The sequence below is a fragment of the Haemaphysalis longicornis genome, unplaced genomic scaffold (genome assembly GCF_048455015.1).
Source record: "Haemaphysalis longicornis isolate Haplotype H1 unplaced genomic scaffold, Haemaphysalis longicornis Haplotype H1 scaffold_8, whole genome shotgun sequence".
Classification (NCBI taxonomy): Eukaryota; Metazoa; Arthropoda; class Arachnida; order Ixodida; family Ixodidae; genus Haemaphysalis; species Haemaphysalis longicornis.
This window is the reverse complement of record NW_027526445.1, coordinates 23,733,127-23,805,215: the sequence shown is the minus strand read 5'-3', so window position 1 is coordinate 23,805,215 and position 72,089 is coordinate 23,733,127.

The following is a 72,089-nucleotide window of genomic DNA, read 5'->3' as shown; positions in this document are numbered from 1 at the left end:
AGCTGCCGTTCTGCATGACAAAGCTTCTTCCGGGGCTTAAGCGACCAGTATAGTGTTGTGGACTCTATCAGCCATGTCAAACATAACCGAGCGCATGGACTGTCAAATATAGCTCTGCTTTTCGGCGTTTCAACTGCTTATAATTGTGTGTCCGAAGACTAGCGATAATAAACAGGCTTAGTGCAGAGGGGGTGTGAGGAAACCTCCTTCGCTCTGTTCCCGGCTTTCTCACAGACCAGTACATCTAAGTACAATTAAAGTGTGTTAAACAAAGAAAGAATAGTCTCGATGGGGTTAAGTGTTTGGTCCCCTAGTCTTTGGAATATGGCCATGGCTGCGCTTCATAAAGTAATAAAAAAAAGCTCGTCAAAAAGCTCAAGGATATGTTTACGCTGATGATGTTTGGATATGCGACATAGCCGTTCCTCTATACAATGCTAAAGTGATTCAAGACATCTCAAATGTATAACAAAAAACCTTTTTTTATTGCAGGTAAGAATATTACAGACAATCAACATATTCTAGTAACGTCACATTGTGAAGGCGCAATTGTACATAAACTTTAGCTACCGATCTCATTTATGACTTTTTAAAGTCTTCTAATATTATTAGTAGGGCTGGTGGGCTTTGCATGTCTAATAGATTTTGTTTAATGTGCAAGGAAGAAGTAAATAAACTATGCCCACTGTGCGTCGCGATGCGGGTTAAACGCGGAGTAATCTGGAATGAAGCAAATTCCCTTAGGGCTTTATTTGACTGCGCAATACGAACGTGGATTCAATGTTACCAGATTAGCTGTGCTGCTTAGATATATAGGTCATGTGCCGAGAGCCTATGCATCGCTCCTACTGTAACAGCTCCACGCGCAGAGGATCAGCGAAAGAGAACTACACTCCCTGAATATGTAATTACATTTATTTTAGCTCCACAGCACCGGACAAAGCCGATATTTATTACAGCTCGACAACTTTGGGTGAAATAGGGCGAAATTAAAATATCAAGCCGCACTATTTCTTCATCTTCAACTTCCTCTGCGGATCGTACCAGCAGATTGTATACGACACCCATATGTGCGAAGCACAATAAAAGCACCTCTTGACCTGCATCCAGCATATAACGGTGCTTTTCTTTATAGGGAGTTCTGCGCAGCCTACACTTGCATCACTGTTTTTCTAGCGGGAGAGCTGTTAAAGCTTTCCGTTCAGGCGTATAGCTTTACCAGAAAATAATTCATAGAAAAACCACCGAGTGCACGTGCGCATGCGCATCTTGAGGAGTGCCCGGCGTCGGCCTGCTTGACTTGCGAACTCCGTCAAGCATTCGTGACATGATCTCTAGCGTGTCATTCTACTCGCCAGTTCACCTGCGTTTCCTAGGCCATACAGAAAGTCTGCCCGAAGGCTGGCCTGTCTATGGCCGCTTTCTGGCATGTCAGGCCAACATCCAGGTACTGGCAGACAACATTCGGCCACTAGCACTTCGGTATATTCCCGGGCACCGGTCTCCACACAGCCAACTGCATGTACATGGCCACCACTTACTCAGTTTAAAAAAAAAGGACAACATACGTTCTAACGGCATCCGTTTTTTATACGGGAGCGGTGTTTATTCGAAGCACGGCAAGTGACCGACTTCGCGGTATTCGCATTCGAGTGGCAGTGTGTGTGGAAAGATCCCAGCCGGAGGGCGGGCCCCATGCGCACGCTTTTCCTACCGCGAACGGGAACCGTCCGGGTGCCGAATATTCGTGTTCTTTGGGCAAGCGGTGTTATAAAGTAGAAAACGCGACCCACGGCTCCAGAGCGTAAATTTTTCATTGGGTGAGCGGTGTTCACTATAATTATGGCAAGCAACGGACAGCAGAAGGTATCGGAAGCCGTGTTCGGGAGGAGATCAGCAGACGCAAGGTCCCATGTTTTCCGTCATACCTTCGGTGAGCGGAGTTCAGCAGAAGAACGGCAGGTGCCCGGGTCCCGAGAACCATGCATTTCTCCCAACTGGCGTTTGGAAAGATACCAGCCGATGTATTTCCGGTATTTGTGTGTGCGGAAAAAGCAGTTTGCGAGCCCAGCTATACCGACGAGTTTTTCATCGCCCCCGGGGTTATAATCCTTTATCTGAACGAACTTCCTTTGTCAAGCAGTAATGAGGGGTGCCAGGTGAACATTTAAATGAGCAAGTACTCACTGGGCATTACTAGTTGACCTTTGGAGCCCTCGGAAGAAAATATATTGTCACAAGACTGTGGAACACCGACGAGAAAGCTAAGCCTCGCCAGTCATAGCGCTGCCACGACTCGCCCACCAGCATCACAAACGCACCAGCTTGAGGTTATTCGTCCCCTCGAGCAATGGAGAGCATTCTAGAAGACGACTAGATCGACCCGGCAGAGATTTCTGACCCAAGATGGTCGTGGTTCGCCGAAAATAACTGGCCTACAAGGGAGTAGAGCTAGCGGCCACCACACAGGAACTCAACCAGCGTCATGTGAAGGACTCCCAAACAAAGAAAGGCAAGGTCGCGTCAAAGGGCAAGTTTGCGGCAGCTCTTCTGATGATAATTGAAAATATTGTAGCAACATTTTGTATGAATCCCACCGATATCACATCGCATGGGTGATCCCCTTTGATAGGGAGAGTGTTTCGAACTAAGGCCAGCAGCCTGGAATAAACTTCTCTGAATTACATTGTTCTGAGTACAATTAGACTGTTCGAGAAACCCTCGCGCCACTGGATAAATGCCCCAATTGCAAACGCTGCGCCATTCTACCCACTGACGCCCATCTTCATTGACGGCTGCTTCTCCGCGTGTGTATTTTTTGAGTTTTTAGGGGAACACAAGTTCGTTCCAATAAATTTGCTTTTCTTGAAGACAACTGCGTCATTTTTGGCTTCCTGACAATATCAAGGATCAGAAGGGCCAATTATCACACCTTCCAGTCACAGTTATTTATAGATCGAAACAGCGTAACTGAAGGTGGAAAGTGGCTACACTAATCAAAAACACGATACTTCTAAGTGGGCGCGTGTCAGCTCCAGGTTATGTCTCTATTTCTACGGACTGTTAAATACCTACTTTAGTAATAGCTGTGCAATGTGGTCGCTTATGAAAGATCCATGAAAAAAAACTTTAATAAAAAACAACCCGCAGTGAGAGCAAAAAGGGAGCTCGCTGCAGCTGAAATGACCGTTAGCTGCATTGCGGCAACCGTTGCGACACCAAGGATACACCGCAGACACATTTCTTTGACATGAGGACGACAGACCTACCATTAGACACGCAAAATGGCGTAGCTTGATGGCTCTCGCAGCGCCAGGTATATGCAATTTTGTCTCCCTATAATTCCTAATACTTACTGGTGTATGATGACTCTTTTGAAAGAGCAGATGATTAAGCTGGACTTCAACCAGTGGTTGCATCGCTCATTACTGCCCGCAAGCAAAGTGGACAGTTAATCTTGAAAGGGAGAGCAAACCACCTCGTTGATTCTGTTCTTACTTCAAGCGGACGTACCAGAGCACATGTCTCCCAAAATCCACACCCACATTGAAAAAACACCTATACCGAGCCATGTGCCTCCTAGTTACAACCTAGGTCCAAACAAGACCGTTTTAGTCTCCTTGAGGTTCTAGCCGATACAATGATACAGGTTAAATACTGCATTCCCCTTCCACTGCCAATACAAACACCACCACAGCTTAGAGACAGCCATATAGCACTCACCGCCACAAGTATCCCTACCGGCAATTGGGCCATACTTACAGACTCGCAGCAAGCTTGCCAGAACTTTCTGATAGCATGCATTTCACCTCCTTCCCCCAATACCTTGCCCTACATTCAATTCCTGGTGACAGCAGTTCCAGCCGGGCATTTTCTTCGGGGGTGGGCGAATTGGTAACCAACGCAAACACCCTATTTAAGACCGTATACTTTATCACATATTCCTCAGACCCTTACAAGTTCCCAACATGCTATACTGACAATACGACGTATCATCTCGTATGGATATCCTCCGTTCGCCTAAAATTCCATTCTCCCCCCATTGCGGAGCAGTGGGAGTGCGGGGTGTCCCCCTCTTCGGTCGAACGCAGGAATGCCTGATATCTAGGGCTATAGCGACCACAGCCACGTGCGGCTCTCTGAACTGAGAAGAGGCCAACCGCTTTATTTGGGCCATTTTCTTCGTCTCAACGGATTTTACCACGTCTCCTCTATTGTATCAGTTTCCACTGAGCCAGGCCTAAGCCAGGCCTAGGCCAGGCTGTGCTTAGGCCACGACATTGGCCAGGCATCTATTCGCTTCTGTGAAATAGAACCTATGGCGTGATCGCTGCATGCAGAGGACACCTCAGGCTTATGTGGTGCAAATTGCGGAACCTTTAGTGCCTGCACTGTCATGTATCAGAATACTAGTTAGACTCGGTTTTTTGTGGTTTCATAACAACCAGATACTAACCTTTATATCACTTCATAACTGACAGTGATAACGGGTATTCTGGAAGCGCTAAAGTTTTAACAGCTTGTGTAAAACTACTGCTTACACCTTGAGTTACGAGTCTGAGTGATATTGGATACCTAATAGAGGGGCAGATTTGGGAACGCCAGCTAGACCCTAGCCCTCAACCTCAATCCACCCCTAGAAAGTGGTGGGGAGCGAAGCCAAACTAGTGAAAGACAAAATATGAGAATTACTTGGGCGCAGTCCAATGAGTTCAGGAACCAAAGACCGTCAGTTTTTTTGCAATTATCGTACTTTATGGTAAGTGAAATAGTAAAACTTGGAAGGCTTACACTTTTATCAGTAGTAGACGAAACTTTGGCTGCATTTGTGTCGGTACCTCGTAACGATGCCAAAATGACTGAAAAAGCCAAGTATATGTTTCCTGAATTAAGTATACGAGTGATACTATTATCCAAAATATTTGCCACGTAGAAGTTCTCACGGTTAGGCCGTCTTTTGAGCAGTAAAATCTCACTTGATTTGTTTCGGAATCGTAGCGGTGAAACTAGGGCTATATCAGTACGTTGTAAGTATACGCTTCCTGTTCGCGCTCATTTACTTTGAAACAACGTTTATTTTTAATTTTTACACATTCATGGTATTTATGATAAGTAAATGACACCCTTCCTACGCTCGTAGTTCAAAATTCACTATATCACTTTTTCCACGATACCTACAACAGATAGGAATATACTGGGCATAGTGGGGCACTTGCTTTTTATTGCCCGGTATTAGGCTTACGGAAAGAGCTTGCGAACGCCCAGTCTCCGAGTCTCACTCAGCTCTCTGTAGCACAAAGAATAGCGCAGCAACTCCCACTGTCCCTTTTCCAAAGAGAAGCCTTCATAACATCTTGGGGATGTCGATCACTGGGGAACACCACAGCACTCGCTGGAGACGAGGTAAACAAGACTGCGCGAAGCCATCTGGGTGTCCAGATTCCGCTAAGCAAAACGCAATTCGCGCGCACGGGCTGATTGTAACAGCACAAAATTGTTTAGACTTTTTGATGCTATTTTAAAAGAAACGTTTTTTTCCAGAGTTTGAGAATATAGAACAATGCACATCTTGGTGGTATTTTTGCAATAATACAATACCTAAAGTTATTTTTGGCTTTGCTGTGTTGATACAAATTTTTCAATTTTCAAGATATTAGTTATAAATCTATGTACTTATTCTATTTGCGTAATGCTGTAAGTCTGCTAATTGAGGATTGATTGCAAGCACAGCCGGCTGATTATTAAGTAATGGTTGTGTGCAATGATATGATACAGCGTGTAGTGGGCGTGGTTTTCAGGTTGGGAAAGATTTATAAAGTTTTTCTATTTCAATCATTCAAATTATTATTTTTCTCGTGAACCATGTGACATTTGCCTTTGCCTGGTCTCTGTACTGGTTGTTATATACATTTTTTTTGGCTGAAAGCCAAGAGGAGCACAGCATATGCGTGCTTTATAAAAGGCAAGATAAACGTTTCGGTCGTTCAGGCCCATACCAATAGACGACTACGGACTTGTGGGTGTGGCGCAATGGAACTCAGGTGAAAAGCCGCAATCGAAACCAAACATGATAGTTTTCCTTCGGCAACCTCAAGCGAAAATTTCGATATGCATGTCGTTCTGTGCCTTATTCCAACTATGCCGCAGTCGAAAAATCAGGTGCGTATCTCTTTGCCTCACTACAGAATCACTGCAGACGTCGCCCTCATGTGTCTATATTACTGAACGCTAAATAAATGTCGTGCTAACTCGCAGGGAAAAACAGTGCACATTCCACAAGACCAACGCCTTTGTAATAGTACACGCTGGTTAGGGGCTTTCCACAGCTTATAGAACTGATTGTCGCAGCTTGCACCAGTGGCGCAAGAGTGGAGAAACAGCCGAGCTGGTGGCCTCTTTCCCGCCATCGGAGACTCGTCTGTTGCGCCTCACGCGGATTTCCCAACGTGTCAGGGATGCCTGCATGACTGGCAGGCACGGGCCGTTTTGTCCGCCGGCTTTCACATCTCTCCAAAAGTGGACCGCGTTCGCACGAGCTGCCACCTGCGGCGACCGTATTCGCGAACAAGCCTGCCTTAGCGCGGGCTCAGTGATTGGGCTTCCCACTTCAAGGGGCGAATGCACGTGAACTGCCGTGGAGAAAAGCACACGAGAGGTTGCGCCACGGACCGGAGTGTTTTCGAAGATCGAGCTGGCTTATGCTGGGCACTCCTCACGAAGCGCACGCTCACGGGCGATCGGTATTTTCTCGTTTTCTTTGCTAGCTCCACACGCGGTGCAATCCTACGCTCAACCATGGGTGACTCCGGGAACTCCTCAGGAGGCGCACGCCCATGTCCACTCGCCTGGGCTGAGTTTTCGGGTGCCGCTCAGATAACGCTCTGATTTTCTCGTAAGGGGTAAAAGTGATAGGGAAATCAGCTACACGTCAGAAGGGCAGAAGATTAGCCTATATCGACAAATTTCTTGGTGCCCCCGATGCAAACTTTTTTCTAAGTCCTGGCGCACGTTTCTAATCATTAAACATTACCCTCATCATCCCCCTTTTTTGAGCCGTCTGAGTTGCCCTAGATTTTCTTGCATAGGCCTCGTAATATCGAAAGGTTTGGTCTATATGCGCACCGGAACTAAAGCCAATCGTTTTAGTGATAGCTGTGAAGTACCTTTCACAGTCAAATACTTATACCGGGTACCGGGGTGGATGTGATGCTGACGGCTGGGTAGGGCGTTTGGTTCGGTTGGTGTACCTTGAATACGTGCCGGAAGGACAAGTACAGCACCTTGGTAGGGGCGTACACAAGGCCCCGCGTTTTGAAGTACTCTGTGACGCAGGCTATTGCCTGTTGAAGTCTGTGGTGCTGTTGTCTGGCTGACTCCGGGTTCATACAGATTGTAATGCAATTGAGGTAAAAGGCGTAGCCTTAAGGCGTGCCTTTCGACGGTGTGCAGAATGAGTGCGCTTGTATCAGACACAGTCGAATTTTACTGGTTCAGCCGGACAGGAACGTCTGTACAAAGTGGTACGTCGCTTCTCAATAGTTGGGGTCTCGGAGTCCCTGGAGGAACCCTTTGCGGGTGACGTTGCCGAAGGCGCCTTGAACGTCTAGAGCCAGGATGGTACTGGGGATGGTTTTGCTGAGGTTGTGTATAATTCGTTCTTTCAGCCGTATCAATACGTCCTTGGTAAACAGGCGTTAGCGGAATTCGAACATTGTGCCAGGCTAGAGGTAATTATATTCAACATGTACTGTCAGCCTACGCTTCAACAGATGTTCAAATAGCTTTCGAAGGCCTGATGTAAGCGAGATTGGTGGAATTTTCCAATACCGAGTCGTTCGGGAGGTTTATGGATTGGTGTTATGTCGGCATGCCTCCACTGTAGTGGTAGGGTAGTGCTGTTGAAAAGTGTGAAGATGAATTCCTGTACGTCTTTGTTCCAGTTTCGTAAATAATTTGTAGTAATTCTGTCTCTGCCTGGTGTGGGGCTGCGGGTCGAACGTGCAAGTGCCCCCGGCAATATCTGGATTGTAAAAGGGGTTTCTATGAGTGCGTTGGGTTGTCCTTGGTACTGAGGGTGAGAAGAGAATTTAATATAAAACCACATATCAGCACGCAGCGACTAGTGGTAACAGCGCCGCCCGAAAAATAGAAAAACAAAATCCAATCAGTTTCCAAATACTCCGGGCAGTCAACACTTTGCACAACAAATGTCTAGGGTGGTAAAACAAGCTACTCCGAATTCATTCCATTAAAAGTTCACATGCGTTCACAGAAAGAGTTCATAAACTCGTTGAAAGTCAATACGGCACAATAGTGATGCTCAGGATGTTGTTCCTGGTCACTATGAAACGCGTGGACCAGCGTAACAGGAAAGCTTCTTCGCCTAGTACTGCCAACTCATTTTCTAAGTGACTCATAAGGATTGACCGCACACGCCACAACAATGGAAACATCGCCCGTTGCGGTCGGGCGCGAAGACACGCGACACCACGATTTCGCCACAATACAAAAGCCCCAGCACACATCAGGAAGTTCACCAACGTGTCATTTGAACGTGTGCTCATTCTAAGTGTAACACCAAACAACCTGCTTAGCAAAGTCCTATTCTGTGCCGCATAATTTATTTTGTATAGTGTGCCATAATTGGCCCCGTGGGTTTGGGTGGCTATGCACCAGGTGTTTGATCCGCTGTTGCGTCGCGGTCTTGAATGGTTTTGGACACAGTAGATATGGTATTTTCTACGTTTCTTGTTGCTTAACGAGACCTTAGTTCACTACAAAACGTTCTACAATTATGCTTTTTCAGTGTTAGAGCATATTCGGGTGCCTCTCTAGTAATTTGAGTTCTTTTAGAATTCGTCTGTGGTCACGTTTTAGGGTTTTCCCTGTTTTATTAGTCCTCATCGGGCTGCCTCTAGGTGGTTGGCATGGTGTCAAACACCTGTGTTTTAGTAGTGAAATTTATGTCTTTGGTGTGTTCTTTTACCAGTTTCTCTGTCTTTGCTGTCCGGATCTCAACATTTTCTTCTGCAGCTGGTAAGTCCGTCATGCCATTTCCAAACGCGAACAAATCTGTGACCTTGGCTCGTCATATGGTGCGGCGTGTGATGCTGTGGGCCAGTGTCAGGAATACGATATGCTTGTCGCTACGAACATCCTCCAATAGCAATGGAAAGTCATATTGGGTGAGATGTCCTACAAAAGGTGAGATACGGGATTGTGTCCCTAGACACACTAAGGAGTATAGGTTAAGATAGGTTAGGTTTTGTAGATAGATAGAAAGATAGGTATTTTATGATACGTTAGGTCCTTGCAAAGCAAAGGCAGAAAATGTTGCGCTTCTTGCAGCAACACCGTTCTCTTCTTAGTCGCCTGCGGGTACCTCCGGAATTATGAGGTGAGTTGAAGTCCCCAAAGAACACTTAGAGGTTTGGACCGGCCTTCTTTACGCTCATGCGCTTTACGCTTTACGCTCCTACAGAAATTTCTTAACCTCTACGGTGCTTGCATTGGTGTATAGATACCGAAGAAGAAACTCGGATTTTTTAAAATTATTTGTACTTAGATTCAACAAGAAATTCCATCCGGTTACACCACAACACTCTTCAAGAAAATATCCGCATTATGCAACCCCTCAGTCCCAGGAAAACAGGAACAACTATCTGAACCATTATTCTGTACGACAACCACTGTAGCAAAAAACACAAAACAATTGAGAGGCTTTATCAGGCAGGAACTATATTTATTAAGAGAGCACCCCACATTCTGATTCATTGAGTCCCCCCATTTCCTTCCAAAAAAGACGCATACCTTTATTTACATCTTCGGCAGCTAAGTGCAAATAATTTGACGCTTACGGTTCATTTACCAGCCCAATACAGCGTTACAAATACTGCCATTTCCTGAAATGTGAGGAATTAATAAATATGTGGTTGTAATCTGTCTTGCACTGTCGGAACATCAATTATTGACTTTTCAATGCTTTGTCTTGAAAACGCTAACCGTACCAGGGAAGTATTATCTGTACATGGGCTCCAACCAAAATGAAAACTTGTGCAGTGTTTACAGCGTGTGCGTTTTTCATAAACCTATTCTCATCTACTGGAGGGCAAAGTGCGCACTTAATGCCTTAACCACCCCCGGCATGAAGGACGGATCAAGGTGAGTGCAAGTTCACTAGCACAGGTGAAAGTACATACAGCTGGCCCTCAGAAGGACGCCACCATAAGCTTTCACTTTCTGTCGTACTGCCTTCATTCCACGGTTCCCAATAAACGCAATACAAAGAACAAAAATTTTACATGAACTTTTAGACATTGTTAAAATCGTGTGCTGATAGCCTCTCTTTCCCTTATCAATATTACGAAAGCGTATTTACAATTTATTGAGAACTTACCCCTGCATTCAAATTGAACAGATGCAATACGAATGTAGAGGTATATTTTTATGATGTTTAGGTTCAGCTTTAGGAAAGATCGGACGCATTGTAGACATTGAAGATGATGATGATTGGATTTTTGTGTGCGCAAGGCCGACTGAGGGCAAAGAGCGCCAAAGAATGGTTGGTTCATTTAGGTGACATAGATATAAAAATGAATCATTTCAGTAAAAATAAAGTAAAAGACTAGGTAACGAATATGACTGGTGTAAAGAGCCAGGTTGTCATGTTGCATGGTAAGAGATGAGATGTAAAAACTTGGCATCAGTGAGAAACATAAAAACACGCTTGATGGAAAACATGGGCTCTTCTCCTAAAAAGTACGATGGGTGAAACCGGACGTGTTGTCTGCGGAAAGTGTTTGCTTCGTGTTCTGTCAAGTGCCTTGCATTGAATGAGTATGTGGATTACGGATAGGCCCTCTCCACACCCGCTGCACATGGGTCTTGGAGATCCAGTGAGCCAGTGTGAGTGTGTTACATGTGTGTGGGCTATTCGTAACCTTGCTAGGATCACTTCGGTGTGTCTGTTGTATGAGTCAGTTGTGTATCGTCCCAAGTGCGGCTTTATTACATGTAGTTTGTTGTCTGTCTGTTCACTCCAGTGTGTTTGCCATGTTTGACGTCGGCGTTGTCTGACGAGTGGCTTGAGGTCAGTGTAGGGTACTGTTGATATGTCTAGAGTGTTTCTGAGTGCAGCAGCAGCGGCCACATCATCAGCCAAATCATTGCCAGCGATCCCAAGGTGGCATGAAAACCAGAAGAGGGTCACATTCAGACCTGACGCATACGCTGACATCAAAGATTTAAAAACGCGATTGACAACGGAATTTTTGCAAGACCTTTGTGATGATGATGTGCGGACGACGCTAAGTGAATCTGTGAAGATGATGGACTAAGCAAAGTTACGTTCCATAATGTGATTTAAAACAGGAAATATACCATATGCTTCCGCTGTATAGATGCTGGAATTCACATTTATTGTTTTGCAAGCATTGAAGTTGTGTCCATGTGCACCGCAACACACCGCAGTGGGTGTTTTGGACGCATGACTAAAAAATTCTGCCGCCTCATATTTCGACTGGAGATACATAAAATGCTGCAAAATGGCAGTTGTGGGCACCGTGTTTTTCTTAAATTGCGTAAACGACAAATCACAAAATACAGGACGAAGATGCCATTGGGCTATAGAATCAATGAGAGATGTTTGGAAAGTGCCTAAAAACGAGACAGAAAGCTCAAAAGCCTCCTGCCTCACCCTGAGCGAAAAAGGCGCAGAAATAGATGGACGATTTAAAAACAGTTGGGATGTAGATGTATTGTTCATTATAGATTTATTGGGATGGTGAGACATTGATGAAACTTCAAAAGAATATAGTAAATCGACATACTCGCACCGGTAACCTAGGCACCATTTGTCACACTCGACGTGCAAACTTTGCCAAGGGCTAGTCCGGAAAGCACCACACGCAAGTCGAAGGGCCAATTGCTGCACTGGGTCGAGGATTTTCAAAGCATTTTTCCTTCCTGAACCATACACAACACTCCAATAGTCTAACCGAAAGCCTACCAGGCTGGTAAACACCCGCAGTAGAAGTTGTTTGTCAGCACCGTACCAGTGATACGACAAGATCTTGAGAATATTTACTGTTTTAGGACATATTTGTTTTAGTTGTTTGATATGAGGGATAAAAGAAAGTTTTTCATAGAGGAGTATAACCAGGTAATTGTGTTCTTTTTTGACCGCAATCAAGACGCCATTAAGTTTGATGTCTGGATCTGGCCTGATCCCATGCCTTTTGGACAACACGACACAAGTGCTCTTAACTGGGTTTAGCATAAAACCGTTCTGATCGGTTCAGCCACCTAGTTTGTTGACACCAAGCTGCACTTGGCGTTCGCAAATGGATATATTGCACGATTTAAAAGATATTTGGACATCATATTCGTACATTGTACAGAAAAAGGTTCGTGGCAACGCCTTTCGAAGTGAGTTCATTTTGACTATGAACAACGTGCAGCTCAAAACGCCACCTTGAGCACACCATTTTCTTCCGCAAAAACATTTGAAAGGGCAGTGCCAACTCTTCGACGAAAGGTTAATCCCACCAGGTAGCTATAAAGAGTTTTAAACATATTGCCCGAAACAACGAACGATTTCAGGTCGCTAACTATCCCGTATCGCCAAGTGGTGTCGTAGGCGTTCTCAAGATCATTTTTATATGACTCAAGGGCGACGAGTTGGTCGTTTGTGTATCGCCCCACCCTGACGCCGGCCTGGCAGCTCTGGAGAAGACCATTGTAGTCCAAGAAGTACACGAGTCTCCTGTTAATCATCTTCTGGAGAAGGTTGCACAGGCAGCTAGTGAGGGCGATGGGCCGATATCTGGCGGGAGAAGAAGGGTCCTTACCCTCCTTCAGGAACGCCACTATAACAGCCTCTCTCCATGATTTTGGAATGTGCCCCGAAAGCCATATGTTGTTGTATAGGTGTAGGAGTTTTTGAAGACTGTCTGGGTGTGGGCGATGTATCATGGTATATGTAATCTTATCTGCGCCTGGAGCTGAAGGTTTGCATGTGCTCAGGGCAGCTCTCAGCTCATAGACTGTAAATTCAGAATTGTGTACCAGATTGAGACCTGTTATTGCCATGTAGGGATTCCTTTTCACGAGTGGTTTTATGTCTCAGGATAGTGTTTGTGTAGTGTACCGAGCTGGAAACGTGTTGGAGGTGTTGTGCGAGTGTGTTAGCCTGGTATTCGAGTATGTCCCCTGTTGTACTAACCAGGCGCAGGCTATGTGTATGTTGTCCATTCTTGTCCATACCTTGTTGGTGTCTGTGTATGAGTTGGTGAAAGTGCAGAAATCGCGCCAAATCTCCCTTTTCGCCTCACGACGCACACGCTTTCCAAAGGATTTTGCCCGTTCAAACGAAATGAGATTATCCGACGTGGGGTACCGGTGAAGAACACCCCACGCTTTGTTCTGGGCATTTCGCGCCCGCCTGCAGTCCTCGTTCCTCCAGGGCCTCCTTGGGTTGTGGGTCGCACTGGAGGCCTGGGCAATGGACTTTTCAGCGGCGTCGAGGATGTGCTCTGTGATGCGTTGGGTGGCTTCCTCCACGTGTAGGTGTTTTATGGATGTGTGGTGTGGTTGACATGTTTGTTTGAATGTGCTCCAGTTTGCTTTTGGTTCATTAAACCTTTTATGGGAAGATGCACTGCTTGGGAATGTACCTATATATGTTAATGATTTGGGGAAATGGTCGCTACCATATGGGTCCGTGCCCACACCCCACTCAAGACATGCAAAGAGAACTACGGAGCCAATCGCCAAGTGAAGATGCGAGTATGTACTGTGTCCTAAGTTATGGTATGTAGGCTGTCTTTTGTTGATAAGGCATGCTCCGGAGGATGAAAGCAACTTCTCTATCAGGCGACCTCGTGCATCCGTTCTGGAGAAGCCCCACAGGGAGTTCTGCGGATTAAGGCCGCCTGTCAGGATGTATGGTTCGGGCAGCTGTTCAACCAATGCCTCAAAAACAGTGTTCAAAAGTTCCCAATCAGGAGAGATGCAAATGGAGCATACGTTATCAACCTATTGAATATTATCGTACGGATCGCTACAGCCTCAAGGACAGTGTTTAAAGAGAGAGGGTGGCAAGCCAATGATTTCTGTGCGACAATGTCCACACCGCCGGAAGAGTGGTGCAATCAACCCTGTCCTGTCTGAATACCATGTACCTATTTAAGCAATTTGTCTGTTTGGAATTGAGGTGAGTTTCTTGGAGACACATAATGCTTGGCTGACTGGCATGCAAAATTTCATACACATCGTCAAGATTGTTAAGGAGGCCTCTGCAGTTTCATTGGGTGATGTTTTCTGTTGCCATTCTTTACATTAAGGAAGGACTGGAGTGTGTGTGTGTTCATGTGTCGTCTTTCGGGGCTGTTACTCTGGGATTGGGCTTTTCCGGCCTTTCGCTAGGCTTGGACGTCGAAGGCCGCTCTTTGCGGTGCGTTTAAGGCAAGAACGGCGTGACATCCATATCATCATCAGATGTCCTGGGGGTGTCTGTCGAACCAGGCCCCCAGACTTGGGCCCCCTTCATAATCACTTCTGTTGAGCCGCCACCGCTGCAGGCATCGGGGGCGCCAAAACTGGCACGGACGGTGCGGTGGTGGTAAGAGCCGGTACGGGGCCCGCGGCGTCCATCCCCTCGGCACCCTCCAATGCACTGAAGGACGGGGAGGCAGCGGCGGGAGCGGCACCGGTCCCTATAGAGCTGGTTTGCACCACAACCGCTCCTGCCTCAGCAAGGGGCGTGGTGCCTGGTTGGGCTGATTGAGGCAAACTAGAGGGGGGTCGCGGGAGGGACCAGGTCAGACCCTTTTAACTGAGTCCCTGTGGACACCAGACTCCGCTCCACCCCCCGGCGAGCTGCGTCGGCGTACCTCCCCAGGGGGAAAGAGGCGAAGCTCTTTCGCGCCTCTGGAAAGGTGATGTTCTCGGTGACCTGGTGTTAAGTGTCTTTTTTTCCAGTTTAACTTTTTCCTACTTGCTTGAGTATGCCGCATGCGGGCCCCCGCAGTTCACACAAATGAGGGTGTCGGATTGGCAGTTGTCGCTGGGATGATCATGCGCCGCGCATTTTGCACACGTCATTCGGCACCGACAAGAGTTTGTACCATGCCCGAACTGCTGGCACTTAAAACAGCGCCGTGGGTTCGGGATGGACGGACGGATGCAGCATCGGATAAAGCCGGCATTTATGTGTTGCGGAATATCTGAGCGTTGAAAGGTGAAGAATATGTGTTTGGTGGGAATCTTGTTGTCTCTGCGGATGGTAATGCGTCTCACAGGAAGGACGCCCTCATCCTTCAAGCTCGCCGGGAGATCCGCATCCATTTCACTGAGAAGATCTGTCTCGGATATCATACCCTGCGAGCTGTTGAGGATCCGATGGGATGTGACTCTGATGTCCAGATCAGCCAGTCTAGTCTGAGCTAGTAGCTTTGCCGACTGCTGCTTGTCATATATGTCGGTTAGGACTTCACCAGACCTTTGTTTTTTGCACTTATACGATTTTCCTATTATGGCTTCAAGATATTTGGTGATCAAAAGACTGACTGCAATGCAAGAGGTTGCGCTCGACTGACTGACTCAATGACAAGAAATCTGGAGTAATTATCTCTTACAGGAAATGTTAAAGATGGCAATTGGGGAAACGATACTTCAGTGCGGCCCCTTTTAGGGGGCTGATCACGTTTGGGTGGGGGTTAGAGAATACCATAAAGCATAGTATAAAAACAGGGAGACGGGGGTACGTTCTCCTTTGACGTTACCCTGGTAGTCAAAGAGGTCCCGTAGCTCCCTGTCTGGCAGAGAGGCAGGGAGCCCATCGGCCGGAGCTTGACCAAGACTCCAACGGCCACCGTTTACGACTTCTACCCTTCACCTTTAAACACTTCGCCATGGTTGGACACAGCTTATGTATGGGAGCTCGGGGTCCGCGGCGTCACTGCTCACCGTAACATGAATACTCAAGGTGCCCAGTGCGGGGCATTGTAGACATTGCTCAACAGTTTTTCTTGCTTTCATGGGCAAACGTTGTCAGCATTTTAACTCCTATAGCTGACTCTATTCAACAACTTTTTTGTAAACAGATCATCTTTTGTTTCCCCATCGCTACTGATGGCTCGTTAGCAGAGCAAAGGAGGCAAAATAGAAATACGAAGAAACTATCCCTCTATTTATCCTGAGGTATAGGAGCAGAAGAGAGACAGTTGTTTATTGAATTTGAGCAAAACACAGAGAGATCAGCCAAATCAAATAGTATCTGACCTTCTAATGTGGGGGAAGGAAGAGGTAGAAGGATAGGAAAAGAGCACGCAGGGGTTGACTGGTGTGATTATTGACATAGAGGTGATAGTATAAGTGTATACAAAATGTCCAAGCCATGTACAGTACATGTTCAATAGTTCACCACAACAGGAATGGGATACAAATAAGGTGCCAAACCGCTGATTTTTAAGATTGCTAGCACTCCTTCAAGGCTTTGTTTAAACACACGGGTCTGGCCAGGCTCGCAGAATGACGCCCTCAGACAATGCCCGATATTCCTACCACGCCAACGACGTGGCTAACTTTCCACGGTGATGCACGTAGCCGAGACTGTTGCACAGCACATTTCATTTCACTTCATTTATTATACACTTTACGGCCCGGAAGCATAACATACGGGGGGGGGGTAACAAGGTGTGCAGGAGTACTATTGAATGAACAGAAACGACAACAAGATGGTGAACAATATATCCAGAAAATACAAAACAAGGAATACCCTTACTAAAAATTACACAAACATTTACCAACGTAACAGTAAAGTCAGTGAACAGAATTCAAAACACAAAACGCAGTTTCATCATCAATAGGGCCATCAAGCCAGAACAGTAAAGTTACATCGTTAATGCGTCATGTGAACGTGTTTTTAGGCTTATTTCTAAGTTGTTTGTTATTGGTACATCTGGCGATGTCGGCGGGTAAAGCAATCCATAGAATAATAGCCTTAGGAAAAAATGACGAAAGAAATGCTGATGTTCCGCCGATTATCAGAGCTAATGGGCAAGTGTGATTAAAGCAGGGTCATATACTATGAGGCGGCCTTTGTAGCTTGTGCCTTGAATCTGGCCAAAAAAAGAAATTATGGAGGACGAATAGGCGAGAAAGAACGTGGTGTGATTCGAGGGTCGGAAGTGAGAGAGATAGTTTAAGGGCAGTGACGCTGACATGACTTGAATATTGCGAGGTGGTAAAGCGTGAAGCGCGATTTTGAATGGATTAAAGTTGTACAGTTACGTATGCTTGTGATAGATGCCAGATGGCTGATGCATCTTCCCGTTTTAGCCTTACGAATGCTAGATAGGCTAGTCTTTTTATTCCTTGGGAAGCAATTTAATGTTACGGCGAAGATATCCGACAGTACGTGAGGCTTCCTAGCAAATGGTGTCGATTTGCGTTGACCAAGAAAGCGATGACGTCATGTTAACCCCGAGGTATTTAGTTGATAGGACTGAGCTGATAGGTGTATTGTTGACGTGATAGGTGTATTGAGATATGGCATGCTTGCGAGAAAATGAGAGCGATTTGCATTTTGTTAAGTTTATGGAATGTGCCATTTTGTACATAATAATTAAATGGTGTTTGATATAAGGTTAGAATTATCATTGGTCTCATGAATCGTTTGGTACAACAACCAGTCATCTGCAAAGAGCCTTAGGTTTGCTGCAATGTTAATAGGCGGGTCATTTATGTATACTAACAACAGCAGAGGCGGTAGGCTTGCACGCTGCGGGACACCAGACGATACTATGGTTAGACAAGACTTGTGCTAACTAGCCGAAGTGAATTGCGTGCGTCTTTTTAAGAAGTGTTCGGTCCATTATAAGATGTTTGAAGGGCTGTTTAGTGATGATAGCTTAGCAACTAGGTGGTAGCGGCTGACACGATCCAATGCTTTAGGAAAATAAAAAAAAAATTGCGTCTACTTGATAGTTATTGTTCATTTTCTGTTGTATATCATGAATGAATTCCTTGAGCTGGGTATGACATGAGAGCCGTTTACGAAAGCCATGTTGCTGCGGATAAAAATATTTTTTTTGGATTCTTGGTAGCTCTTTAAGCTAGAGGTGATTATATGTTCGAGTAGTTTGGAAGGTATACTGGTTAGAGAACTTGGGTGGTTGTTTGTAATTAGTGAGCGAATACCCGATGATTTAAATAATGGTACCATCTAAGCAACCTTCCAGTCGTCCGGAACGCAACCTTAGTGCAATGACTGGGTAAATACTAGATATAGAATCAAGCTGGAATAATGCTCAGTGTTTTTAGAATCTTGTCTATTAATGTGTCGCATCCTGATGAGGATGATAGCTTAAGGTACTGGATCAGGTTGGATATTCCATCCGGGTTGAACTGGATATCAGGAAAAGTGGTGGAAGAAAAGAAGCGTGGTAATGTGATGGCGTCGGAATCACATGTAAAAACGGAGCAAAATAGTTGTTAAAAATGGGCGCGCATTGATTGCTTTCTATCGCCTCCCTATTACGGCTAGGGAGTTCAAGTTGCTCAGTCCGGGATTTGGGAGAGAGTATTCGCCAAAATTTGCTAGGATTTGTTTTGAGGATTGACAGTAAATCGCAGAAAAAAAATTGGTTCTTTGTACCATTACGGCTTTAAGGTATTATTTAGCTCTTGCGTAGTACTTTTTTCAAGTGGCAGACTTGTTACTGTGATTAGCTGATCTGTAAATACTCTTTTCTCGGTTACGAATTGATTTGAGGTGTCGGTTAAACCACTGGTTGTTTCCGTCAGATGCCACGGCTAGCGTTGGAATGTATTTGTTTTGTACTCTAAGAAGCTCATTTTTATACAGTTTCCAGTTCGCGTTTACGGTTCGGGTTAAATGTGAGTCTGAATTGTTCGTAGAAACTGCATAGTTCATCATTGATAGCTTCATACTTCCGTCTTTTTTATAAGTTATATGTTTTTTGTTGTTAGTTTCTTTCTTGGTGGCAGAGATACGGAAATATGTAAAAGGGTATCGCCACTGAAGTCCGACAATGATGTCGCGCTCAAAACGTCATCAAAGTGCGTTGTTAAGAGCAGGTCGAGTAGGTTGAAACCTCTAGTCGGACAGGTTGACTTGATGAAGGCTGAAGTCGAGTGATAAATGGACGAATTGGTTAGCTCCTCTGAATGGAGATCTGTTGAGAACTGAGATCGGAGGCCAATTTATGTACGGAAATTGAAGTCACCATAATGGAAGATACAAGCGTCGGGAAAAGGTTTTACAATTTGAGTTACGGATTGGCTGAGTAAATCGTAAAAAGACTGGTCGTGGTGGGGTGGTCTGTGACATACGCCGAGAATGGTTTTGGTGCCTGTGAATGAATCAGCAACCATATTAGTTCAATTGAGACGTCTTAGCATATGAGCGACGAAGCAATTGCGTTTTTGATAGCAATGAGAATGCTTCCTCCCCTGTGGCCGATTAGGGCACTTAGAAACAGGGTGAAGTCGTGGTTTGACGGTAAGATTTTGTGGTCGAGAATGTCAGCATGTATCCATGTCTCGGTGAGAAGAACTATGTCAGCATTGATGCCATCTATGAAACTGAGAAGATAGTCCCGCTTAGGTATAAGGCTTCGTATTTTTGTAAATGCAATGTCGAAGTTCATGTAGGACAAATACCGATAAGAGGAGCGTGGTTTGGGGCGTCGAGAATGGCGTCAGTTTGGGACATCAGTCAATGATGTGGGGGTTTCTGTGACGTTAGAAAGGCTTTGGTGCATTCCAGTACGAAGTCAGAGATGGCGTCGACATAGTAGCATGTTTCCCAACATGCAAGCGGTCACGCCGAAGTTTGAATACGCATTTTCCCGGGCGGATAAACTTTGGAAGTTAAAAACCAGCAAAGCGAGGGTGGCAGCAAAATCCTCCCTTATTGCAACATTTGTTTTTTAGTTTAGGACTGCAGGGCAGTGTTTCTTTTTTTTGTTTTAAAGTTCATGAATTTGACGATTCCTGACCGCTTTTTTTCTGGGGAAGGCGATCCAATGCACTGCGCTCATTGATTACTGTTTGGAAAAATTTTGAAGGGTAGCGTATAACTTGCAAAATACCAAAACAATATCTTCAGCATCCTTCCATATTTCTTTTTTTCCATATCGTCACTGCCAAGAAAAAAAAGGTTATTTTTGCGGAGCCGGTTGCTTACGTCGAGAGTTGCAGCTTTGAGGGCTGCAATGTCGTGTTATAGATTGCCTGATCTAATGAGACTGGTTCAGCAAGAGGATGACCGTGGAATGATTCTAACTTAGTCATCCTGCGAGTCAAGCTAGCTAATAAGCCTTCATGAGCATCATGAGCTTCTTTAAGTTCATTTATTTGCTCATGCATAGGCGCCTGACCCTGCAGCAGTTCTTTTATATTTGGTGAAATGTTAGCTACGTCGGCAGATTTCCTTGGGCCAAGGTGAAGCTCGACGTCACCGCTAACTAGCAAGAACACTTCACATAGCAGATGTCGCGCGAACATGTCACAGCAGGTATGGTACGCAAAGAAGATCAAGTGTAAATGCTCAATATTTTCCCGTTTATGAAACGATTTACAGTCAGGGTCACTCGAAACACCGATGAGGTGTTGGTAGCGATGACTAAAAGCTAGGGCGAGCCGTAGTTGGTGGATATAAAGTGCCTCGATGCGCGCCCGCTCCGCTGAGTGTGGCGCCACACTTAGAAGGGTTCGTCGTCGCCAAGACTGGTTCTCGGGAGGCGCCGCCGCTATTTTCTTGCATTCCTCCCCGACGACTCCCACGTTATGCGCGCTTTTCACGAAGTCTCTTTGCAGGATACCTAGCAGCGTTTATTCAACTTTAATGTCGATCAGCCCACTCAGCAACCTTAACCTCAAGCATCCACTTAACCCACTTCCACTGGAAAATGCACAATTAATCGCCAGGTTAATTATTACAAGTGTAAATGCTGACACGCTTGTCATGCAGTGTTTCCGCTTGTTATTTGTCTTGATTTCCTGTTCCCGTGTTTACCGTGCTTTTCTTGAACCTATTGCTTTACTTATTGGTTTGCATATCTTTCTGCTTTCGCTTACTCCTAAGCAACGAAAACTTCCCAGAAACAGAACGCAGCCCGAGCCCACATCCAAAAATGAAGAGGTGAACAACCCCTCTCAACAACCCCACGCATCGTCAGAGACAGCGGAAATGCTCCCCGAGTCAACTCACACGGTATTACAAGAGATATCATCGGACAACCTCCAACTCAACATCCAAAGTGTGGAAGATTTTTATGTGGGAATTTCAAACTCGCAAAACTAAACTCTTACACCTAGTGATACACAAACTGATTGTGCTCAGTTGAAAGAGCAGTTGGCAGGCATAAAAAGAAGATACGCCATTCTTCAAGAACATCACACAAAAGCTAAAATCGCAATTCAAAACCTCAAAAAACAAGTTGGAAAACATTTGGGCGTAATCATTATTACTTATGTTATAACTGCAGTGAACTGTGTTTGTATTATTTTGCACATATTCTATTCTGTAACAGCAGTGCAGTATGTTGTTTATCATCATTTTGTACATTGTGTATTTGGGATAAAAAGTATTTGATCATTGTATATACTTCCGTGAAAGCCTTTATGTTTAGATTGCAGCCCAGGGATGCTGGATCTATTCTCTGCCGCGGCGGCCGTTTTTCTGATGGTGACAAAAAGAGAATAGGCACATGTGTTCGAGATTTTGGCGCAGTTTAAAGATCGCCATGAGGTAAAAATTAATCCGGAGTCCTCCACTACGACGTCCATCATCGCGTGTTTAGCGTAGGCCCGTTAAACCTCATCAATCAATCAATCAATCAATCAATCATGTTTAGATTGCACAGTGCATGCATGACAGAGTTGTTAGTTAGGCACTCTTGTGTAAGTGTCGCATAATAGTTGCACTGGCCGTAAGCATGGCGGGAATTCGTACTTGAAATGCAGCAGTGCACTTCCTTTGTGTACTTCGCCTACTTACTGCTATGTTAATACGTAAAGGCAACGACAGCAAATTCACGGCCCCGGCATGCCAACGACGGTGAGAGGTGGCCCGCCGGGATCACCTGTCGTGAAAAGAGAAATATATTCTCTATACATTCGCTAATATTCTAAAAAAGCTACTCTTTCACCAAAACCACACTATTCTGTTTGTATAACTTAGAAAAGAATGAATATCAAAAGTAAAGCCGAATCAACCTTACAATGTTAGCAAGACCAGCTCTATCATGGCGCGTTACGCAGCAAATACGCGGACCGCGTTTAGCGGATGCAAGAAAATGGCTCTCGCGCTAGCAGACGACGCTGTTGTCCAAACCCTCAGTGGGGGGTGAGAGGGTGCGCAACGAGGGGTGGAACAGCGAGAACGCCCCCATGGAGGACGCCCCCATGCAGGTTACAAACGCCCCCATGGACTCAGCTTCGCTGAGTCCATGGGGGCGCCTGGAGATTGCAATAAGGGTCCAGTCGATGGAGCCTTCAGTGGCGGTGGTCACAGCGCACCGAGTCATTCCTCAGGTCATTGCGAATAACAGCGGTGGGAATAGCGGTCGTATCTCGACTTGCAAAAGGAAGGCGCACGACTTTTGCGACACTGAAATAGGTGCAGAAAGTGGTGAAAATTGCTTAGATGGAGAAGCGAGCAGGTACACGCAAGAAGTACATGCAGTATAAAGGAAGCAGGTACGTGTCAAATTGTTTTACTGTATATGGATCAAAAACAACCAAGAGAGGTTTACTGCAGTGTACCCGGGGATCGCATAAACAGAAGCATAGTGGTCGTCGGTGAATCTCGCCACGCGGTTCTAGAGCGTACATTTTTCATTCGGTGAGCAGTCTTCAGCATAATTACGGCAAGCAACGGACCGCAGAAGGTATCGGAAGTGGTGTTCAGGAGGAGATCAGCATGCGTAAGGTCCCATGTTATCCGTCATTCCTTCGGTGAGCGGAGTTCAGCAGAAGAACGACAGGCGCCTGGGCCACGAGAACCATGCATTTCTCCCTATAGGCATTTGGAAAAAGACCGCCCGATGTATTTCCGGTTTTTCTTTGTGTGTGGAAAAAGCTATTTGGGAGCCCACTTATACAGACGGGTTTTTAATCGGCCCCAGGGCTATTACCCTTTAACTGAACGAACTTCCTTTGTGAAGCAGTAATGCGGTGTTCCAGGTTATCATCTAATGAGCGAGTACTCACTGGACATCACCAGTTGACCTTTTGGGCACTCGGAAAAAAATATATTGCCACAAGACTGTGGCATACCAATGGGAAAGCAAAGCCTCGCCAGTCATAGCGCTGCACGACTCTCTCGCCGGCCTCATAAGCGCACCAGCTTGAGTCTATTCGCCCTCTCGAGCAATGGAGAGTGTTCTAGAAGACGACTGCATCGACCCGGGAGAGATTTCTTACCCGAGATGGCAGTGATTCGCCGAAGATAACTGGCCTACAAGAGAGTCGAGCTAGCGGGCACCACACAGGAACTCAACCCGCGTCATGTGAAGGACTCCCCAACAAATAATGGCAATATCGCGCCAAAGGGCAAGTTTCGGGCAGTTCTGTCGATAATTGAAAAGCATTCTAGCACCTTTTTGTAAGAATCACATGTGATCTTGTAATCTCCTTTGTGTGATCTCCTTTGATAGGTAGTTTCAAACTAAGTTCACCAGCCTGGAATAAACGTCTTTGAATTGCATTGTTCTGGTTGCAATTCGACTGTTCGAGAAACCCTCGCGCCGATAGATATATGCCCCCATTGCAAATGGCGTGGCATTCGACCCGCCGACGCCAACCTACGTTGAATGCTGCTTTGCCATCCTATATTCTTTGAGTTTTTAAGGGAGCAGAAGTTCGCTCCAAATAATTTGGTTTTCTTGAAGACCAGTGCGAAGTTTTTGGCTTCCTGACAATATCAAGGATTAAAAGGGTCAATGATCAAGCTTGGCAGTCACAGTTATATATAGATGGAAACAGCGTAACAGAAAATGGAAAGTGGCCACAGTAATTAAAAAGACGATCCTTGAAAGAGGGCGCGTGCCAGCTGCAGGTTATGTCGCTTTTCCTATGGACTGTGAGATACCTACCTCAGCAACAGCTGTGCAATGTGGTCTCTTACGAAAGATTCCTAAAAAAAATATCATGAAAATTGGCTATTGCAGTGAAGAACAAAGAACGTAGCACCTCCTTTTGGGGTACTTGTAAACGAGCGCTTCTTCAAAGAAAGTGCTGCGAGTTGTGCCGCGCCTCCGCCAGATGGCGCCACGAGTCCCGCGACCGAGAGAAGGCGCAGTGAAACATCCCCCTCGCGAGGGGCACTATCAAATGCAGAGCATTTCCGGAGGCGCATGACGTTAAGTAGTTTGCGTTACGTAATGTTGTTGCACTTGTGGCAACTGCTGACGAGAGAGTGCTCGTCAGCAGTAATTTGAATTAGTCAACGATATAAGGCGCGTTCGTAGGGTCCCATTCTGTGTCGGCTTTGTGGCGCAGTGGGTAGAGCACCATGTACATTGCGTTCCGCCCGCAGGGTCGAGGGATCGAAACCGGGCGCCAGATAGTATTTTTTTATATAGTAGGGAGCGGTGCGGTGCGGACTACGGACGTCAACGCGGGTTACATCGTGAGTTACTGAAATGCTCTGCATTTAAAACAAGCCTCAGTACGCGCAAAAAGAAAGGGAGCTAGCTGCAGCTGAAATCACCGTTAGCTGCATTGCCGCAACCACGGCGACGCCAAGGTTACACCGCAGACACAAGAGATAAAAATTCGTAGCTCTTCCAACACCAGGACTATGCAATTTTGTCTCCCTAGAATTGCTAATACTTACTTGTGGATGATGCCTCTTTTAAAAGCGCAGACATTTAAGCAGGACTTCAAACAATGCTTGCACTTCTCATTACCCCCCGCAGCAAAGTGGAGAGGGAATATTGGAGAGGAAGAGCAAACCACCTTGGTGATTCCGTTCCTACTTCATTCGGACGTACCAGAGCACAAGTCCCCCAATATCCACACACATATTAAGGAGACACCTATACCGAGCCATGTGCACCCTAGTTACAAAGTAGGTCTGAAACAAGCCCGTTTTAGTCTCCTAGAGGTTCTAACCGATACAATGATACAGGTTAAAAACTGACAGTCGCTCCATCGCCAATACAAACACAACTACAGCTAAACAGACAACCATATAGCACTCGCCGCCACGAGTATCCCTACCGGCATTTTGGCCATACTTACAGACTCGCAGCAAGCTTGCCAGAATTTTGTGATAGCATGCATTTCACCTCCTTCCCCCAATACCCTGCTCTACATTCAATTCCTGGTGACACCAGTTCCAGCCGGGCATTTTCTTCGGGGGTGGGCGAATTGCCAACAAACGCAAACACAATATATAAGACCCTATACTTAATCATATATTCCTCCATACCCTTACAACTTCCCAAGCTGCTATACTCCCAATACGACATACCATCTAATGAATATCCTCCGTTCGCCCAAACTTCTATTCTTCCTCCACAGCGGAGCAGCGGGAGTGCGGACTGTCCCGCTCTCAGCTCGAACGCAGGAATACCTGATATCTAGGGCTATAGCAACCACAGCCACGTGCGGATCTCTGAACTTAGAAGAGGCCACCCGCTTTATTTTGTCCATTTTCGTCGTCTCAACTTAGTTCACTACTTTTGCTCTATTGCAGCTTTTGCCACTGAGCCAGGCCTAAGCCAGGCCTAGGCCAGGCTGTGCTTAGGCCACGAAATTGGCCAGGCATCTATTCGCTTCGCTGAAATAGAACCCATGGCGTGATCGCTGCATGCGGGGGACACCTCAGGCTTATGTGGGGCAAATTACAGAACCTTTAGTGCCTGTGCTCTCATGTATCAGAATACCAGTTAGACTCGGTTTTTTGCTGTTTAATAACAACCCGATGGTAACCTTTATAGCACTTCATAATTGACAGTGATCACAGGTATTCTGTAAGCGCTAAAGTTTTAACCGCTTGTGTAAAACTACTGCTTACACCTTGAGTTACGAGGCAGAGTGATATTGGCTACCTAAATGAGGGGCAAATTTGGCTACGCCATCGAGACCCTAGCCCTCGCCTTCAATACACGCTTAGAAAGTGTTGGTGAGCGAAGCCAAACTAATAAAATACAAAAAATTAGAATTACTTGGGCGCAGTCTAATGAGTTGAGGAAACAAAGCCCGTTAGTTTTTTGCAATTGTTGTGATTTATGGTAAATGAGCTAGTAAAACTTGTAAGGCTTACGCGTTTAGCATTAGTGGACCAAACTTTGGCTGCCTTTGTGACGTTAGCTTCGTAACGATGCTGAAATTACTAAAAAAGCCAAGTATATATTTCCTGAATTAAGTATACGAGTGATGCTATTATTCAAATTATTTGCAACGCAGAAGTTCTCGCGGTTAGGCCGTCTTTTGAGCAGTAAAATCTCACTTGATTTATTTCGGGATCGTAGCAGTAAAACTAGGGTTACATCTGTACGTTGTAAGTATACCCATCCCGTTCCCGCTCATTTACTTAAAAACGACGTTCCTGTTTTATTTTTGCACATTCACGGTAGTTATGATAAGTAAATGACACCCATTCTGCGCTCGTAGCTGCAAAATTCAGTATAATTTTTTCCAAGATAACTACAACAGATAGAAATCTACTGGGCATAGCGGGGCACTTGCTTTTTATGGCCCGTTATTACCCTTACGGAAAGATCCTGCGAATGTCCACTCTCCGAGTCTCACTCAGCTCTCTGTAACACAAAGAAAACCGCAGCAACTGTCCTCTCCCTTTTTCGAAGAGAAGCCTTTATAACATCTTTGGGATGTCGATAGCTGGGGAACACCACAGCACACGCTGTACATGAGAGAAACAAGACTGCGCAAATCCATCTGGGTGTCCAGCGTCCGCTACGCAAAACGCAATTCGTGCGCACGCGCTTATTGTGCCAGCAAAAAATTGGTCAGACTTTTTGAGGCTATTTTAAGAAAAATGTTTTTTCCACACTTTAAGATAAAAGAACAATGCGCAACTTGGGGTATATTTTGCAATAATATAACAAAGCCTAGAGGTATTTTTGACTTTGCTGTTTTGATACAATTTTTTTAATTATCAAAATATTAGGTATATATCTATATACTAATTGTCTGGCTTGGTGCTGTACGTCTGCTATTAGTTGATTAATTGGAAGTTGCGCCGGCCCATTAGTTGGTAATGGATCTGTGCAATGATATGATACTCCATGTAGTGGGCGTGGTTTTTGGGTTGGGGAAGATTTATAAAGTTTTTCTATTTCAATCATTCAAATTATGATTCTTTTCGGGAACCATGGAGAATTTACCTTTGCCTGGTTTCTATATTGGTTATTATATACATTTGTTTCGGTCGAAAGCCAAGAGGAGCATAGCATATGCGTGCTTTATAAGGCAAGATAAAAATTTTGGTCGTACATGTCCGCAGCAATAGACGAGTACGGAGTTGTGGTTGTGGCGCAATGGAACTCAGGATGAAGCCGCAAGCGAAACATAACATGACAGTTTCCCTTCTGCAACCTCAAGCTAAAATTTCGATATGTCTGTCGTTCTGTGGCTCATTCCAACTATTGCCGCCGCCGAAAAATCAGGTGTGTATCTGTTTGTGTCACTACGGCATTACTGCAGCCGTCACCCACAGGTGTCTATATTCTAAATAAATGTCGTGCTAACTGGAAGCAAAAAACAGTGCATATTCAACAAGACCAACGCCTTTTTAATAGTGCACGCTGGTTGGGGGCTTACCACAGCTTATGGAACAGATTGTCGCCGTAGCACCCTTGGCGAAAGACTGGAGAAACAGCAGAGCTGGTGGCCTGTTTCCCGCCGTCGGAGACCCGTCTGTTGCGCCTCACACGGATTTCCTAACATGTCAGGGATGTTCTGCATGAGTGGAAGGCCCGGGCCCTTTTGTCCGCAGGCTTTCACATCTCTCCTAAAGTGGACCGCGTTCGCACGAGCTGGAACCTGCGGCAACCGTATTCGCCAACAAGCCGTCCGTAGAGGAACTCGGTGATTGGGCTTCCCACTTCAAGGGACAAATCCACGTGAACTGCCGTAGAAAAAAGCCCACGAGAGGTCGCGCAACGGACGATAGGCCGAGTGGTTTCGAAGACAGAGCTGGCCTAAGCTGGGCACTCCTCACGAGGCGCACACTCATGGGGTGCTCGGTACTTTCTAGTTTTCGTTGCTAGCTCCAGACGCGGGGCAAGCCTACGCTACACCATGGGCGACTCCGGGCGCTCCTCAGGAGGCACACGACCATGTCCACTCGCCTGGGCTGACTTTTCGGGTGCCGCTCAGATAACGCTCTGATTTTCTCTAAGGGGTAAGAGTGATGGGGAAATCAGCTACACGTCACAAGGGCAGAAGATTAGCCTATATCGACGAAATTTCTTGGTGTCCCCTATGCAAACTTCTTTCTAAGTCCTGGCGGACGTTTTGAATCATTAAACATTACCCTCATCATCCCCCTTTTTAGAGCCGTCTGAGTTGCCCTAGGTTTTTCTTGCATAAGCCTCGTAATATCGAAATGTTTGGTCTATATGCGCACCGGAACTAAAGCCAATCGTTTTAGTGATAGCTGTAAAGCACCTTTCACAGTGAAATATTTATAATGGGTACCGAGGTGGATGTGATGCTGACGGCTGGGTAGGGCGTTTGGTTCGGGTGGTGTACCTTGAATACGTGCCGGAAGGACAAGTACAGCACCTTGGTAGGGGCGCACACAAGGCTCCGCGTTTTGAAGTACTCTCTGACGCACGCTATGGCCTGTTGAAGTCTGTGGTGCTGTTGCCCGGCTTATTCCCCCGCGTTTTGAAGTACTCTGTGACGCCGGCTATTGCCTGTTGAAGTCTTAGAGCTGTTGTCCGTCTGATTCCGGGTTCATACAGATTGTAATGCAATCGAGGTAAAAGGCGTAGCCTTAAAGGGGCACTGACACAAAATTTTGAAGGCGAGATAACTTCGCAGATAGATTGGTGGGAACACATATACATCATCTGCAAAATATCAGCGGTGAATACAGCCTAGAACATATTTAAAATCAATTTAAAAGTGTGCGAAACGCAACCGAGCAGCCAGCACAAGACCACGCGCAATCAACATACCGCAGATATTTTGTAAATAAACAACATCCAAACACGTCACGAGTTTGTTTTTGCCGCTTCCGCACTGCCGGCGTTTTTCGCCGGCTCGCCCGACTCGCCGCTCCAATCGGAGGGCCGGAGGGCGGAGCTTCTGATCTCGAGAACGAACGACCCGATCGTTGGCGGCGGAGGCACCGTGATTTCGTCAGCTCATCGTGCAGCTGACCGCGACCAAAGTTCTACAGCGATTCCAGGCACTCTGTTTCTATTACTTTTTATTACCATTGGATGCGAAAACGCGCCGGAGGCACGAAAAGCCCACTGAGCTCGCCGCACGGTCGCTGTGCAGGCGGCGCCCACGGTGGCGTAATGGCCTAGGCCGTCGCAGGTAGCTGGAGTGATAGCTTGTTACCGCTGCACGAACTTGTCCCCAAGTCCCGACCATAGTGGCTTACATGAGAAACGAGTTAATGATGTGATGGCGGGTTGCATAAAAATTGTCATCTGCACCGCTTACGAGAGCGGCACTCGAATATCCGCCGCAGTGCGTAGCCGAACACATCTGTAGGCGGACTGTAGGCAGACCGGCCGGCTGCTCCCAGCGCGCGTCTTGCCACCCACCCTCTCGAGCGTCGCGCATCGTTCTATAGCCGCGGTAGCATTTGCACTCGCACCGCCTGCGTCACATCCACGGTCGCTTTTTAATTAGGAGCCTCACGAGATCAGTACGTGGGGGCATTCGCAGAAACTGCCGCCGATGCGGATTCGACAGTGCTACGGCGGCTCTGCTCTGTGATATCCCTCCGACGGTCACGTGGTGAGCTTTGTTCACACAAAATCCACAAAATTCATCGTTTCGCGGCACTCGCTGAAACCCAAACTGCGACTGGCCGCATTGAAGATGCCTCTAATTAAACAACCGTCGCACGCTGAAGCAAATGAGGTTTCTACAGGTTATAAGTAGGTCACTAGCTACTTATCGCAATAAAAAAAAACAAGATACAAATTTTTTCTGTCAGTGCCCCTTTAAGGCGAGCCTTTCGACGGTGTGGAGAATGAGTGCGCTTGTATCAGATACAGTCGAATTTTACCGGTTCGGCCTGACAGGACCGTCTGTACAAAGTGGTACGTCGCTTCTCCGTAGTTGGGGTCTCGGAGTCCCTGGAGGAACCCTTTGCGGGTGACGTTGCTGAAGGCACCTTGAACGTCTGGAGAAAAGATGGTACTTTTCCTGAGGTTGTGTATAATTCTTTCTTTCAGCCGTATCAATACGTCTTTGGTAGACAGGCATTACCGAAATCCGGACATTGTGCCAGGGTAGAGGTAATTATCTTCAACATGTACCGAGAGCCTACGCTTCAACAGATGTTCGAATAGCTTTCCAAGGCATGATGTAAGCGAGATTGGTCGAATTTTCCAATACCGAGTCGTTCGGGAGGTTTATGGATTAGTGTTATGTCGGCATGCTTCCACTGTAGTGGTAGGGTAGTGCTGTTGAAAAGTGTGAATATGAATTCCTGTACGTCTTTGTTGCGGTTTCGTAAATTATTTGTGGTAATTCGGTCTCTGCCTGGTGTGGGGCTGCGGGTCAAACGTGCAAGTGTGATGGAACATACCCGGGAACGGGAATGACGCCACATTCTACGCGAAAAAGCCGAAGCTCAAGGCCAAGCGCCTGCTGATGAGTTGGAAGAAGAAGAGGTGAACGAGGCACGGGCGCAGAGAGCGAGATCCCAGCCAGGGAACGAGGCGCACGGAACGGGGCAAGGCTCTGTGCGACCTCACGGCAAGACGTCTGGTCTACGTGCCAAAGTGACGCAAGGCCGTCGCCAGTCTCCGCTACGGTTCCGGGCGTCGCCGCCAAGGCCCGGGACATCGTCGCCAGCACGGGCAACCGTCGACCGGGCTCCGGCGTTCCGAACGGCGCGTGACCGGGCTCGAGGCGGGAGCAAGGCCGTCAGCGGACCCGGTGGAAAGTCTTCTGGCTTCGGAACCTGGGTAGCCAACCTCAACGACGCGGACACCGCTACGAGGGCGACGTCGGCACCCGCGTCCCATACAACCGACTGTGAGCGTTTCCTGCCCTCGGGACGTTTACGCGGGGACGGTGCGCGGACTTTGTAGTTGCGGGCGCTGGAGCGGGCCGCGTGGGCCGTTTTATTATCTGAGTTTCTCCATAACGCTTTGTGAATTCCTTTTTGTCATTGCTTGAACCATCTGTGCTGTCCAGTCTGTAAATATAATGCCATTTCCTCATCCGCACCAAGAGCGTTCCCTCCATTTCGTGTGATCCGGCCCATTTCATTACAAAAAGTGGCGAGCCTGCCAGGATCCTATCATTAACATCTGCGAAAAGTGGTTGAACGCTGTGTGCGGACGAGTGATCTGACATTTCGAAGATGGATTTGGAAAAGTTAATGGCAATAGGTTCACAGCTAGGATTGACGGGACCCGAACTTCGGCAGTGGATTGAGAACAAGCGTGCGGAGGAGAGGGCTGAGAGGGCAGCTGAGAGAGAGGCCCTTAGAGAAACAGCGGAAAGGAAAAAGGAAGCTGACGAAAGGGAGTTGGCACTCCTCCAACTTAGGCTGCGCATCCAGGAAGGGGCGCAAAACACTCCAGCAGTTACTGGAGAGAGTAGCGCTGGCTCCAACACGCTTGTGATCAACCCACAGAAGTTGCTACCCTTGTTCGATGAGAGGCGAGACGATTTGCACGCCTATCTGCAAAGGTTCGAGCGCGTAGCAACGGGTCAGGGTTGGCCCCAAGACAAATGGGCTGTTGCCATTAGTATGTGCTTGTCTGGGGAGGCCCTTTCAGTTATCGGCCGGATGACTGCAACAGAGTCATTGGACTATGCGAAAGTCAAGAACGCTCTGCTGCAACGGTTTAAGTTTACTGCCCAAGGCTATCAGGACAAGTTTCGCAAAGCACGAGCTGAGGATGGCGAAACAGGGAGGCAGCTAGCAGCAAGAATATCCGGTTATTTCGATCATTGGATTGAGATGACCGGGATACCAAAAACATTTGAGGGTCTCCGCGATCACGTCATTGCGGAGCAGTTCCTCCGCTGTTGCCATCCGAAGCTCGTAGTCTTTTTAAAAGAGCGCCAGTGCAAAACTCTGGATAACTTGGCAGATTACACCGACCGGTTTCTGGAGGCGCAAAACCTCCCAAATCTTGGGAAATGCCCAGATGACAGGGAGAAACCCCGAAGAATGCGCAAGACGCGCAGAAGAAGCAACCTCCCAAGTGCTTCCTGTGCAACCGGCCGGGCCACCGCGCTACGGACTGCCGCAGCACGGCAAGGGAGCCACCGAAATGTAGTGCCTGCGGACGTGTCGGCCACAAGTCGCAGGATTGCAAGCGCAAGTCAGACGGTCAGGAGCAGGTATCTGCATGCGCCCTAACGCAGAGTGGCGGGGATCCTGCAGTGTGCAGCCAGCCGAGTTTTCCCGCAAGAAATGCGTATCCTTCCGCCCACAACCGCGGTCAAGGCACTGGAAAGGCCGCGTTCCGCGTGAACGGTATGCCTGTCGTCGAAGGCCGCGTTCAAGGAAAGCCTGCTACGGTGCTTCGGGATACCGGGAGCAATACTGCTATTGTTCGGCGCGACTTGGTTGAAGACGGGTGTTTAACTGGAAAAACAACGTCCGTCGTGCTTCTGGACGGCTCTAGTAAAGAACTAGCCGAGGCAAAGATCAAGGCCGACACTCCCTACTTCGTGGGCGAAATCATTGTATGCTGCATGGACCGGCCGATCTACGACCTTGTTCTGGGAAATCTGCCAGGTGTCAGAGCAGCGGACAACCCTGATCCTGATTGGAAACGCCGTGTGGGACCACCTCAATTGGCAGCAACCGGCGAGGAGTCTACACCTCTGAATAGGGATGTCTTACTGTCCGCCGTTGTTAGGACAACTTCATCGAAGAGCAGGCCTCTGAAAACACCCGTGATTCCATGCACGGATATAACCAAGGAGGAGCTAATTCAAGAGCAAAGAAGTGACTCTACTTTAAAGCGCTGTTTCCGCAAGATTGGAAAACATTCTCATCTGGTAAAGGTCACAGCTACTCGTTCACTGAGGTTGACGGCCTTCTATACCGCCATTATCATCTAGCAGCGGGGAGAACTTTCAAACAAGTAGTGATTCCCAAGAAGCTTAGAGACTCGATTCTACAAGTCGCTCATGAGGGGATCATGGCGGGTCATCAGGGCGCACGACGGACAGCTGATCGCATCCTAGGTGAATTCTACTGGACTGACGTGCTCGGAGACGTTAAACGCTTCGTCAGATAATGCGACATCTGCCAGAGAACGACACCGAAAGGCAAGGTTGCTGTCGCGCCGCTAGGGCATACCCCTGTTATGCGGACACCGGTCGAGCGTGTCGCCGTGGATTTAATTGGCCCGTTCTCACCAAAATCCGACCGAGGCAACCGATACGTTCTCACCCTTGTCGATTTTGCGACGCGTTACCCAGACGCGGTTGCCCTACCTTCAACTGACTCGGTGCATGTCGCCGAAGGTCTTCTGGAAATCTTCTCCCGAATCGGAATTCCTAAAGAAATGGTGACCGACCAAGGGGCGAGCTTTACCTCACAGCTTATGAAGGAGGTAGGCCGACTGCTATCGGTTCGACTTTTCCGAACTACCCCGTACCACGCTATGGCGAACGGACTCGTAGAGAAGGTTAATGGCACCCTCAAATGCATGTTAAAGAAGATGTGTCAGGAGAAGCCGAAGTCCTGGGACCGATACCTTGCACCACTTCTCTTCGCCTACAGGGAAGTTCCTCAAGCAAGTCTAGGCTTTTCGCCATTCGACCTGATTTACGGCCGTCCCATCCGAGGACCCTTGACCATGCTCAAGGAGCTGTGGACGAATGACAGCATCGAGAGTGAGGTTAGGTCTACATACAGCTACCTCGTCGACCTTCGAGACCGACTCGAGGCAACGTGTGAACTGGCGCATGCGGAGCTTGAGAAAAGCCACTCGAAGCAGAAGAGATACTACGACCGGAAGAGTCGCCCGAGAAAGCTGTCTATAGGAGATAAAGTCCTCATTTTGCTTCCTACCGACTCTAACAAACTGTTAATGCAATGGAAAGGCCCGTTCGACGTTGCAGAGAAGAAAAACGAGGTTTATTACGTCATCAACCTTGGGGAAAAGTGCAAAGTTTTCCACATTAACATGTTAAAACGTTACGACGAACGAGACCCACCGACTCCACTCCAAGCATCTGCGGTCGCAGCGGTAGACGACGCCGTTTCTCCGTCAGATGAGCCAATGGATAACGAATCGATGAAGGTTCTACCCATGCTACCTCTCGTTCGAACTCAGTCGGCCGCAGACATCAAGTTGTCGGCCAATCTTGACGATGAACAGCTTAGAGAGGTCCGCACCTTATTCCAACAGTTCGGGGAAATATTTTCGGATTTGCCCGGGAAGACTGATCTAGTTAACTGTTCGCTAACATTAACTTCCGACAAGCCGGTACATGTACCGCAATACCCGATTCGTCTAGCTCTCCTTGAGACAATTGAGAAAGAGGTGCAAGAGATGTTAAGCATGGGTATTATAGAGGAATCAAAGTCGCCATACCAGGCCCCGATTGTGGTGGTTAAGAAACCTGACGGCACCATCAGGCTTTGCATAGATTTTCGGGAGCTAAACAAGCTTCTACTTTCGGACTGTGAACCGATTCCACGTATTGACGTAGTACTCGCCCTTGCGGGCAAAAAGAAATACTTCTCAAAGTTTGACTTTACAAAGGGCTACTGGCTAGTCCCGATGGATCCAGAAAGCCGGGAGAAGACTGCGTTTTCTAGCCTTTCAGGACTCTACCATTTCCGCTACATGCCTTTTGGTATCAAGACAGCCCCTGCCGTCTTTGCACGCCTCATGCGAGCTGTACTTGGAGGTTTGCCTAACGTCCATCATTACTTCGACGACGTTATCGTAGCCACGGACACATGGCCGCAACATCTCAACACCCTACATCAAGTTTTCCAACGAATCCAGCAAGCCAACCTTACTATTAAACCCAGCAAGTGCGAGATCGCAGAAAGCGACATAGCATTGCTGGGACATCGCATCGGGGACTCCAAGGTCCGACCACTACTGAAGACTTTGGACAAAATTTTAGAGTCCAAACGACCGACGACCAAAAAAGCTGTTCAGTCCTTCCTCGGCTTGACAGGTTATTATTGGAAGTTCATTCCGAATTACGCGACCCTTACCAAACCTCTAACTGACCTGACGAAGAAAGGACAACGAAACACTGTTGCTTGGGGCGACTCTCAGGAAGCTGCGTTCACCACCCTCAAGGAGAAACTTTCGTCGGCTCCGATTCTCCAAGCACCCGACCTGGATCAACCGTTCGTGTTAAGGACAGACGCCTCAAACACCAGTCTGGGCGCCGTTCTTCTGCAACGTAGTAGCGACATTTTACACCCTGTCGGCTATGCAAGCCGTAACCTTTTGCCACGAGAGACTCGCTACTCCACCATTGAACGGGAGTGTCTAGCTCTCATTTGGGCTGTACACAAATTCCACATTTACCTGTACGGCAAACCATTTGAGATACAATGTGATCACCAACCCTTGCAATATTTGCAATCAGCAAAGCATGTAAACAACAGAGTTTTGCGCTGGAGCTTAGCATTGCAAGAATATTCCTTCTCTGTTAATTATATCAAAGGCAGTGACAATGTAGGAGCTGATTACTTGAGTCGCATTTGATTAATTACTTTTGACCTGCCTTAGCGATCCCCATGTTTGCTTCAACCCAATTTCTTCGAGGGGACTGTGCGTGTTTTTGTCTGTGTGTGGGTACGTGTTGGACTTTTTGGGACTCTGCTTTGGACGATAGAATAGTTGTTCCCCGAAACAACTTTCTTAAGCGGGGGGTAATGTGATGGAACATACCCGGGAACGGGAATGACGCCACATTCTACGCGAAAAAGCCGAAGCTCAAGGCCAAGCGCCTGCTGATGAGTTGGAAGAAGAAGAGGTGAACGAGGCACGGGCGCAGAGAGCGAGATCCCAGCCAGGGAACGAGGCGGACGGAACGGGGCACGGCTCTGTGCGACCTCACGGCAAGACGTCTGGTCTACGTGCCACAGTGAGGCAAGGCCGTCGCCAGTTTCCGCTACGGTTCCGGGCGTCGCCGCCAAGGCCCGGGACATCGTCGCCAGCACGGGCCACCGTCGACCGGGCTCCGGCGTTCCGAACGGCGCGTGACCGGGCTCGAGGCGGGAGCAAGGCCGTCAGCGGACCCGGTGGAAAGTCTTCTGGCTTCGGAACCTGGGTAGCCAACCTCAACGACGCGGACACCGCTACGAGGGCGACGTCGGCACCCGCGTCCCATACAACCGACTGTGAGCATTTCCTGCCCTCGGGACGTTTACGCGGGGACGGTGCGCGGACTTTGTAGTTGCGGGCGCTGGAGCGGGCCGCGTGGGCCGTTTTATTATCTGAGTTTCTCCATAACGCTTTGTGAATTCCCTTTTGTCATTGGTTAAACCATCTGTGCTGTCCAGTCTGTAAATATAATGCCATTTCCTCATCCGCACCAAGAGCGTTCCCTCCGTTTCGTGTGATCCGGCCCATTTCATTACAGCAAGTGCCCCAGGCAATATCTGGATTGTAAAAGGGGTTTCTATGAGTGCGTTGGGTTGTCCTTTGTACTGAGGGTGATTCTGTTGCTGCTATTCTGTGCCGCATAATTTCTTTTGTATAGTGTGCCATAATTGGCCCCGTGGGTTTGGGTGGCTATGCACCAGGTGTTTGAACCGCTGTTGCGTCGCGGTCTTGAATGGTTTTGGACCCAGTAGATATGGTATTTTCTGTGTTTTTTTGGTGCTTAACGAGCCGCTTAGTTCACTACATAACGTTCTACAATTATGCTTTTTCAGTGTTAGAGCATATTCGGGTGCCTGTCTAGTAATTCGAGTTATTTTTATAATCAGTCTCTTGTCACTTTTTAGGGTTTTCCCCGTTTTATTAGTCCTCATCGGGCTGCCTCTAGGTTTTCGACGTGGTGTCAAACACCTGTGTTTTAGTAGTCAAATGTACGTCTTTGGTGTGTTCTTTCACCAGTTTCTCGATCTTTGCTGTCCGGTTCTCAACATTTAATTCTGCAGCTGATAAGTCCGTCGTACCTTCTCCAAACGCGAACAAATCTGTGACATTGGCTCGTCCTATGGTGCGGCGTGTGATGCTGTGGGCCAGTGTCAGGGATACGATATGCTTGTCTCTACGAACATCCTCCGGTACCATGCAAAGTCAAATTGGGTGAGACGTCCTACAAAAGGTGGGATTTGGGATGATGTCCCTAGACACACTTAGGAAGATAGGTTACGTTTTGTAGATAGATAGAAAGATAGGTATTTTAGGATACGCTAGGTCCTTGCAAAGCAAAGGCAGAAAATGTTGCGCTTCTTACAGCAACACCATTCCCTTCTTTGTCACCTGCTCGTACCTCCAGACTTATAAGGTGAGGTGAAGACCCCAAAGAACACTGATAGGTTTGGACCTGCCTTCTTTACGCTCATGCGCTTTACGCTTTACGCTCGTAAATCTATTTCTTAACCACCACGGTTATTGTATTGGTGTATAGATACCGAAGAAGAAACTTTGATTTATCAAAATTATGTGTACTTAGATTCAACAACAAATTCCATCTGGTAACACCACATCACTCTTCAAGATAAATTTCCGCATTATGCCACCCCTCAGTCCCAGGAAAACAGCAACAACTATCTGAACCATTATTCTGTACGACAACCACTGTAGCAAAAAACACAAAACAATTGAGAGGCTTCATCAGGCAAGAACTATATTTTAGTAATAGAGCGCCCCACATTCTGATTCTTTGAGTCCCCCCATTTCCTTCCAAAAAAGATGCATACCTTTATTTACATCTTCGGCAGCTAAGTAGAAATAATTTGACGCTTACGGTTCATTCACCAGCCCAATACAGCGTTACAAATACTGCCATTCCCTGAAATGTGAAAAAGTAATAAATATGTGGCTGTAATCTGTCTTACACTGTCGGAACATCAATTATTCACTATACAATGCTTTGTCTTGAAAACGCTAACCGTACCAGGGAAGTATTATCTGTACATCGGCACCAACCAAAATGAAAACTTGTGCAGTGTTTACAGCGTGTGCGTTTTTCATCAACATATTTTCATCTACTAGAGGGCAAAGTGCGCAGTTAATGCATTAACCACCCCCCATGAAGGACTGATCAAGGTGAGTGCAAGTTTATTAGCACATGTGCAAGTACATACAGCTGGCCCTCAGAAGGACGCCACCATAATCTTTCACTTTCTGTCGTACTGCCTCCATCCGACAGTTCCCAGTAGACGCAATGCAGCGAACGAAAATTTGACATGAACTTTTAGACATTGTTAAAATCATGTCGTGATAGCATCTCTTTCCCTTATCGATATTATGAAAGCGTATTTACATTTCATTGAGAACTACAGCTGCAATACGAATGTAGAAGTATATTTATATGATGTTTAGGTTCACCTTTAGAAAAGATCGGACGCATTGAAGACATTGAAGATGCTGATGCTTGGATTTCTGTGTTCGCAAGGCCGACTGAGGCCAAAGAGCGCCAAAGAATGGCTGGTTCCTTTAGGTGACATCGATATATAAATAAATAATTTCAGCAAAAATAAAAGTAAAAGACAAGGTAAGGCATATGCCTGGTGTAAAGAGCCAGGCTTTCATGATGCATGGTAAGAGACGAGATGTAAAAACTTGGCATCAGTGAGAAACTTCAAAACACGCTTGATAGAAAACATGTGCTCTTCTCCTGAAAAGTACGATGGGTGAAACGGGACATATTGTCTGCGCAAAGTGTTTGCTTTGTGGTCTGTCAAGTGCCTTGCATTGAATGAGTATGTGGATTACGGATAGGCCCTCTCCACACCCGCTGCACATGTGTCTTGGAGATCCAGTGAGCAGGTGGGAATGTGTTACATGTGTGTGGCCTATTCGTAACCTTGCTAGGATCACTTCGGTGCGCCTGTTGTATGAGTCAGTTGTGTATCATCCCAAGTGCGGCTTTATAACATGTAGTTTGTTGTCTGTCTGTTCACTCAGTGTGTTTGCCATGTTTAGGTAGGTGTTGTCTGATGTGTGGCTAGAGGTCAGTGTAGGGTACTGTTGCTTTGTCTAGAGTGTTTCTGAGTGCAGCAGCAGCGGCCATTTCATCAGCCAACTCATTGCCAGCGATCCCAGCGTGGCATAGAACCCAGAAGAGGGTCACATTCAGACCTGACGCATACGCTGACATCAAAGATTTAAAAACGAGATTCACAACGGAATTTTTGCAAGACCTTTGTGATGATAATGTGCGCACGACGCTAAGTTAATCTGTGAAAATGATCGACTTAGCAAGGTTACGTTCCATAATGTGATTCAAAACAAGAAATATACCATATACTTCCGCCGCAGAGATGCTGAAATTAACATTTATTATTTTGCAAGCATTGAAATATGGTCCGTGTGCACACCAACACACCGCAGTGGGTGTTTTGGATGCATCACAGAAAAATTCTGCCGTCTCATATTTCGCCTGGAGATATATGACATGCTGCAAAATGGCAGTTGTGGGCACCGTGTTTTTCTTAAATTGCGTAAATGACAAATCACACAATACAGGAAGAAGATGCCAGGGGCTATAGAATCAATGATAGATGTTTGGAAAGTGTCTAAAAACGAGACATTAAGCTCAGAATCCTCCTGCCTCACCCTGAGCGAGAAAGACGCAGTGAAAGATGGACGATTTAAAAACAGTTGGGATGTAGATGTATTGTTCATTATAGATTTATTGGGATGGTGAGACATTGATGAAACTTCAAAAGAATATAGTAAATCGGCATACTCGCGCCGGTAACCTAGGCACCATTTGTCACACTCGACGTGCAAACTTTGCCCAGGGCTAGTCTGGAAAGCACCACACGCAATTCGAAGGGCCAAGTGCTGCACTGGGTCGAGGATTTTCAAAGCATTTTCCCTTCCTGAACCATGCAGAACACTCCAATAGTCTAACCGAGAGCCTACCAGGCTGGTAAACACTCGCAGTAGAAGTTGTTTGTCAGCACCGTACCAGTGATACGACAAGATCTTGAGAATATTTACTGTTTTAGGACATATTTGTTTTAGTTGTTTGATATGAGGGATGAAAGAAATTTTTTCATAGAGGACTATAACCAGGAACTTGTGTTCTTTTTGACCGCAATCGAGACGCCGTTCAGTTTGATGTCGGGATCTGGCCTGATCCCATGCCTTTTGGACAACACGACACAAGTGCTCTTAACTGGGTTTAGCATAAAACCGTTCTGATCGGTTCAGCCACCTAGTTTGTTGACACCAAGCTGCACTTGGCGTTCGCAAATGGATATATTGCACGATTTAAAAGATATTTGGACATCATATTCATACATTGTACAGGAAAAGGTTCGTGGCAACGCCTTTCGAAGTGAGTTCATTTTGACTATGAACAACGTGCAGCTCAAAACGCCACCTTGAGCACACCATTTTCTTCCACAAAAACATTTGAAAGGGCAGTGCCAACTATTACACGAAAGGTTCCTCCCGCCAGGTAGCTATAAAGAGTTTTAAACATATTGCCCGAAACAACGAACGATTTCAGGTCGCTGACTATCCCGTATCGCCAAGTGGTGTCGTAGGCGCTCTCAAGTTCGAAAAAGACCGTAGCACAATACTGCTTGTAGACAAGTGCGTCATTTATATACAACTCAAGGGCGACGAGTTGGTCGTTTGTGGATCGCCCCACCCTGACGCCGGCCTGGCAGCTCTCGAGAAGACCATTGTAGTCCAAGAAGTACACGAGTCTCCTGTTAATCATCTTCTGGAGAAGGTTGCACAGGCAGCTAGTGAAGGCGATGGGCCGATATCTGGCGGGAGAAGAAGGGTCCTTACCCTCCTGCAGGAACGCCACTATAACAGCCTCTCTCCAGGATTTTTGAATGTGCCCCGAAAGCCATATGTTGTTGTATAGGTGTAGGAGTTTTTGAAGACTGTCTGGGTGTGGGCATTGTATCATGGTATATGTAATCTTATCTGCGCCTGGAGCTGAAGGTTTGCATGTGCTCAGGGCAGCTCTCAGCTTATAGACTGTAAATTCAGAATTGTAACCAGATTGAGACCTGTTATTGCCATGTAAGGACTTCTTTTCACGAGCGGTTTTATGTCTCAGGTTAGTGTTTGTGTAGTGTGCCGAGCTGGAGATGTGTTGGAAGTGTTGTGCGGGTGTGTTAGCCTGGTCTTCGAGTGTGTCCCCTGTTGTACTGACCAGGGGCAGGCTATGTGTATGTTGTCTTCTAAGTTTACGTATTCCTGTCCAAACCTTGTTTGAGAAGTTCGCGCCAACTCTCCCTTTCGCCTCACGACACACACGCTTTCCAAAGGCTTTTGCCCGTTCAAACAAAATGAGATTATCTGACGTGGGGTACCGGTGAAGAACACCCCGCGCTTTCTTCAGGGCATTTCGCGCCCGCATGCAGTCCTCGTTCCACAAGGGCCTCCTTGGGTGGCGGGTCGCAATGGAGGCATGGGGAATGGACTTTTCAGCGGTATCGAGGATGTCCGTGATGCGTTGGGTGGCTTCCTCCACGTGTAGGTGTTTTATGGATGTGTGGTGTAGTTGACATGTTTGTGTAAATGTGCTCCAGTTTCCTTTTGGTTCATTAAACCTTTTATGCGAAGATGGACTGCTTGGGCCTGCACCTATATATGTTAATGAATTGGGAAATGGTCGCTACCATATGAGTCCGTGCCACACCCCACTCAAGACATGGAAAGACAACTGCGGAGCCAATCTCCAAGTCAAGATTCGAGTATGTATTGTGTCCTAAGTTATGGTATGTAAGCTGTATTTTGTTGAAAAGGCATGCTGCGGAGGTTGAAAGAAACTTCTCTATCAGGCGACCTCGGGTATCCGTTCTGGAGGAGCCCCAAAGGGAGTTGTGCGGATTAAGGTCGCCTGTTAGGATGTATGGTTCGGGCAGCTGGTCAACCAATGGCTCAAAATCAGAGCTCAAAAGTCCCCAATCAGGAGAGACGCAAATTGAGCATACCGTTATCAAACTATTGAATATTATCGTACAGATTGCTACAGCCTCAAGGACAGTGTTTAAAGAGAGAGGGTGGCATGCTAATGATTTCTGTGCGACAAAGCCCACACCGCCGGAAGAGTGGTGCAGCCAACACTGTCCTGTCTGAATACCATGTACATATTTAGGGAATTTGTCTGTTTGGAATTCAGTTGAGTTTCTTGGTGACACATAATACTTGGCTGAGTGCCATGCAAAATTTTATACACATCGTCAAGATTTTTAAGGAGGCCTCTGCAGTTCCATTGGATGGTGTTTTCTATTGCCATTATTTACATTTAAAGACTGGAGTGTGTGTGTGTGTGTGTTCATGTGTCGTCTTTCGGGGCTGTTACTCTGGGATTGGGCTTTTTGGGTCTTTCGGTGGGCTTGGACGTCGAAGGCCGCTCTTTGCGGTGCGTTTCAGGTAAGAACGGCGCGACATCCATATCTTTATCAGATGTCCTGGAGGTGCCTGTCGAACCAGGCCCCCCAGACCTGGGCCCCCTTCGGGAGCCCTTCGTTTGAGCCGCCACCGCTGCAGGCATCGGGGACGCCAGAAGTGGCACGGGCGGTGCGGGGCCCGCGGCGTCCATCTCCTCGGCACCCTCCAACGCACTGAAGGACGAAGAGGCAGCGGCGGGAGCGGCACCGGTCCCGAGAGAGCTGGTTTGCACCACAACTGCTGCTGCCTCAGCAAGGGGCGTGGGGCCTGGTCGGGCTGCCTGAGGCAACCCAGAGGGGGATAGCGGGAGGGACTAGGTCAGACTCGTTTAACTGGGCCCTGTGGACACCAGACTCCGCTACGCCTCCCGGCGAGCTGCGTAGGCGTACCTCCCCAGGGGCAAAGAGGCGAAGCTCTTTCGCGCCTCTGGAAAGCTGATGTTCTCGGTGACCTTGATGTTAATTATCTTTTTTTCCAGTTGAAAATTTTGACGCTTGCTTGAGTATGCTGCAATGGGCCCCCGCAGTTCACACAAATGAAGGTGTCGGATGGGCAGTTGTCGCTGGGATGATCATGCGCCGCGCATTTTGCAATCGTCATTCGGCCACGGCAAGAGTTTGTACCATGCCAGAACGGCTGGCACTTAAAACAGCGCCATGGGTTCGGGATGGACGGACGGATGCAGCATCGGATAAAGCCGGCATTTATGTGTTGCGGAATATCTGAGCGTTGAAAGGTGAAGAATATGTGTTTGGTGGAAATCTGCTTGTCGTCTCTGCGGATGGTAATGCGTCTCACAGCAGTGACGCCCTGATCCTTCAAGCCCGCCGGGAGATCCGCATCCGTTTCGTTGATAAGATCTGTCTCGGATATCACACCCTGCGAGCTGTTGGGGATCCGATGGGATGTGACTCTGATGTTGAGATCAGCCAGTCTAGTCTGAGCTAGAAGCTTTGCCGACGACTGCTGCTTCTCATTTATGTCGATTAGGACTTCTCCAGACCTTCGTTTTTTTGCACTTATACGATTTTCCTATTATGGCTTCAAGATATTTGGCGATCAAGAAGACTTACCGCAATGCAAATGGGTGCGCTGGACTGACTGACTCTATGACAAGGAATCGGGAGTAATGTTCTGGTTCAGGATATGTTAAAGATGGCAATGGGGGAAAGGGTGCTTCAGTGCGGCCCCTTTTAGTGGGCCGATCACGTTTGGGGGGAGGTTTAGAGAATACCATAAAGCATAGTACAAAAACAGGGAGACGGGGGTACTTTCTTCTTTGACGTTACCCGGGTAGTCAAAGAGGTCCCGTAGCTCCCTGTCTGGCAGAGAGGCAGGGAGCCCATCGGCTGGAGCTTGACCAAGGCTCCGACGGCCACCGTTTACGACTTCTACCCTTCACCTTTAAACACTTCGCCATGGTTGGACACAGCTTTTGTATGGGAACTCGGGGTCGGCGGTGTCACTGCTCACCGTAACATGAATACTCAAGGTGCCCCGTCCCGGGGCATTGTAGACATTGCTCAACAGTTTTTCTTACTTTCATCGGCAAACGTTGTCAGCTTTTTAACTCCTATAGCTAACTCTATTCAACAACTTTTTTGTAAACAGATCATCTTTTGTTTCCCCGTCGCTACTGATGGCTCCTGAGCAGAGCAAAGGCGGCAAAATAGAAACAGGAAGAAGAAACTATCACTCAATTTATCCTGAGGTATCGGAGCAGAAGAGAAACAGTAATTTATTGAATTTGAGCAAAACACAGAGATCAGCCAAATCAAATAGTCTCTGACCATCTACTGTGGGGGAAGAAAGAGATAGAAGGAAAAGAGCACGCAGAGGGAGACAGGTATTAATATTGACATAGAGATGATAGTATCAGTGTATACAAAATGTCCAAGCCATTTACAGTAGATGTTCAATTGTTCACCACATCAGGAATGGGCTACAAATAAAGTGCCAAAGCGCTGATTTTTAAAGGGGCCCTGAAAGGCATTTTGAGCACACTAAAAGAACTAGCGCAACCGTTAGATTGGGTCGTCAACGTCCTCTGTGCCAAGTATTACTCTTGTACGCGCAGCGGAAAGCTCACACTTTTGTTGCAAAGTTTGTCGCTTTTTTCTCACCCTTTCCTTCGTGTTTTTGGACGCCGCCATCTTCACATGTCTACATCATCGATTCCCAGATGTTCGTCATGAGCTAGACATCCTGCTATTGGGCGGCTTTTTCACGCACTTCCGGCAAAGAGATGAGTCGTCTGCTCAGCGTCGGCTCGCCGGCTGATCTGCCAGCGGAGTGTCGGAGTGCTTGGACATTTTACGACAAACGAAACAAGTGTAAACCAACGCTTAACCATTCGTATTGAATGCAACACGGCCATAACACGACAAGAATATTCTCTTACCTGAGTACGTTTCATAAAGAAAGCGTTGAAGCCCCGTGGCACTTCTTTCGTGCAATCGCAGAGAACACCCTGAGCCGAATGCCCGGGTTTCACGGATACATTTTATTCCACTTCAAAACAATCCAGAGATGCGTTTCGAACGAACACAACGTCACAACATGCGTAGCAAGTCTGAACCGCGATTGACAGACGATAGGTTGCCTCCTCCTGTCCGTCGTAAATTCGGCACTCACCTCACGCGCGGTTTGCGGGCACGAACAGCAAGTCACTTAACTCTGGCGCGCAAACCGAGATGGCTTTTAGCCACGCACACTGCACATACCCCATGCGAGGTTGAGTCGTACGTCGCTCGAGAAAGATAATCCAGACCATGGGAAGCACTATCCACCCGCAGAAGCACAACGTCGCATTTCATCGCGAAACAAAGGCGTCCACAACACACACACCATCGCCTCCTGTAATGCCAAATGCATTTCACACTTCCCAATGGGAGTGAGTGGTACGCCTGCAGTGCCCACATGTCGCGAGGTGGGGCCCCGAGCTGAACCGGGATCACGCAACCGTAACTGACTTCTGGGGAGGTTTGTGCCTTGTTGCCAAGGCAACCGATGTTTGATATTGTCAAAGAAATGGCGCTCGCTCCAGCACTAGAAAGCTCAGAGTCGCGCCGGAGCATGTTTTGCCACCGTTGCCGCTCTCCACCACGCGTCGCCCCAAGCTTAACTGGTCACACGATTGAAGCGTTTTGTGCACGGGTTCTATATCGGTTTAAAATGTCTTTTTCACACGCCGCCGGCAGGAATTACCACCACCGCAAAATAAGACCCGGCACCAGCGGGGCCACATCTGATACGGCGCTGTTTGGATAAACAGTGCGCGGTGCATGAAAGGGACCGAGCTCACGATCCACCCCGAGCGGCTGCGAGTTCGCCGCCGATTAAAAGTCACGTGCTGTGCTGCAGCAACGCACACCGCGAAAGGGCAAGGCCAGGCCGCCGCACAAATGCGGCCAGATTTTTCGTTCGCTTTTCTGGCCTTGAGAGGAGTGCGTGATTCATGGTGTCAACAAAGCTTGCCCGTAGCAGACGGCAGTATGCGGAGCGCCATAGCGGAAGTACGTCAACGCTGAAGCGCGCAGCATCATGGGAGGGAAGGCTTCCGCGCCGTCAACAGCGAAAGGAGGAGGAAACGCGGCGCGACGATAATGCGGGGTTTTTGATTTACGATTTCTCAGCTAATACTCATCGCTTTAACAAAATTCTTGCGGGAAGAGATTGCTAATACATTGTCTTATTTGGTTACATGTACATCCATGCATCGGCGGATGATATTTCAGGACCCCTTTAAGATTGCTTGCACTCCTTCAAAGCTTTGTTTAAACACACGGGTCCGGCCAGGCTCACAGAATGACGTTCTCAAACAATGCCTAAGATTCCTATCACGCCAACGACGTGGCTAACTTTCCACGGTGATACACGTAGCAGAGACTGTTGCACAGCACATTTCATTTCAGTTCATTTATTATACACATTAGGGCCCGGAGGCATAACATAGGGGGGGGGGGTAAAAAGGTTTGCACGAGTACTATTGAAAGAACAAGAGAAACAACAAGATGGGGAACAATAAATCCAGAAAATACAAAACAAGGAATACCCTTAATAAAAATTACACAAAAATGTACCAAGGCAACAGTGAAATCAGCGAAAAGAATTCAAACCGCAAAAAGCAGTTGAATCATCAATAGGGTAATCAAGCTAGAACAGTAAAATTACATCGTAATGCGTCATGTGTACATGTTTTTATGGTTATTTCTAAATTGTTTATTATTGGTGCATCTGGCGATGTCGGGGGGGGGTGGGGAGGGTAAAGCGCTCTATAGATAAAGAGCGTTAGGTAAAAATGAAAGAAATGCTGACGTTCCGCCGGTTATCAGAGCTAATGGGCAAGTGTCATTTAAGCGGGGTGATATTCTGTGAGGCGGCCTTTGTAGCGTGTGTCTTGATTCTGGCTGATAAAAGAAATTATGGAGGAGGAATAGGCGAGCAATAACGCGGCGTGATAAATGAGTCGGAAGGGAGAGAGATAGTTTAAGGGCAGTGGCCCTGACATGGCTTGAATATTGTGAGGTGGCAAAGCGTGCAGAGCGATTTTGAATGGATTCAAGTTCTACAGTTAGGTATGCTTGTGATGGATGCCAGATGGCCGATGCATATAGGCTAGTCTTTATTTCTTTGGAAGCAAGTTAAATGTTACGCGAAGATATCCGACAGTAAATGAGGCTTCCGAGCAAATGGTGTCGATATGCGTTGACCAAGAAAGCGATGACGTCTTGTTAACCCCGAGTTATTTATTTGATAGGATTGAGTTGATCGGTATATTTTTGACGTGATAGGTGAATTCAGAGATGGCATGTTTCCGAGAAAATGAGAGCCGTTTGCATTTTGTTAAGTTAATCGCATGTGCCATTTTGTACATAACATGAAATGCTGTTTAATTGTTGATCGGTTGCATGAATGGTTTGGTAAAATGCCCAGTCATCGGCAAATACATTTAGGTTTGCTGCAATAATAATAGGCGGGTCATTTATGTATAATAACAACAGCAGAGGCGATAGGCTTGCAACCTGCGGGACACCGGACGATACGCTGGTTAGACAAGTCTTGTGCTCATTAGCCGAAGTGAATTGCGTGCGTTTTTTAGGTGTTCGATCCATTATAAGATGTTTGAAGGGATGTTTAGTGATGAGAGCTTAGCAAGTAGGTGGTTGCGGCTGACACGATCGAATGCTTTTCGAAAATCCAACACAATTGCGTCTGCTTGATGGTTATTGTCCATTTCCTGTAGAATATCATGTATGAATTTGGTGAGCTGGGTATGACATAAGAACCATTTACCAAACCCATGTTTGTGCGAATAAAAAAATTTATTCGATTCTAGGTAGGTCATTAAGATAGAGGTGATTATGTGTTCGAGTAGTTTGGAAGGTATACTGGTTAGGGAAATCGGCGGTAGTTTGTAAATAGTGAGCGAATACCCGATTCAAATATTGGTACTAACTGAGCAACCTTCCAATTACCCGGAACGCAACCCGAGTTCAATGACTGAGTGAATAATAAATGTTGAATCAGGCTGGAACAATGCTCAGTGTTTTTAGAATCTTGCTGTTAATCTGGTCACAGCGTGATGATGATGATAGCTTAGGGTACTGGATCAGGTTGGATATTCGATCCGGGTTGATCTGTATATCGGGAAACGTGGTGGAAGAAAAAGAGCGTGGTAATGTAATGGTGTCGGAATCACATGTAAAAACGGTACGAAATAGTTGTCAAGAACAGTCGCGCATTGATTGCTTTCTATCGGCTCCACATTAGGGCTAGTGAGTTCAAGTTTCTCAGTCCGGTATTTGGGAAAGAGTATTCGCCAAAATTTGCTAGGATTTGTTTTGAGGATTTACAGTAAACCACAGGAAAAAGATTGTTCTTTGCTTCCGTTACAGCTTTAAGGTATTGTTTAGCGCTTGCGTGATACTTTGTTAATGTGGCTGACTTGTTACTGTGATTAGCTGATCTTGAAGACGCTTTTCTCGGTTACGAATTGATTTGAGGTGTCGGTTACACTAGTGGTTGTTTCAATCAGATGACACGGTAAGCTTTGGAATGTTTTTGTTTTGTAATCTAAGAAGCTCATTTTTATACAGTTTCCAGCTCGCGTTTACGGTGCGTGTTAAATGTGAGCCTAAATTGTTCGTAGAAACAGCATAGTTCATAATTTATAGCTTCATAGTTCCGTCTTTTGTAATGAGTTAAAGGTTTTTGTTGTTAGTTTCGTTTTTAGTGGCAGAGATACGGAAATATGTAAAAGTGTATCGCAACTTAAGCCCGACAATTATGTCACGCTTAAAACGTCGTCGGGGTGCGTTGCTAAGAGCAGGTTGAGTATGTTGAATCCTCTAGTCGGACAGGTTATGACTTGATGAAGGTTGAAGTCGAGTAATAAATCGACGAATTGGTTAGCTCCTTTGGATGGAGATCTGTTGAGAACTGAGATCTGAGGCCAATTTATGTGCGGGAAATTGAAGTCACCAGATAGGAAGATAGAAGCGCCGGGAAACGGTTTTGTAATTTCAGTTAAAAATTGGCCGAGTAAATCGCAAAAAAGACTGGTCGCAGTGGGGTGGTCTGTAACATACGCCCATAATGGTTTTTAGTGCCTGGGAATGAATCAGTACCCATGTTAGTTCAAGTGAGACGTCTTGGCATGTAAGCGACGAAGCAACTGTGTTTTTGATAGCAATGAGAATGCGTCCTTCCCCGTGGCCGATTCGGTCACGGCGAAACAGGGTGAAGTTGTGATTTGATCGAAAGATTTCGTGGTCGAGAATGTCAGCATGTAGCCGCGTTTCGGTGAGAATAACTATGTCAGCATTGATGCCATCTATGAAACTGAGAAGATAGCCCCGCTTAGGTTGTAAATGCATTATTGTAAATGCAATGTTGACGTTCATGTATGACAAATGCCGAGAAATTGAGCGTGGTTTGGGCCCTCGAGAATGGTATCAGTTAGGACATCAGACAATGATTTGGGTGTTTCTGTGACGTTACAAAGGATTTGGTGCATTCTTGTGTGGAGTCAGTGATGGCGTTGTAATAGTAGCAGGTTTCCCAACAAGCAAGCGGTCACGCCGAAGTTTGAATGTGCTTTTTGCCGTGCCGATAAACTTTAGAAGTTTAAAACCAGCAAGGCGAGTGGTGGAAGCAAAATTCTCCCTTAGTGCAAAATTTGTCTTTTTTCAGTTTAGGACCGCCGGGCAGTATTTCTTTTTTTGTTTTAAAGTTCATGAATTTGACGATTCTGCGCCGCTTTTTTTCTGCGAAGGTGATCCAATGAGCTGCCCTCCTTCAATACTGATAGGAAAAATTTCGAAGGATAGCTTATCCTTGAAAAATGCTAAAACCTTATCTTCATCATCCTTCCATGTTTTTTTTTGTCCGTATCGTCAATGCCAAGGAAAAATAGGTTATTTCTACGGAGTCGGTTGCTCACGTCGACAGTTGCAGCTTTGAGGGCTCCAATGTCGTGTTTCAAATTGCCTCATCTAATGGAGACTGGTTCAGCAAGAGCATGATCGTAGAATGATTCTAACTTAGCCTGTCAGTCAAGCTAGCTAATAAGCCTTCATGAGCATTATGGGCTTCCTTAAGTTCATTTAGTTGCTCATGCATTGCAGCCTGACCATGCTGCAGTTCTTTTAAGGTGGTTAAATTGGCAGCTACATCGCCAGAGTTCGCTGGGCCAAGGTTAAGCTCCACGTTACCGCTAAATAGCAAGAACAGTTGACATAACAGATGTTGTGCGAGCATGTCAAAGCAGGTACGGTACGAAAAAAAGATCAAGTCAACATGCCCAATAGTTTCCCGTTTATGACATGATTTACTGTCAGGGTCACCCGAAACACCGATGAGGATTTGGTAGCGATGAATAAAATCTACGGCGAGCCATAGTCGGTGGAACTAGAGTGCCTCGATGCGCGCCCGCTCCGTTCCGCATCGAGAGCCTCGATGGCGCCACTCTTGGAACGGTTCGTCGTCGCCAAGACCGGTTCTCGGGAGGCGCCTCCGCTTTTTTCTTGCATTCCTCCCCGACGACTCGCGCATTATGCGCGCTCTTCACAAAGTCTCTTTGCAGGGTGCCAGAGTGCTGCGTTCCTTAGTGTTCAAGCAGCGCTAAAATGGCTGGAGGGTATTTTCGTTAGACCCAAAAGGCGGCTTTTGTGGACGGTGGAGATCAAGCGGGACAAGTGGCACCCCATGAATTACTCCTGCATATGCAGTGTAAGTACCGGCTATCCATTTGTGGCTATTGGCAGCTTGTCTGAGTGGCTCTTTCTAGATACCTGACGTAAGGTTTTATGTGTTTATTGTAAGGTTTATGATGCTTCTGCGGCCTTTTATATTTGATTGATGCAAACGGACATCACCTTTTAAAACGGGGAGCCGTATAAAGCGTGTGGGGCTTTGAAAATTCTGTCATTTCACTTTGTATTATGAAGTAAGGCGCTTGTTGTAAGCTTGTGTGCGATCTTTTACAGATCCGAAGCGCCATACCGGCGCATCACGCTTACCAAAGCTCATTTTTGACAGTGTAAATGATATTTCCGGAAGCGTAATACTGCATGCGACGCGTTACGCTGGCGTTTCTCTGCGTTGTGTCAACGTCGTTTAAGCCTCTTGTAGTAGACGAAAATTATATGATATTTAAGATAATTTTCAGCTTGTCATGTATTAAAAGTAGCGCATGGACGTAAAAAGAAATTTGTGAATTACACCTCGATTTCATGAATGTGTGCTGATGTGAGATGATACGCGTAAATTGTCTCCATTTTTCGTCATTTATTATCATTTGTCGGGAGAATAAGGCACTTATATTGACATTTTTTACGGAGGCTTCTTTTGAAAAATCCGGTCTTGAACAAATTCGGGCAGATGGATGGAAGAAGCTGAAGCGAAATGCTGTACCAACGCATTTCCCATTCACAGGTAAGCATTTGCCATTTGATTCAGCTGGTGTGTTTGTATAAGAGCTTACATTACTTAACAAATCAGTGGTGGCCGCTGAGAAACGTTCCACTGGTATTTGAGTCGTCGGTCTGGGATTCTTCACTTATTTTGACTTTAACACGTTATGCTTGCGCGCATGCGTGTATATATATGTATCGATGCTGCTTCGCCTGCTCTAATGGCGAGTCACTTCTACCTACCCAATTGTAATGTCGATCAGCCCACCCAACTACCTTAACCTCACGCATCGACTTAACCCACTTCCACTGGGAAAGGCACAATCACTCGCGCTGGTTAATTATTCCCAGTGTAAATGCTGAGACGCTTGTCATGTATTGTTTCCGCTTTGTTATTTGTCTTGGTTTCCTGATACCGTGTTTACGGCTCTCTCCTTGAACCTATTGCTTTATTTATTTATTGGTATTCATATCTTTATTCTTCCACTTATTCCTAAGCAACGAAAACTACCCAGAGACAGAACGTAGCCCGAGCCTACATCCAAAAATGAAGAAGTGAACAACCCCTCTCAAGAATCTCTCGCATCGTCAGAGACAACGTAAATGCTCCCCCAGTCAACTCACATGGTATCACAAGAGACATCATCGGACAACCTCCAACTCAACATCCAAGGTGTGGAAGCTTTTTATGTCGGAATTTCAAACTCGCAAAATGAAACCTCACACCTAGTGATACACAAAGGGATTGTGCTGAGTTGAAAGAGCAGTTGGCAGGCATACAAAGAAGATAAGCCATGCTTCAAGAACATCACACAATAGCTCAAATCGCTATTCTAAACCTCAAAAAAGTTAGGAAATATTTGCGCTTTATCATCATTACTTCTGTTATAACTGCAGTGAACTGTGTATGTATCATTTTGCACATAATGTATTCTGTAACAGCAGTGCAGTATGTTGTCTGTGATCATTCTGTACATCGTGTATTTGAGATAAAAGGTATTTTATGATTGTATATACTTCCGTGAAAGCCTTTATGTTTAGATTGCAGCCCAATGATGCTGGTTCTATTCTCTGCCGCGGCGGCCGTTTTTCAGATGCTGACAACAAGAGAACACCCACATGTAGTCGCAATTTTTGCGCCGTTTGACGATCACCATGTGGTAAAAATTTATCCGGAGCCCTCCACTACGACGCCCATCATCGCGTGTTTAGCACAGGCCAGTTAAACCTCGTCGATCAATCAATCAATCAATCAATCATGTTTAGATTGCACAGTGCATGCATGACAGAGTTGTTAGTTAGGCGCTCCTGTGTAAGGGCCGCATAATAGTTGCACTGGCCGTAAGCATGGCGGGAATTCGTACTTGAAATGCAGCAGTGCACTTCCTTTGTGTACTTCGCCTACTTACTGCTATGTTAATACGTAAAGGCAACGGCAGCAAATTCACGGCGCCGGCATGCCAACGACGGTGAGAGGTGGCCGGCCGTGATGACCTATCGTGAAAAGAGAAGTATATTCTCTATACCTTCGCTAATCATCTCGAAAAAGCGACTCTTTCACCAAAACCACACTATTCTCTTTGTCTAAGTTAGAAAAGCAATGAATATCAAAAGTAAAGCCGAATCAACCTTACAATGTTAGCAAGACCAGCTCTATCAAGGCGCGTCACACAGCAAATGCGTGCACCGCGTTTAGCGGATGCAAGAAAATGGCTCTCGTGCTGGCAGACGACGCTGTTGTTCAAACCCTCAGCGGGGGGAGGGAGGGTGCGCAACGAGGCACCCTAGGTGGAACAGCGAGGATTAGCTTCGCTGAGTCCATGGCGGCGTCCGGAACCTGCAATAAGGGTCCAGTCGATGGAGCCTTCGTGGCGGTGGTCACAGTGCACCGAGTCATTCGTCAGGTCATTGCGAATGACAGCGGTGGGAACAGCGGTCGTATCTCGACTTTCAAAAGGAAGGCGCACGACTTTTGTGACTGCTGAAATCTGTGCAGAAAGTGGTAAAAATTACTTGGAAGGAGAAGCGAGCAGGGACACGCAAGAAGTACATGCAGTAAAGGAAGCCCAGCAAACCACTAACATCTCTGCGACGTCCCAAAAAGATCCGAACGTCTATGTCCCAGCAGTATCTCTATTAGACATCCGTACAACGTGCAATATTTTTCTGAAAATTTTTGGATGTTGAGATAACGTTTCTGGTACCTTAATGTGGGACGTTATTTCAACTATGCTGAAGACGTACTCTAGATGTTGCTGCTGCTTCATTTGTGGACGGTATTTAGACATATTTTTCTGACGTTGTTCAGATGTTGCTGGTATGTCTGCTTGTTACTTCGTACATGTCTATCACAGTTACATATTTTTAGCTATATCTGCTATACCTTATTTTCAAACTCTCCGCAGCCGTAACCTTTTCATGTTACCGAGGGTTTTGTATGTGTTTTGTATGGGTTTTGTACCGAGGGGTATTGTGCAAGTTTTGTTATCCCCCAATATTGCTTTTACAGAAATATAAATGCGGAGGACATAATAAATAAATTATCATCAACATATGCCTGAACAAAATTTGATGCCTAAAGGAGTTTTCATTCACTGAAACCACCATTTTACTTGGTCCTTGTGCTCGCTCTCTCCGATGTTTCTTTGCGCGCGGTTGAGATTTTGTGCTTGTCAGCAGCAGATCTCGCGTATGCGCAACTTTTTTCCTAACAAAAGACTTAAAATAGCGTAAACTAGCTCAAGGCGGGATTTTAAGTATAGTTTGTGATACCGCTCCGGAAAAAAACATTGCCGGCGTCGCCCATGCATTGCTGTAAAGCTGGCCCCGTGAGGAGCGCGAAGAGTCTGAGCTAGGCGTCAGCCTCTGTATGCAGCAGTCTTTCAAACAAACGTAAAAGCCGGGAGCTGACAACCGACAACAGCGAAAATGGAGGACCAAAACAAATTCCAATCCTTCAGGGCTGTCGGCTTTGGCAGAAGGCATTACGATTCCAGTTAATCGTATATGTAAGGTAAAACAGATTTGGCAACCTTGCCTAACGCTCGAAACTATTGTATAAAGTCACTTTACGTTGTCACGGCATGAGAGTGTGCCGACATGCACTATGGGGAACAAATAATGTAGGTTGGTTTCCAAACAACCTTCTGTGTGTATAGGCGCGTGCTGGTTTTATACCAGGGAGTATGCAGGCTTATTGAGTACGCAGTATGCAGGCTTATTGAGCAAGACGAGTAGCCGGTATTGCAAACATACAGTAAGGCATTTTTGTTCAAATTTGGAGGGATATTTTGGTACATTTGCCACAGCTATATTATCCCAATGTTCAGGTAGGCGTTATAGTAGAACTGCACTCAAGAGGAGGAGTACCAGCCGGAGGAGAAAACTTTAACAGTAAAATCGAGCTGGTTAGTGGGCAGGCTCCTCAGTCCCAGACGAGAGAGAAAGATTCATTCTTCAATTCACCGAACGTCACCCCGAGTTGCCCAGGATTTATTCTTTGCGCCTGAAGTGATTGGAAAACAATAAAAAGCTGCCTGGACTTATTCATTGGTTTCGAATTGTGTTATACTGAAAATTGGCATGTACACCATTTATTGCGTTCGTTAGCGAGTATATCAAGTTTTCAACACCGTAATCATGGCATAACTGTTCGGGTTGAGATTGAGTTCGTTACGATAACGATGGTTCGATAGAAATTAGGTGCGCAAACGCTTTCTTCGAGTACTGTGTACAACATTATCTGCGGCGTAGCACAAATCTCATTCCATTGCATATCCACACGAACTTTGTGAGCCTTGAAAACATCTCCAAACCTCCTGGGACGTTTTGGACGGTGGAGAAAAATGAATGCGTTTGGCACAGAAAAAAAAACTTTCATCTAACACAAGTAAACAAAAACGAAAGAAATGGAAAACACCCTCGGTTTTTTTTTTCTGCCGTGCGCCCCGCTGCTTCATACGTAGCATTACACTGTTGAGTCTTCATAAGAGCATCTCAGAAATATTTCTGGGAAGCTTACGCATTTTCAATACTTACCAAGGAGCTCTGAGCACTGAAACTCTCAGATACGCTTGGTAGGACGCGTTACGCACGATCGTCTGAGCGGTGCTCTCTGAAAGACGTTATCGCTCTCCTCGTGTGTTGTAAACTTGTGCGGGATAAAGCTTGAAATTATTCAGAGCTGTCGGAATCTAAATAAAAACACGCTTTTTAAGGCCCCAAAGCATCAAAGCGGGCGATTTCTAGCAAAGGCACTCCTGCCAGTCACAACCGGACGATCGCGGCGCGAATGTAGCAGACGACAGAGGAGCGGGTCCCTCAGACGTCACGTCCAGGGGGCGCCACTCAAATATCTCACCGTCATTTCCCGCAGTGCCCAAAGTTGAGTATAAATTCCTCCCGCTAAGATAAAAACTACATCAAATACACTAAATGTGTACTAACGCTACAGTTCGAACTATTGAAAAGTTTATTTTTGTATATGCTGTTTTGAGACCGCAAAATAACGACGGTGCTATAAAGCCGGATCATATGAGCCAATCCAATCCACTAGTCATGACCTTCGGCGTTCAACGAGTGCAACGGCCAGACGCGTGCTGCGCCGTTCAGTTTCAACGTTTCAACGTGTTACAGGGTGAAAGCCTTGAATGTTACTCAAATGTCTACTGTTACTACTGTGAATGAAAGAAGACTGTGTGCAGCCGTGTGAATTGTGTTGTGAACTCAATTCGTCTGGAAGAGCTCAGCGAGCCGAAAGCGCGACGGCAGTTGTCACCGATGCCACGCTATTTAGACCGTTGCAGTTGCGACCTTGTTCATCGCCTTCCCCTCGTGAGTATTGTGCATTTAAACGTTATTACTAATGAAATATCACGGTTTATTAGTTTTGCCAGCATATCTCTGAAAAGGCATATGGGTTGTACGTTGTTGCTGCGTTGTGGGAAACGTGCCTTCGAAATAAAGCGGTGGCGTTACAGACGGGGCGGAGCGATAAGCAGATAAACACTTGGGCTTTGTTCACCGCAGAAGCACAACGTCGCATCTCATCGCGAACGCGGCCACAACACACACACACCCACACCACTTCGTTGGCTGGCCTGGCTACAAAGCTTTGTTTGGACAGTCAGCGATGTCACGACGATACAGAGCTGTGCGAGGGAGATGCTAAGCACTCGTAAAGCAAGGAACTTTCTCCATCGGAGGCAAATTACTGTCGACAGAAAGGCGGAACCGTGGATGCTTGTCGCGCTACTTGCCGCCTGTTGGAAACGCAAGCGGCCTTACGTAGGCACGCTATTTCGCTTCCGTTCGCCAAATGCAGAAGCGGCTTAACGTACGGCGCATGCGCAGTGAGAACGACGCAAAGAATAAGCGTTCGCTAACTTTTTGCATACGGTTGCGTACGTTATTCTAAAACTCTCTAGTTTCCGCCCCGTCCGCTCCATTGGCCTACGCCTTCCCTCGAACCTACCAGTCGAAGTTCAAACTCCTGTGAAGCGTGCCTCAACAAAAGCAGTTGTTGGCGACGCGATCTTCAATGGATTTACAGCGCACGTAGACGAGAACATAAGAAGAGAAAATAGGACAAAGCGGTGAACTCTGAGTTTTATTCAGACACGAAAGACATAAACCGGGACACATCCGATAGGAATGGCAACACCACCTGACGTAAACATCATCTTGCGCCCTGCCAGCTACACCCGTTGCTCCTACTGGCTCCGCAATGCTGATTTGCCAAAGGGGACTAGCTGTGTGGAGGTTTGGTCCATACTCTTTAGCACAGCCTCGTTTCCCACTCGTGCGTGAAGGCACAACGCCTCAGAAGTGTCATCGGGATTTGTTTGCGTTCGCAGCGTAGAAGGCGCCTTTTGTACAGTCAGTAAAAAAACAGAACGAGAGATTGTGCACCTGAACGGGAAAACTCTGATGTGCAGCAGTGATTTAATGAACACGAGTGGCAGGAATTTTCATTGTTATATCCTGTGCGTATATATTTCTGCGATTTGGGCAGAGAAACTGTAGAATGACAAAATTTGTGCGATGATACTCAGCACGCCATGGAACGGAAGCGACCAACCACTAAGTGCGCAATTGAACGGAAGATGATAGGTATAACATTAAGCGACAAGAAGAGAACGGAGTGGGTCAGGGAACGAACGCGTGTTAATGACATATTAGTAGAAATTAAGAAATGGAGGTGGGCAAGGCATGTAATGCGAAAGAAAGATAACCGTTGGTCATTAAGCGTAACAAAGTGGATCCCTAGAGAAGGCAAGCGTGGCAGGGGGCGGCAGAAATTAGGTGAAGCTTGCGGGGGTAAATTGATCGCAGTTAGCGGAGGACCGGGATAATTGACGATCTATGGGAAAGACCTTTGCCCTGCAGTGAGCATAGATTGGTGGGTGAAGATGATGACTCATTCCTAAAAGAACGCAAAAAAACTCAGCTCAGCCTCAAAGAATGAAATTGTAACTTTTGTATTTTTAACACGCCGTTCTGCTGAATATAGCAACCTTGTTTTCGCGCAAGTTGGTGTCTCTTTTATGTCTAGCGCTGAACTGCAAATGCAACACCAAACTCGTAACGAGACTGACTGTCAACTTTCACTTGGGGAAGGCCTACCCCAATAGCATTGCTATACAGTCAATTCATCCCACCTATGCAACGAACAAAGCCTGCTGTATGCCGTAAAATTGAGCCAGTATCAATTGCAGATTGCGTGTATCATGTTTTACTTCACGTGCGTCTTGTTTGCGTCCTGATTATCCCGTCTACCAGTCATGTTTGTTGGTCGCCTAAATGCCACCTAAGTCTTTATATTTTGCATGTGCTTCATTGCTCAGACGAATATTTTTAAACTTGTTTATCTCCTGGTACAAGCCAATGCCATCCATGCCCCACCCTTCACTGCATTGTAGGATCGTGCGGTGTGGCCTCATTAACTGTATATTGATGCAAAGTTGAATTGTAAAAATATTCGGCTGGCTTGTGTTCAGGGCATACTAGGTGCAGTAATAACCAAAGTGAGTGGGGGAATCTATTATTTTGGTTTCATTCCTACCTGTTTTTAAGCAATGCCGCAGCCACCACTGTCACATGTCTGTTGTTTAAACGCTAACGCCACTGAAAGAACATAAGCAAAATGCACTTCATTTAATGAAAGCCTGCCAAAACAACTCACTACAATAGAATTCTAACATCAGAAATTCGAATACAGTGGCCACTGGAAATTTTATATAGAGTTTAAATTAGGGAAGTCTATGTTTAACTTTGAGTGTGCAGTAAATATTTCTTGCACTACCTTGATGTTTCCTGCTGTACAACGTATATTTAAAATAAAAATGTAGGCCTAACAAGACAAGCGAACAGGACAACAGGACGAGTTTTTCAGTGAAGTGGTTTTTGAAGGTTTAGTTATGCATATATACCAACTAGCCCACCTCGCCATTGTGCTGCAGGATGTACGTCCATGGCAGAGACGCTGTCCGGGTTTGTGCATGTTTCCTTTTGCCACATTTTGTGGACATGGCTTCATCGGTGTATATATTGTCACTTCACTCAAAAAAAGTGGTTAACATAGACACAGAAAAATATTTTACAAGTTCAGGTCGGACCCGTAGCTGGGCTAAAATGTCCTCAGAGTCCCGATTCACGAAATATAGTGCGTATAAATAGTGGTACCTCACATTAGCAGTCATAATTTTAAGGTTGCCTCAGTAGTGCCAATGCTGGCATTAAATTACATCGACTCCGCTCTCTTCCTTTCCCTTAATGTTACACCCATCATCTAACGTTCTACGGCCTGCTAAGTAGTCCCTAATTTCAGTTAGACCCTTTTATTGACCCTGGAAGTATCTGCCCCGTAGGTGAGTACTGGTAAGCTGCAGCTGTCATATACTGTAGTTTTCAGGCGGCCACTCTGTATTATACCAGCCTTAAAAGCTGTATTAACAACATAGATTTTCCTGTACCCATGCCTAGATTGAAGAACTGGATTGCAACGGAGGTGCTACTGCAACAGTGCACAAGGCGCCTGCTCAAGCTACTGTTGACGGTCAACTTGGCGCAGGAGTTCTCCTGGTTTGGGAAAAAGAGAAGCACCCTTTTTTCCACCTGCGAACGACATCCTGAATTGTGTGTAACTAGATATCTTCGTGTTGTTACAGACATCAAATTCTTTCATTAGACAATGTATAGGGCCCAGATTTTTATTGTCAGTCACATCCTGCGCAAATATCAACATTGTCGACAACCTGCGGCTTCTTAGTTTTTATTGCTAGAAGAGGCATTTAAGTTCCTTCAGCCTTTGGATCATCAAATTTCTACTCACTTTCCAACCAATCCGGCCCGCAACTATTTTGACAGTTTTTGGCACTACAACGAAGAATGAAAACTGTTCAAGAATCCCTACCATAACTGATAATGGAGGCATGCACCATAGAACCACCATTGAATTCTTTCCTTGCTTCGATGCATTTTTATTTTGTGTTATTGTTCCTTGAGCATATCACTTGGTGTGAATCATGTAGTTGTGTATATCTGTCTTGTAAATATTATTCAACCATTTCCGTGTTCCCCGTTTTTTCGTTTGTTGCCAAATCATATCACTTTGTGTGAAATATTGAAATAGTGTAACATTGTATTGTTTTCCTATCCAGACTTAAATAAGTTGTTGCTGAAGTTTTTTGTTGTTTTATTGTTGTCCTGCCATTTCGCTAAGTGTGAATTATTTCATCACGTAAATTACTACTGCTCTTGTAACCGCCGTACACTCATTTCTGTATACTCACCTTTTCTAGTGTCTATAACCATTTCCCTAGATGTTGGTTTGTTTAAAGTATCTCAAATTTGTATGGCACTCACACCCACCACTCAACACCACGTTTGTGTTTCCAAGGTGCTTTTGGTGTACTGTTCCACAAATTGTTCACTAGATTTGAACTATTTAGTTCCGTAAATTTGCTTTGTTTTTGTAACCACCATTCAATCATTTTTTTTGTTTCCACACTGTTTTTTTTTTCACACTATTTTTCACCCATTTCACTTAATGTGAGATACTTCAAGTTGCATAACTATCTTGTGCTTGTACGCTGGGTTTACATGTTTGCTTTTTTTCTATTTTTGTCAACCTTTTTGCTGTGTTTGACTTATTTAATTTGTCATGAATATTTTTACTATTCTTGCAAATATAGAATGTGTACCCTGTGGGCCAGGGCAAATAGGAATCAAAATAAAGTGGTTGTATTGCGAAAGCATATTACATAATTTTGTGAAGTCAACATAAACTGTGTTACTGAACTCTTGTGTTTTATGTGTGCATTGAAAGCTTTCTTACTACCCAGCTGCACTTACTTACATCTAGGTTGGCAAGGCTGTCATTTTATAGTTTAATTTTTGAATTGTTTCCCTGATAGTTTATTTGCAGAAGGCCTGTACAGCCATGCTGGTGGTACAATTCGATGACGCTACTGTTGTTGCCTTAGTGTCAAGGTCACTTGTGCTGATCAGGACTGGTTTGCTGTTACTTACTGCCACTTGTTTTCGATGCGACATTTCTTGTTTAGAGCAGTGCTTCATGTGCTTCTGCAAGAGTGTGTGGTCAGCTTGTTACTTCACATATAAGACTTCATGCAGTATGCAGCACTTCAAAAGTGGAAACATTATTCTAGAAACCAGGTGACAAGTAACAGCAAACAGTGCTGAATAGCTAGTAATACATGTATTTGAAATATTATTGCCTATAACACGTAGGCAGCCTTGAAAAGGGGGCTGGCCAAACATCCAGATAATGTATAAAGAATGTAAATTTCCATTATACAGGTTCATTTCTACAATATCATACTAACGTACACTAGTCATGAATATAACAAACTAATGCTTGTGCCGAAGACAGAAAAATAATGTAGAACAGACGTCTATAAACGTCTTGCATGCGTACCACTACAATTTCCATACGACGTACCACTAAGGTAACGTCCCGCAAACAGCGTATAAAAGTACCATAGACGTCTACAGTACGTGATCCTCCGTTTTATTTGGATGGGTTTTTTGCAGTTGTGGGGACGTTGATTATATGTAACTCTGACCCCAACAGTACGTCTCCTGGACATCTGCAATGTCTATTGCTGACGTCTCCGGGATATCTGCACGACGTAACGTGGTTTGCTGGGAGCAGGTACGTGACAAACTGTTTTACTGTTCATGGATTAAACAATCAAGAGACGTTTACTGCAATGCAACCCGGGATCGCATAAACAAAAGCATAGTCGTAGTCTGTGGATCTCGACACACAGCTCCAGAGCGTAAACGTTTTATTCGGTGCGTGGTCTTCAGGATAATTACGGCAAGCAACAGACCGCAGAAGGTATCGGAAGCGGTGTTCAAGAGGAGATTAGCAGACGTAAGGTCCCATGTTATCCCTCATTCCTTCGGTGAGCGGAGTTCAGCAGGATAACGGCAGGCGCCTGGGCCCCGAGAAGATTGCATTTCTCCCAGCGGACCTTTGAAAGAGACCGGCCGATGTAATTCCGGATTTTCTTTTGGTGTGGAAGAAGCCGTTAGGTAGCCCAACTATAACGACGGGTTTTTCACCGGCCCCAGGGTTATTACCCGTTACTGAACGAACTTATTTGGTCAAGAAGTAATAAGGTGTGCCAGGTGAACATCTAATAAGCAAGTACTCACTGGACATCACCAGTTGACCTTTCGGGTGATCGGAAGACCACATATTGCCAAAATACCGCGGAATACAGACGGGAAAGCTAAGCCTCGCCAGTCATAGCACTGCCACGACTCTCCCGCCGGCCTCATAAACGCGCCAGCTTGAGGCTATTCGCCACCTCGAGCAATGGAGAGCGTTTTAGAAGACGACTGCATCGACCCGGCAGAGATTTCGTACCCTATATGGCTGTGGTTCGCCGAAAATACCTGGCCTACAAGGGAGTCGAGCTAGCGGGCACCACACAGGAACTCAACCCGCGTCATGTGAAGGACCTCCAAAGAAAGAATGGCAAGGTCGCGCCAAAGGGCAAGTTTCCGGCAGTTCTTCTGACGATAATTGAAAAACATTGTAGCTACATTTTGTATAAATCACACCGATATCACATCGAACGTGTGATCTCCTTTGATAGGGAGAATGTTTTAAAGTTCACCAGCCTGGAATAAAGTTCTTTGAATTACGTTCTGGGTGCAATTCGACTGTTCGAGAAACCCTCGCGCCGATAAATAAATGCCCCCATTGCAAACGCCGCGGCTTTGGACCCGCCGATGCCCGCCTACGTTGACTGCTGCTTCACCGCCTTTGTATTCTTGACTTTTTAGGGGAACAAAAGTTCGCTACAAGAAATTTGGTTTTCTTTAAGACAACTGCGTCGTTTTTCGCTTCCTGACAATATCAAGAATTAAAAGGGCAAATGATCAAGCCTGACAGCACAGACATATATATAGATGGAAACAGCGTAAGGGAAAATGGAAAGTGGCGACAGCAATTAAAAACACGATACTTCCAAGAGGGCGCGTGTCAGCTGCAGGTTATGTCTCTACTCCTATGGACTGTGAGATACCTACCTCAGTAACAGCTGTGCAATGTGTCTCTTATGAAAGATTCTGGTAAGAAATTTTCATGAAAAACAATGCGCCGTGCGAGCAACAAGAAAGGGAGGTCGCTGCAGCTGAAATCACCGTTAGCTGCATTGCCGCAACTAATGCGACGCCAAGGTTACACCTCAGACACATTTCTTTTGACATAAGGACGACAGACCTACCATCAGATACGCAAAATTGTGTAGCTAGAGATAAAAATTCATGGCTCTTCCAACGCCAGGAGTACGCACTTTTGTCTCCCTGCAATTCCTAATACTTACTGGTGTATGATGTCTCTTTTAAAAGCGCATACGTTTAAGCAGGACTTAAAACCAGTGCTTGCATCGCTGATTACCCCCCGCAGCAAAGTGGAGAGGGAATGTTAGAGAGAGAGAGCAAACCACCTCTTTGATTCCGTTCTTACTTCTTTCGGACGTACCAGAGCACATGTCCCCCAATATCCACACCCACATTAACGAGACACTTATACCGAGCCATGTGCACCCTAGTTACAACGTAGGTCCAAAAGAAACCCGTTTTAGTCTCCTAGAGGTTCTAGCCGATCCAATGATACAGTTTAAATCCTAACATCCGCTTCCATCGCCAATACAATACCCCCATACGACGTACCATCTCGTATGGATATCCTCCACTCGCCTAAATTTCCATTTTCCCCTAACCGCGGAGCAGTGGGATTGCTGGCCGTCCCGCTCTCAGCTCGATCTCAGGAATGCCTGATATCTAGGGCTATAGCAACCGCAGGCACTTGCGGCTCTCTGAACCTAGAAGAGGCCACCCACTTTATTTCAGCCATTTTCTACGTCTCAATGGAGTTTACGACTTCTCTATTCTAGCAGTTGCCAATAAGCCAGGCCTAAGCCAGGCCTAGGCCTGGCTATGCTTTGGCCAGGAAATTCGCGATGCATCTATTCGCTACGCTGAAATAAAATTTCTGGCGTGATTGCTGCATGCAGAGGACACCTCAGGCTTATTGTGGGCAAATTATAGAACCTGTAGTGCCTTCGCTCTCATGTATCGGAATACCAGTAAGACTCGGTTTTGCGTGGTTATATAACCACCCGATGGTAACCTTTATAGCAATTCATAACTGACAGTGATCACGGGTATTCTGTAAGCGCTAAAGTTTAAACTGCTTGTGTAAACCTACTGATTATACCTTTAGTTGTGAAGCTGAGTGATAATAGATTGGAGGGGTAGATTTGGCAAAAACATTTATACCCTTGCCCTCGCCCTCAATCCACGCTTAGAAAGTGGTGGGGAGCGAATCCAAACTAGTGAAAGACAGAAAATGAGAATTACTTGGGCGCAATCCAAAAAGTTAAGAAAACAATGCCCGTCAGTTTTTGTGCAATTATCGCACTTTATGGAAAATGTGCTAGTAATACTTGGAAGGCCTACACTTTTATCATTAGTAGACCAAACTTGGGCTGCCTTTGCGACGGTACCTTTGTAACGATGCTAAATGACTGAAAAAGCCAAGTAGGTCCTTCCTGATTTAAGTATGCGAGTAATGCTAATACCAAAAATATTTGCCACGCAGAAGTTCTCGCGGTTAGCCGTTGTTTGAGCAGTAAAATCTCACTTGATTTATTTCGGGATCGTGCCGGTAAAACTAGGGTTACATCAGAACATTGTAAGCATACCCTTCCCGTTCGAGCTTATTTACTTATAAACGACTTTTATTTTTTAATTTTTTACACATTGATGGTATTTATGATAGGTTAATGACACCCATCCTACACTCATAGTTTCAAAGTTCAGTAGCACTTTTTAAATGATACCTACAGCAGATAGAAAGCTACTGGCCATAGTGGGGCAATTGCTTTTTATGGTCCGGTATTCTTACGGAAAGAGCCTGCGAACGTCCACTCTCCGAGTCTCACTGAGATCTCTGTAACACAAAGAATAGCAAATCAACTCCCACTGTCTCTTTTCCGAAGAGAATCCTTCATACCATCTTTGGAAGTCGCTCACTGGAGAACACCCCAGCACACGCTAGACACGACAGAAACAAAACTGCGAAAACGCATCTGGGTGTGCAGCGTGCGATACGCAAAAAGAATTCGCGCGCACGCGCTTAATCTATCAAAAAAAATTGTTTAGACTTTTTTACGCTTATTTAACACAAACATTTTTTTTTTCACATTTTAGGCTAAAAGAACAATGCGCAGTTAAAAGTTATCATTTGCAATATGATAATAATGCATAAAATTATTATTAATTTTGCTATAATAATACAAGTTTTTCAATCTTTTTAATTTTAGCTAAATATTTAAATAATAATTGTTTTCGTTTGGTGCGTATTGGTGTTATACGCTTCTTCATTGTACTCATGGCGATTGCTGAGTGTAATGGTACGGTAGAGCAAGTGGTGGGTGTGGTTTTCAGGTTGGGAAAGAATTATGAACGTTTTCTAGTTCAATCATTAAAATTATTATTTTTTTCTTGAACCGTGCAGCATTTACCTAGGCCTGGCCCCTGTATTGGTTATTAAGTACATTTTTTTTTTCGCCTGAAAGCCAACAGGAGCCAGGGATATGCATGATTTATAAATGGCAAGATAAAAGTTTTGGTTGTACATGTCCATTGCAATGGACGACAACGGGGTGGTGGATGTGGGGCAATGGAACTCAGCTGAAAAGCCGCAAGGGAAATGAAACATGGTAGTTTTCCTACGGCAACCTCAAGGTAAAATTTTGATATGCCTGTCGTTCTGGGCTCATTCCAACTATTGCCGCGGTCAAAAAATCAAGTTCGTATCTTTTTGCGTCACCATAGAATCACTGCAGCCGTCGCCAACAGGTGTCTTTATTACTGAACGCTAAATAAATGTCGTGCTAAGTGGAAGCAAAAACCAGTGCATATTCTACAAGACCAACGCCTTTTTAATATTACACGCTGGTTAGGGGCTTACCTCCGCTTATGGAACAGATTGTCGCAGCTTGCACATGTGGCGCAAGACTGGAGAAACAGCAGAGCTAGTGGCCTCTTTCCCGCCATCGGAGACTCGTCTGTTGCGCCTCACACGGATTTCCGAACGTGTCAGGGATGTCCTGCATGACTGGCAGGCCCGGGCCGTTTTGTCCGCCGGCTTTCACATCTCTCATAAAGTGAACCGCGTTCGCACGAGCTGGAACCTGCGGCAACCGTATTCGCGAACAAGCCTGCCTTAGCGCGAACTCGGTGATTGGGGTTCCCACTTGAAGGGGCGAATACACGGGAACTGCCGTGAAGAAAAGCACACGAGAGGTCGCGCCACGGACGATGGGCGGAGTGTTTTCGTAGATCGAGCTGGCCTTTGCTCGGCACTCCTCACGGGCACACGCTCACGGGCGGTGGGTATTTTCTAGTTTTCTTTGCTAGCTCCACACGCGGTGCAATCCTACGCTCAACCATTGGCGACTCCGGGCGCTCCTCAGGAGGCGTACGCCCATGTGCAGACGCCTGGGCTTAGTTTTCTGGTGCCGCTCAGATGACGCTCTGATTTTCTGGTAAGGGGTAAGAGTGATAGGAAAATCAGCTACATGGCAGAAAGGCGGAAGATAAGCCTATATCGACGACATTTCTTGCTGTCCCCTATGCAATCTTCTTTATAAGTCCTGGCGCACGCTTCGAATCATTATGCATTACCCTCATCATCCCCCTTTTTAGCACCGTCTGAGTTCGCCTAGGTTTTTTTTGGATAGGCCTCGTAATATCGAAAGGTTTGGTCTATATGCGCACCGAAACTAGAGACAATCGTTTTAGTAATAGCTGTGAGGTACTTTTCACAGTGAAGTACCTTTCACAGGTACCGGGCTGGATGTGATGCTGACGTCTAGGTAGGGCGTTTGGTTCGGGTGGTCTAGCTTAAACACGTGCCTAAAGACAAGTACAGCAAATTGGTAGGGGCGCACGCAAGGCCCCGCCTTTTGAAGTACTCTGTGACGAAGGCTATGGCCTGCTGAAGTCTGTGTTGTTGTTGTCCGGCTGATTCCGTGTTCATACAGATTGTAATGCCATTCAGGTAAAAGGCGTAGCCTTAAGGCGCGCCTTTCGATGGCTCGTTCTAAACCGCGGCGTTGGATGCCGTGAGCCAGTGTCAGGGTGGCGTTATGCTTGTCACTCGCAAGATCATGCGGTAGCCATTGCCACTCAGTTTGGTTCAAATGTACTGCAAAGGTGAGATCTGCGATGGTGTCTCTAGGCACACTTATTCCCAGTCAAGTACGATAGGTTAGGTCGTTGCAAACCAAATGCAGGAAATGTTTGCTTCTTGCAGCAACACCATTCCCTTCATAGTCGCCTGCGCGTACCCCCGGAGTTATAAGGTGAGTTGAGTCCACAAACAACACTTAGAGGTTTGTGCTTGCCTTCTTTAGTCTCCTGCGCTTTACGCTCCTACACCAATTCATCAGGATCCATGGTTAAGGTATTAGTATATAGATACCGCAGATGAAACTCTTATTTTTCAAAAGGATATTGCCGCGAACCATACATTGGGTTTGTTTATTTGTGTTTTCCTTTTACCGCCCGGCTGCGCCGGTCTGTGTTATCTCTGCGCCAAGGGAAGCGCGTGTTCCATTCTTTCTTTCTGTGCCGCATGTGTTATCTGTTGTGATAGGGAGAGCATTCCGATCTAACGTAAACCGCCCAGAATAATCTTCTTAGAGCTACTATGTTCTCGATGCGAAGCGACGTTTCGAGAACCACGCGCGCCAAAAGATAAAAAGCCTGCAGTGCGGACGCCGGGGCATTCGATTCGACGACACTCGCCTGTGCAAGTCACTTTGTTGACCGCTGCTTCGCCGCCTCTGTATTCTTTTGAGTTGTTAGGGGAGCACAAGTTCGCTCCAATAAACGTGTTTCTCATTCAAGAAAACTGCATCGTCCTTGTCTTCGTGACATCTGGTGGAGGTGCGGGGTACGCACCCTTCATGCCCACTACAACCTCGAGAAGCCGCCAAGCCAGTCCAACAAGAGCCAGCCTCCGCCTGCAAGATTTACCACCCGAGTTCGGTTTGATGCCAGAAGGGCCCAAAAAAAGGAACGCTGCCACCAACATCATGGTGCAAGAAACAATGTCGCCAATCGTCCTGCAGCAGCCCCGGGAACCGCCATCGTTCCGGGGAGCCCCCGCTGAAGACCCCGAAGAATGGTTGGAGAAGCTGGAGCGCGTCCGCGTCTTCAACAGGTGGGACGACGAAGAAACTTTCCGGCATGTCTTCTTTTACTTAGAAGATGCTGCTCGAACTTGGTTCGAGAACCATGAGAGTTCTTTGACCGACTGGACTCACTTCAAAAGGGAGTTCCTGAAGACATTCACTACCGTTGTGAGAAAAGAGCGAGCTGCGCTTTTGCTTGAAACTCGGACACAGCACCCCAACGAAGGGGTCGTGATCTTTGTTGAGGAGATGAAGCAATTATTTCGCCGCGCGGACCCCGAAATGACGGAAGAAAAGAAGTTACGCTTCTTGATGCGCGGTGTGAAGGAGGAGGTGTTTGCTGGACTTGTCCGCAACCCGCCCAAAACCATCGCTGAATTCGTGACCGAAGCCAGCACGATTGAGAAGGCTCTCGAAATGCGTGCCAAGCAGTATGACCGGAACTTTGTTGGCGCGGCCAGTGCGAACTACATCGACAACATGCGGATTCCGGCTGACAGCCTACGCGAGACCATCCGCGCAGTAGTGAGAGAGGAGCTGCGGAAACTTTTCCCGACAACGCCGCAACCCCAAGACGCTTGCCTAACTGACGTGATCCGGGAAGAACTTCAAAACGCTTTGGGAACTTCTGTGGCATCCGAAGTACACTGCGAGCCTCACGCTATGACGTACTCCGCGGCTGTTCACCGACCCCGCCCTGCTCCAACACGTCGTCAAGAGGCCCCGCCCTACCGCCGCCCACTGTCGCCCGCCCGACCTCCGGTAGCACAAACCCAGACGCCGAGGAAGACTGACGTATGGCGAACACCGGATAATCGTCCTCTTTGCTACCACTGCGGAGAGGCCGACCACATTTACCGTCGCTGCCCATACAAGAGACTCGGACTACGTGGTTTCTCCGTCGACGCACCACGCCCCCGACCCGGCCAGCACCCATCTGAGATTGAAGAATACCTGTCGAACACCAGCCGTGGACCAGCCCGTTTCAACCGTTCGCCGTCGCCCTACCCGTACAAGTCGCCGGACCGCCGTAGCAGTGTTGACTTCGCACGTGGAAGGTCTCCCAGCCCACGCGGGGGAAACTAAAGGCGGCAACTTCTGGAGGTGAAGTTGCTCTACGGCGAAAAACTGGAAACCCTCCAACGACGCAAGGACGCGCTGAAGACAGTGATTCACGACATGCCCTCATCCCGACGACCCGACCTAACCCTGACGAGACTCCCGAACACGACGACAGCTACACGGCGCGACGCGTACCCGACCTGACCGAGACGTCCGTTGAGAAGACGACGACAACGACGACGCACAGTGCCCGACCATCGGCACCGTGTTGTGAGTTACGTGTTCGTCTCGTCCCTGTTTTACCGCCGATTAATTTTTAGCAGTATGTACCAACTCGCCCACATCAAGCTTTTGTTACTCCCGACCATCAACACGTACAAGCAGAGATACGACGCCCCGACGAACCCGGAACTCGAGGAAGACTGCATCTGACGTCAAGGTGTCCATCGACGACTTTGACGTAGTGCCCTCGTAGACACGGGAGCTGACTATTCGGTAATGAGCGGACCGTTTGCGTCTAAACTGAAGAAAGTTATGACCAGATGGGACGGTCCGCACATACGCACAGCAGGAGGCCACCTCGTGACGCCAAGTGGAACGTGCACATCGCGCGTCACCATATGCGGCACAACGTACCCTGCCGCGTTCGTCGTTCTGCCTAACTGCTCCCGCGACGTGATTCTCGGAATGGACTTTTTGACGGACAACGGCGCAATAATTGATCTGCAGACCAAGTCGATAACATTTTCCTCCGATCACTCCACGACGCCGCAGCCGAACCCCGATCACCGTGCTGCTGTCAGGATCGCCGACGATCACATCACCCTGCCACCCCGCGCAAGCTTGATGATCGCCGTCTACTGTGAGGATGCTGCTTCTGACATCGACGCTATCGTAGAGAGTGATCGAAGGTTGCTTTTCGACCGTGGTGTCTCCGTCGCAAGATGCATTGCGCACTTTAAGCAACGCCAATCTCACGTTTTTGTCACTAATTTCACCGAAGAGTACAAGCATTTAAACAAGGGAGCTGCAATTGCGTTCCTCTAAGAAACGCAAGACGCAAGTGATGTGATCGCAGTCGCCGACATTGAACGCACACCCGTAGAAACCTTCAAGCTCCCGCAGCCATTCGACGTGAATCCGGCGCTACCGCAATAACAACGGAAAATATTATTGGCTTTGCTGCGTCGCTATAGCGAATGTTTTTCGTCGAGCGCAAAACTACGTCAGACCCCTCTAGCGAAGCACCGAATAATAACCGAAGATGGAGCCCGACCTACCCGACAGTCACCGTACCGCGTCTCTTCACACGAACGGGAAGCCATCCGGACTCAAGTCGAGGACATGCTGATCGATGACATTATACAGCCATCGAAAAGGCCCTGGGCTGCGCCCGTCGTACTCGTAAAGAAAAAAGACGGCACATTAAGGTTTTGCGTTGACTACCGGCGACTGAACAAAATCACGAAAAAGGACGTGTACCCCTCCCCCGAATCGACGACGCCCTCGACCACCTCTGCCACGCGATGTACTTCTCATCGATGGACCTGAAGACCGGCTACTGGCAAATTGAAGTGGACGAGAGAGACCGAGAGAAGACTGCATTTATAACCCCAGACGGCCTATACGAGTTCAAGGTGATGCCGTTTGGGCTGTGCACAGCACCAGCGACGTTTCAAAGAGTTAAGGACACTGTGCTAGCTGGCCTTAAGTGGCACACCTGCCTCGTATACCTCGACGACGTAGTGGTATTCGCCCGGACTTTCGACGAACACCTTGCAAGGTTGGAGTCTGTACTCGAGGCCATTGGTACGTCGGGGTTGACCCTGAAGCCTGAAAAGTGCCGTTTCGCATACGGGGAACTCAAGTTCTTGGGCCACGTCGTGAACGCCGCGGGAGTACTACCTGACCCGGCAAAAACTTCAGCCATTGCGAACTTCCCAAGGCCGAAAGACAAGAAGGGCGTGCGAAGATTTCTCGGGCTGTGCGCATACTACCGGCGCTTCGTCGCAAACTTCGCACGCATTGTAGAGCCACTCACGCGCTTCACGAAAGATAGCACCCCTTTCAGCTGGGAAAACGACCAAGAAAAAGCATTCGGCGAGCTGCAAAAACGCTTGCAAAGCCCGCCCGTGCTCGCTCATTTCGACGAAAATGCCGAAACGGAAATGCACACGGACGCCAGTGATATAGGTGTGGGTGCCGTCCTTGTCCAAAAGCAAAGCGGCTCCGAAAGGGTAATCGCCTATGCCAGCCGTGGTCTGTCGAAGGAGGAGAAAAACTATTCTGCCTCTGAGAAAGAGTGCCTGGCTATTATATGGGCGATTTCAAAATTTCGCCCATACGTGTATGGAAGGCCATTCAAGGTTGTAACAGACCACCATGCGCTGTGTTGGCTCGCCAATTTGAAGGACCCCTCTGGCCGCCTTGGGCGGTGGAGCTTGCGCCTGCAGGAGTTCGACGTTACAGTCGTTTATAAATCCGGCAGGAAACACTCCGACGCCGACTGACTGTCCCGCGCCCCCGTCGACCCACCACCACAAGACTCTGATGAAGACAGCGCGTTCTTTGGGATCGTGACGGAGAGCGACCTAGCCGCCCATCAGCGTGCC